The 65000-nt window shown below is 41.6% G+C and overlaps 2 protein-coding genes across 6 annotated transcripts in view; one reads left to right on the top strand and one right to left on the bottom strand.

Moving 5' to 3' along the window:
• The first annotated feature begins 12452 nt into the window (after positions 1 to 12452).
• On the top strand, positions 12453 to 34643 carry LOC123775088 (sodium-dependent proline transporter). Of its 2 annotated transcripts, none has more exons than XM_045769940.2 (14): positions 12453 to 12712; positions 20441 to 20639; positions 21175 to 21460; positions 21678 to 21824; positions 22213 to 22351; positions 23222 to 23356; positions 23866 to 23969; positions 27993 to 28117; positions 29118 to 29295; positions 29664 to 29799; positions 30306 to 30437; positions 32331 to 32498; positions 32878 to 32983; positions 33143 to 34643. In XM_045769940.2, the coding sequence occupies exons 1-14, from the start codon at positions 12701 to 12703 to the stop codon at positions 33259 to 33261; spliced, it is 1986 nt and encodes a 661-aa protein (XP_045625896.1). In that variant the 5' UTR covers positions 12453 to 12700; the 3' UTR covers positions 33262 to 34643. The 2 variants fall into 2 exon arrangements, with proteins under 2 accessions (XP_045625896.1, XP_045625894.1); XM_045769938.2 differs by lacking the exon at positions 12453 to 12712 and adding an exon at positions 15609 to 15773.
• Positions 34644 to 46976: 12333 nt separating this feature from the next.
• Positions 46977 to 65000, bottom strand: part of LOC123774956 (mucin-21-like) — a 32345-nt gene continuing 14321 nt past the window's right edge. For 2 of the 4 annotated variants that reach the window (XM_069319300.1, XM_069319301.1), the window contains 4 exons: positions 51413 to 51451; positions 49280 to 49318; positions 48537 to 48629; positions 46977 to 48225 (listed from right to left, as the gene is read on the bottom strand). In XM_069319300.1, coding sequence (XP_069175401.1) covers positions 48137 to 48225; positions 48537 to 48629; positions 49280 to 49318; positions 51413 to 51451 — 260 coding nt within the window. In that variant the 3' untranslated portion in view covers positions 46977 to 48136. The remainder of the gene's footprint in view (positions 48226 to 48536; positions 48630 to 49279; positions 49319 to 51412; positions 51452 to 65000) is intronic. The other 2 variants (XM_069319302.1, XM_069319303.1) reach the window with 1 other exon arrangement.

Genomic DNA, 65000 nt, shown 5'->3' with positions numbered 1-65000 from the left:
TTTGGAACTTAGTTTGGTCAGAGAGTATGATGTTCATTTTCGCCAGATATTCGTCTTTTTTAAGAATGACATATATTGGCGACTTGTCACCTCTCCTGACAACTATCTCCTTGTTCTCACGAAGGCTTTTAGCTGCCGCTTTAAGCTCGGGGGACAGTATGGTGCTTCTGTAGTTGCCTCGATTCTTTCCTCCTTCTGCAATAAGTTCTGCTTGTAAGGTATCTTTGGTAGTGACCTTCTTTTGTGTCTCGAGGTCGAATATGTCGTCCAACAGAATTTCCAACTCTACTTTCCGGGCCATTTCACTCGGTCTGGACATAACATGACAGTTTATGCCCAGATTTAGGAGAGTGACTTGGTCCTCAGTGAGGTTAATTCCTGCAAGGTTCAGGAAGCCATCTCTTGGTCGTGGAATTGCCATAGGTCCTCCATATAATGTTGTTAGTTTCTTGATAATCCTTGTTTCAGTGCTGAGGTGATGTTGGTCTGTGAGGATGTCGAGGTGTTGTTCAATGCGGGTACGGATACTATGGTCGATGTTGCTATTTCTCCACTCGTTTGTAGCATGAAGTAGTTGCGTTTTGTTGTCTTTGATTTCATTCTCTGCCTTGTATATCTGATCACGAATCAGATCCTGGCGATATTTTATCGTGAAGGCTTGATTCCTTGCTGCTGGGTCGTGCACTTTAATATTAGTATATTTTGGTAGCAGTCTTTCCTGTAGACATATATTATTAAATATGACCGAAAAAGTAAGATTAATAATTCTAACACGAATTTTCTCAATCTTTCGTACATTACGCTTCACTGTTGGAGGTAAATCAAAAATCACTTCTCCAAAATTCATTTTTTATTTCTAGTCTGACGCGACACGGGCGCGTTTCGTAAAACTTATTACATTTTCAAAGACTTCACAAATACACAACTGATTAGAACTAACGTATCTCTGCTATTATATCTACATTTGAGTGAGGTGGGAAGGATGATGTGGCATATAATGATGTGGCATTAGGGGATATTAATAGGGTATTAAAAGTATCAACACAAGACAGAACAGAAACAATGGGTATTGAATAGAAGTGTTTGTAGAAAGCCTATTGGTCCATATTTCTTGATGCTTCTATATTGGAGCGGAGTCTTGAGGTGGGTAGAATATAGTTGTGCAATAATTGGCTGTTGATTGCTGGTGTTGACTTCTTGATGTGTAGTGCCTCGCAAACGTCAAGCCGCCTGCTATCGCTGTATCTATCGATGATTTCTGTGTTGTTTACTAGGATTTCTCTGGCGATGGTTTGGTTATGGGAAGAGATTATATGTTCCTTAATGGAGCCCTGTTGCTTATGCATCGTTAAACGCCTAGAAAGAGATGTTGTTGTCTTGCCTATATACTGGGTTTTTTGGAGCTTACAGTCCCCAAGTGGGCATTTGAAGGCATAGACGACGTTACTGTCGTAACGGCCATATACTGCAGGTATGTTGACGACATTTTTACACAGGTACCTGATGTCAGACATCTGCAGGAGCTGAAGGAGGCATTTGAGCAGAGTTCCATGCTGCGTTTCACTTACGAGACGGAAAAGGATGGGAAGCTGCCTTTTCTAGATGTAACAGTCATGGAAAAGGGCGGAGGTTTCCACACTGCAGTCTACACTAAGGAAACAAACATAGGAATGTGCCTAAATGCCAACAGCGACTGCCCTGACAGGTACAAGAGGAGTGTTGTTAACGCATACGTCGACCGTGCTCTCAGCCACAGCTCAGAATGGAAGCAAGTCGACGAAGAACTCTGTAGGGTAAGGCAGGTTCTAGTCAATAACGGCTTCTCCAATGGTTTCATCGAAGACATCATAAGAAGGAAAGCGAAAAGCCATGCAACCTCTGAAGAGACAACTAACACAACACCTATACCCCCTATTAGACTATTTTACAGGAACTTCTTTTCCACAGCTCATAAAACGGAGGAAAGGGTCCTGAAAGATATTGTTAATAGAAACGTTTTCCATACAGACAAAAATCAGAGGATACAACTGACGATTTACTATAAAACCAGAAAAACGGCCAGCCTACTCATGAGAAACTCTCCAGACACAAAACAGAACGCTTTAAAAGAGACTAACGTCGTCTATGCCTTCAAATGCCCACTTGGGGACTGTAAGCTCCAAAAAACCCAGTATATAGGCAAGACAACAACATCTCTTTCTAGGCGTTTAACGATGCATAAGCAACAGGGCTCCATTAAGGAACATATAATCTCTTCCCATAACCAAACCATCGCCAGAGAAATCCTAGTAAACAACACAGAAATCATCGATAGATACAGCGATAGCAGGCGGCTTGACGTTTGCGAGGCACTACACATCAAGAAGTCAACACCAGCAATCAACAGCCAATTATTGCACAACTATATTCTACCCACCTCAAGACTCCGCTCCAATATAGAAGCATCAAGAAATATGGACCAATAGGCTTTCTACAAACACTTCTATTCAATACCCATTGTTTCTGTTCTGTCTTGTGTTGATACTTTTAATACCCTATTAATATCCCCTAATGCCACATCATTATATGCCACATCATCCTTCCCACCTCACTCAAATGTAGATATAATAGCAGAGATACGTTAGTTCTAATCAGTTGTGTATTTGTGAAGTCTTTGAAAATGTAATAAGTTTTACGAAACGCGCCCGTGTCGCGTCAGACTAGAAATAAAAAATGAATTTTGGAGAAGTGATTTTTGATTTACCTCCAACAGTGAAGCGTAATGTACGAAAGATTGAGAAAATTCGTGTTAGAATTATTAATCTTACTTTTTCGGTCATATTTAATAATATATATATATATATATATATATATATATTGTAGCTAATAGGATTATTCAAAAGCCTAAAAGGCCTATTTATAACAGCCTATGAGATAAATTTTACGGTTTTATATTGGGAGATTTCAATTTTAAAGATGTAGACTGGGAAAATAATAAAGTGAGACCTGAAGACAAATAGAGTTTCTCCATGTGATGATAATCAATCATGATCACTGGTAGTAAGAACGTTAAAGACATGCAATACACCAACCATCATAGATTTGTTAACTTGGATAGAAAAGAATCCTCAAAATGATGAGTTAATCTGAGATTAGGAAGGAGGTGAGAGTGAACAAGAGGGAAGATATAACATGTTATCTCCTCCACACCCGGGAAGAGATAACATGTTATCTGAGAAATCCAGCCACATGACTCAGGTTATCTATTGAATATATATTATGTTTACGACGCCGTCATCCTGATATTTACTACGGTTCGTGAAGCGGATTACCAGTACACGAACGACCGTGGATTAACGTCGCGTACATTCCCATACGTCTTATCGAACCCGTGTACGTGGATTCACTGGTATTATGGGTGGAATCAGGTGGCTTAACGCCACGACCTGGCCAGCACCTGGTAGTTTAGTGAGAGTGAGCGAGTGAGAGTGAGCGAGTGAGAGTGAGCGAGTGAGAGTGAGGGAGTGAGAGTGAGCGAGTGAGAGTGAGCGAGTGAGAGTGAGCGAGTGAGAGTGAGCGAGTGAGAGTGAGCGAGTGAGAGTGAGGGAGTGAGAGTGAAAGAGGAAGTGCCTTTAGAGTGCGTCAGCAAGGACTAGACCAGTGTAAAAACAGTCCTATATATACACCTGGCACCACCCTCCCTTACCACTGGTAACATTTTATTTCTGATAATTCCAGAATTTCTAATTTATTAATTATGTTGTATAAAAATAATAATAATAATTCACAGATAAATCCCATTAACGTGATATATCAATGAAGAAATCCACAGGAGCCTTGATAAGGATTCGAACCCATGTCCTGAGTATTCCCAGACGCGCTCTAGTCAACTGTACAACGACATGGTCAACAGAATTGCAACCTAGAGTACCACTGCACCCCCACGAGGGTCTCGAAGCTTCCACTGAACCCCAGTTATAGGCGTCAGTGGAAGCGTGCCTGGGAACATCCGGCACATAGGTTCGAATCCTTATCACGGCTCTTGTGGATTTGTTCAATAATAATAAAAATATAAGGAGTTATTTTCAATGTGTTAATGTATTTGTTTCCCATCAAATTATTCATAAAAAACGGGATGTACATTGAACAGTCAGCAAGAGTTTGTTTACAAACAACTTTATTAATTCCAGAAATAGTTGATACAGCAACAGTGAAGTTAATACTTAGCGTTCTGGGAGAGAGAGAGAGAGAGAGAGAGAGAGAGAGAGAGAGAGAGAGAGAGAGAGAGAGAGAGAGAGAGAGAGAGAGAGAGAGAGAGAGAGACAGACAGAGAGCCAGAGAGAGAGAGACAGACAGAGAGCCAGAGAGAGAGAGACAGACAGAGAGCCAGAGAGAGAGAGACAGACAGAGAGCCAGAGAGAGAGAGACAGACAGAGAGAGACAGAGAGCCAGAGAGAGAGAGAGAGACAGAGAGCCAGAGAGAGAGACAGAGACAGAGACAGAGAGCCAGAGAGAGAGAGAGAGACAGACAGAGACAGAAAGCCAGATAGAGAGAGAGACAGACAGACAGAGACAGAGAGCCAGAGACATAGAGAGAGCCAGAGAGAGAGAGAGAGAGAGAGAGAGAGAGAGAGAGAGAGAGAGAGAGAGAGAGAGAGAGAGAGAGAGAGAGAGAGAGAGAGAGAGAGAGAGAGAGAAAGAGACATAGAGAGAGAGAGAGAGAGTATAGAAGTGTGCCAGTCATAAAAAGAGTCAATTGAGCTCCATGATGAGGTGACGAGGCGGCAATTGCCCGGTTGTTGTAGAGCGGTTGTTAAGCCGGCAAGTGGGTGGTTGGTGATGGTTTTATGCGACCCACGTGATGGTTGAGTTGTAGTAATGGGTGGAGCCCCTCACCCGTCACCCTGGGTGGTGCCCCTCACCCGTCACCCGGGGCGGTGCCCCGTCACCCGGGGTGGTGCCTCTCACCCGTCACCCGGGGTGGTGACCCTCACCCGTCACCAGGGTGGTGCTCCTCACCCGTCACCAGGGGTGGTGCTCCTCACCCGTCACCAGGGGTGGTGCCCCTCACCCGTCACCCGGGGTGGAGCCCCTCACCCGTCACCCGGGGACAGGCAAGAGAGAGGTGGAGAGAGATAAGAGGTCGGACTGAGTTAAGAATCTGGGCCACAATTTATCAATCACGTACGAGCCACTTACGAGACCTCGTTGTCCTTAACTTTACCAAACACAAGGCACTCTAACTGAGGAAAGATGTAAAGGTTTCGTAAGTGAACTTGTAAATGATTAACGAATCCTCGCCATGGTAAAACAGTTACATTTTTTACGGAGTGGCAAATCCAGAGAATTACCTGCAGTGGTAGAAATATCAAAACCAGGATTTCCCTAACCACTTGCGAAACCTTTACATCTTTTCATTATCATGTTGTTAACAACCCGAGGTTATTATTGTTATTAACAACCTCCTAATGCTTCGGAGCTTAGAATCTCTTTAATAAAGGTAAACAAAGCCGCCATGATTGGAAAAAAGATGTAGAGGTTTCGCAATTTGTTAGAAGAGTAACAGCTTATAATAGTACAGTCATTCAGGCAGGAGGCCACTAGTGGTGGCCAGAGTGGCCACTTTGGCCACTCCACTGGCCTGGGGCCAGATTCACGAAAGCACTTACGAAAGTGTACATCTTTCCTCAATCTTTGACGGCTTTGGTTACATTTATTAAACAGTTTACAAGCATGAAAACTTGCCAATCAACTGTTGTTATTGTTATAAACAGCCTCCTGGTGCTTCGGGGCTCATTAACTGTTTAATAATTGTAAACAAAGCCGCCAAAGATTGAGAAAAGATGTACAGGTTCGTAAGGTCTTCGTGAATCTGGCCCCTGGTCTTGCTTCGTAGGTCTCTCAGTCTATTGCTTTCAAGTTGAAGTTCCTCAGTACTAACAATCGTGACTTATCTTTATCTTTTATACTATATTGTCTCTCATGACCATTATGAGGTCTTGTCGTTTGTTATCAGTTCCTCCTTTGTACCAAATACCAAACCATAATAGGGGTACCAAATACCATCACCACTACGCCAGCTTACGGACTACGCTCTTACCGAACACGGAGAGACCAATCAAGCAACTATTTTGTTAGCTACATCCTCCTCGCCCTTACGCTTCTTGGCAATAGGAGTCAACTACTCTAACTGCGTCACGATAACGACCATTAACCCGGGACTTGCCAGTACGTCAAGAAACTGCGCAGGACGCTTCGGGTCGGTATTGATAGTGACAGACTCTGTTAACTCCTTGAGACGTGTCAATTGAATGACTGTCTCAAGGTTGACCAGCGCTGTGATATATGACCGGGGGGGGGGGGTGCTGGGGAGGAGGGGGTCCAGAGGGGAGTTGGGGTAGGGGATGTTGTATAATGTATAAGGGGTGGTGTATGATGTATGAGAGGGGTGAGTGTTGTATAAGGGCTGGTGGTGGTATATGAGGGGGTTGTATGGGGGGAGGGGTTAAAGAGGGGTATGTAAAGACCACGTGGCAGGATAAGACACGCTTTCATGCACCTGGTGTCTCTGTTCACCCAGTAGCAACTGGGGTCCCTTGTCCTAGTCAACTGTTGTGGGCGTCATCCACTTGCCAATACCACTAGAACTCTCTATACCAGTACCGGAACTGTGTTAGGCTCATAACAGTCCTACTACGTCCTAGAACCGTCTCATCATCACCTGTCCAGCTACTGCTCACACCCGAGGGCGCTTAACCTCACAGATAAAGATCAGTAAACTCAAATGTGAATAAGAAAATAGTGAAAAGTGCGGTGAACCCAGCAGCCAATTCACAACACACTCGCCAGCAGCTAATTTGCATAGTGAGCAAGTTTAAGGTAAATATTATTGATATTACAGGTAGACCCGTGTGTCGCAGGTCTCTGGAGACACGAACCGGGGACCATAGCCTCGGGCACCAACAGTGGCCAATATATATATATATATATATATATATATATATATATATATATATATATATATATATATATATATATATATATATATATATATATATATATATATATATACATATATATGTACCTGACAGGTACATATATATGTACCTGTCAGGTACAAGAGTACCTGTCAGGTACAAGAGTACCTGTCAGGTACTCCTCTTGTACCTGACAGGTACAAGAGGAGTGTTGTTAACGCATACGTCGACCGTGCTCTCAGCCACAGCTCAGAATGGAAGCAAGTCGACGAAGAACTCTGTAGGGTAAGGCAGGTTCTAGTCAATAACGGCTTCTCCAATGGTTTCATCGAAGACATCATAAGAAGGAAAGTGAAAAGCCATGCAACCTCTGAAGAGACAACTAACACAACACCTATACCCCCTATTAGACTATTTTACAGGAACTTCTTTTCCACAGCTCATAAAACGGAGGAAAGGGTCCTGAAAGATATTGTTAATAGGAACGTTATCCCTACAGACAAAAATCAGAGGATACAACTGACGATTTACTATAAAACCAGAAAAACGGCCAGCCTACTCATGAGAAACTCTCCAGACACAAAACAGAACGCTTTAAAAGAGACTAACATCGTCTATGCCTTCAAATGCCCACTTGGGGACTGTAAGCTCCAAAAAACCCAGTATATAGGCAAGACAACAACATCTCTTTCTAGGCGTTTAACGATGCATAAGCAACAGGGCTCCATTAAGGAACATATAATCTCTTCCCATAACCAAACCATCGCCAGAGAAATCCTAGTAAACAACACAGAAATCATCGATAGATACAGCGATAGCAGGCGGCTTGACGTTTGCGAGGCACTACACATCAAGAAGTCAACACCAGCAATCAACAGCCAATTATTGCACAACTATATTCTACCCACCTCAAGACTCCGCTCCAATATAGAAGCATCAAGAAATATGGACCAATAGGCTTTCTACAAACACTTCTATTCAATACCCATTGTTTCTGTTCTGTCTTGTGTTGATACTTTTAATACCCTATTAATATCCCCTCATGTTCTGTCTTGTGTTAATGCCACATCACTATATGCCACATCATCCCTCCCACCTCACTCAAATGTAGATATAATAGCAGAGATACGTAAGTTCTAATCAGTTGTGTATTTGTGAAGTCTTTGAAAATGTAATAAGTTTTACGAAACGCGCCCGTGTCGCGTCAGACTAGAAATAAAAATGAATTTTGGAGAAGTGATTTTTGATTTACCTCCAACAGTGAAGCGTAATGTACGAAAGATTGAGAAAATTCGTGTTAGAATTATTAATCTTACTTTTTCGGTCATATTTAATAATATATATATATATATATATATATATATATATATATATATATATATATATATATATATATATATATATATATATATATATATATATATATATAATTCTAAATATCTAAACCTGTGTCTTTGTGACGTCATGGAACCTCTAAAATCTATGAGTGGTTGGAGTGATGACGTCACAGTAGGAACGTTTTGGGATTGGCTGAAGTAATGACGTCACGGCTAGAACGTCCTAACGATTGGTTGGAATGATGACGTCACGCCACTGATGCCTCGTGAGTGGCTCGGAAATAGCTACCAGAAGAGCGTGTTTACTATAAACTGACTGCTCATTAGCTCTACTTGGAGCCTTACTATATATATATATATAATGTAAAGATAAATATAATTCACCTTTTGAAACAAGGCCAAACACAGAATACACGAGTCACTGTGATATTTGAATCACGACTTTATCTTAAGAAAATGGTAATGTTTATGTTTTTAACACTAACTTCGCTATTGTTAAATTGTGTATATTCTCAATATTATGTTATCTACAGCAGGCGTTGTTTATCCTGGGGGAGCTGGGGCCTCCCCTCCCCTTCCCTGCCATCCCTTCCCTTCCCTTCCCTTCCCTGCCACCCCTCCCCATCCCTTCCCTGCCACCCCTCCCCTTCCCTTCCCTGCCACCCCTTCCCTTCCCTGCCATCCCTTCCCTTCCCTTCCCTTCCCCTCCACCCCTCCCCACATCAGACCTTCCATCCTGAACTCCCAAGACCTCCCACATGATGCCCCGCCCCCCACCAAAGCCCGCCTACACACACACACAGATCAATAACGCTGACTTGCTCTCAGCCTGCTATCCTGTTCCTGCCTCCTGACCACCTCCTGACTCACTGTCTTCCTTACTCTGCCTCCTGACCACCTCCTGACTTCCTTACTCTGCCTCCTGACCACCTCCTGACTTCCTTACTCTGCCTCCTGACCACCTCCTGACTTCCTTACTCTGCCTCCTGACCACCTCCTGACTTCCTTACTCTGCCTCCTGACCATCTCCTGACTCACTGTCTGGTGAGTCTGACCTCATAATGACCGCGTCCTCAGAATGCTTTCACTTTTTCCTTTCTGATGGTCTCTCCACAGCACTGCTCACTGGCTCCTGTTGGCACATCATGCTCAATGCTCAATGCTCTCAGTGGCTCAGTGCCCTTCGGCTCTATCGCTGGCAGGTCGCAGGCAAGTCGCAGGCAGGTCGCAGGCAGGTCGCAGGCAGGTCGCTGGCAGGTCGCAGGCAGGTCGCAGGCAGGTCGCAGGCAGGTCGCTGGCAGGTCGCAGGCAGGTCGCAGGCAGGTCGCTGGCAGGTCGCAGGCAGGTCGCAGGCAGGTCGCTGGCAGGCTACCCATCTTCCCAACTTCTTGTTTCCTCTCTGATGTGTTAATTGTGAAAAGTGTATAGTGTTTCTCACGGCTGTGCTCTCTCCACACTGCCTTGTAGACCCATTGTTTCCCTGTCGGAATATTCGTCATTGAAGTCTTCATTTAACATCAGCTTGCCTGTCAATCTACGGGATGTTCCTGCCCCCTTCTTGAAGGACAGTCGTGCAACAGTCTACCAGACAACAGTCTACCAGACAGCAGTACTGGTAGACTTGTTGGGTGGGCGGATCAGGCTGTTGTGGAGGATATTGAGCTGATGCATTGGTTCATTGTGCCTCGTCACTGCTCTTCTTGAACCCCCATTGCTGCCTGCTGAAGAGTTTGTACTCAATGTTACCTCTTATTTTACTCTTAACTCTTTATCTCTCTCTCTCACCTCCCCTCTACCTTCTCTACATTGTTCTACCACACATAATACCTTTATTTTTTCAATATTGTTCGTAAATCATTGTTAAACTTTCTCTGTCGCTGAGGTATTTTACGTCTGGTTATGATTCTCTGTGGCAGCTAATTTGTAAATACCAGACTTAATGGTCTAATTACTCTTTTGTGGTATGATGTGGTGTGTGTCTGCAGTCTCTACACGTACATCAAGAGACTCTCCGTGTGTATGTACTCACCTCTTGTGCCTGCACGATCGAGCTTCAGCTCTTGGACCCCCGCTTGTCTAGCCGTTGGTTGTGTAATGCAATGACTCCAGGGGCCAGATTCACGAGGCAGTTACGCAAGTACTTACGAACCTGTACATCTTTTCTCAATCTTTGGCGGCTTTGTTTATAATTATTAAACAGTTAATGAGCTCCGCAGCACCAGGAGGCTGTTTATAACAATAACAACTGTTGTTTGGGAAGTTTTCATGCTTGTAAACTGTATAATAAATGTAACCAAAGGCGTCGAAGATTGAGGAAAGATGTACACGTTCGTAAGTACTTTGCGTAACTGCTTCGTGAATCTGGCCCCAGGCCTGTTTTTCTATCATACCTGCTTTTAAAGTTATGAATGGAGCTTTATTAATTAGGCTCGGTTATAAATACCTGGGAGTTACCTGCTGATGTAGGTTTGGCCAAATAAATGTGAGAATGATCAAGATTTGATCATTCTCACACCTGCGTTGCTGTGATAGTGAATAATTTAAACATTTTTTTGTTTAATTTTCATTTTTTTATTTTTTTATTCAGGAAAAGTACATACATAGATGATTTGCAAACATAAAGTTGGATTTATTTATAGAGGTAGTACATACAATACCTAAAGCCACTAATACGCAGCGTTGCGGGCAAGGGAGTAATTTAGAGAGTAATATCATGTGCTCAAGAATTGTGTATTTCATTATGAATAATGTACTACCAGAAGTTTTAGCTTACTGGAGGTAATGTATTCAGGTGATGGTGAACTTTCCACCGCCGCCCGCTGGCTGAGAGGTGCGTGAACAGCTTCACTTAGTAATTATCTAAAGAAGGCACCAAGCCCAGGAGACTATGTAGGACACTGTGACCAGCTTAACAATAAGTGGAGCCAGTTATCTTCTTGAGGTTATCTTGAGATGATTTCGGAGCTCAGTGTCCCCGCGGCCCGGTCCTCGACCAGGCCTCCTTGTTGTTACACACCCCCGTGAAGCAACCCGTAGCAGCTGTCTAACTCCCAGGTACCTATTTACTGCTTGGTGAACAGGAGCATCAGGGCGAAAGAAAGTTTTGCTCATTTGTTTCCGCCTCCAACGGGGATCGAACCCGGAACCTCAGCATTACGAATCCGAAGCGCTGTCCACCCAGCTGTCAGGCGCAGCACCACCAATACCTGTCTCGTGTTAGGTACTGGTCTATGTCAGTAACCTGTGTAACTTAGCTAAACAAATTTTTAAATTTTTAAATTTTGCCCCGAGGGGCGAGTTTATTGGGCAGCGCCACTCATCCTGAGTGGACATACTAAACAAATATTGGGGTTATTCTATTATATGTCTTTCTAATCCTTACCACTATCGCTCACAAGATTGGTTTGGGATCCACAATGACGCTAAAAACTCTTAAAACCTGTCTTAAGAGGACATATATGAGCCTCAAAGAAACAGGTGATAACATACTGGCAGACAGACAAAAGCCTATTACACGCCACCCGCGTAAAAGCCTAGCGCTATGCTAAACATTCTGTTCATTCATGTAACTGTAGTACCTCCCTTAGTTTGTTTATGTGTGGCCCCACGTGAGTGTGCGTGCGTGTGCGTGTGTAGGATTGCGTCACTAGTAGCATTATCAGCTTTCTGGCTGGAATATTCCTCATCCTTGGGCAACTTTCCTAACCCAGACCACGTAACTAGCCAGGTAGGGAATGTTTCCAATATTACTACCCTTCACATCAGACGTTATCCGCCGCCATTTTTAGCTAGCTTTTCTCCATAGCTCTCTCTATTGAAGAATATCATTTTTAGCAGCATATAATTATCAAATAAGGCGCAGGAGAAATGGAAAGAACATCATAAAATTACGGCAAGCGAAGAGGAGAGAGGCAGAGCTGCGCGGGAACACCTCCCCGGACCGAGTTTCCACCGTGTATTTCTCCAACCTTTCCCCACCTATTAAACACATCTCACCATCATACACATCCTCAAAGATAACTTAGACACATAACAAACCCCCTTTCCCCCCTCTGGGCCAGCTCCGACCACCAGTGAAAGAGGGGATCGAACGGTGCTAAAGCGAGGGGAAGCTAGAGAAGAAGGGAACCTCCGACCCCTGGCAATGGCCGGCACATGCGCCCAGAGTAACTGGACCTGGAGAGTGTAAACGTTGGCTGCCGGGCTTTCTTCACTCTTCAGTCACTCACACAACCTGCTGGGGGGAGAGCCAGCCAGCCACGCAACACACGCGCGTGTAACACACACACACATACACACACGCTGATAAAATCCTGTGAAGAAGGCCGGAAATATCGAGGCAATTATAAGTGTGGTCGAAGGCGGCGTTGTAGCAGGACTTAACCTGCTTATCTGGGGCCGGAAACCATGCCTAAAAAGGTGAGCTCTGACGGTCGATTATTGTGTGACGCTGCCGGTGTAGGTATTGATTGTGTGGTGGGGGTGGTTATGGTGTGGTGGGGGTGGTTATGGTGGGGTGGTTATGGTGTGGTGGGGGTGGTTATGGTGTGGTGGTTATGGTGTGGTGGTTGTGGTGGGGTGGGGGTGGTTATGGTGTGGTGGGGGTGGTTATGGTGTGGTGGTTATGGTGTGGTGGTTGTGGTGGGGTGGGGGTGGTTATGGTGGGGTGAGGGTGGTTATAGTGTGGTGGTTATGGTGGGGTGAGGGTGGTTATGGTGTGGTGGGGGTGGTTATGGTGTGGTGGGGTGGGGGTGGTTATGGTGTGGTGGTTATGGTGTGGTGGGGTGGGGGTGGTTATGGTGTGGTGGGGATGGTTATGATGTGGGGGTGGTTATGGTGGGGTGGGGGTGGTTATGGTGTAGTGGTGGGGGTGGTTATGGTGTGGTGGTGGTGGTTGTGGTGTGGTGGGGGTGGTTATGGTGTGGTGGTGGTGGTTATGGTGGGGTGGGGGTGGTTATGGTGGGGTGGGGGTGGTTATGGTGGGGTGAGGGTGGTTATGGTGGGGTGGGGGTGGTTATGGTATGGAGTGGTGGTGGTGGTTATGGTGTGGTGGGGGTGGTTATGGTGTGGTGGGGGTGGTTATGATGGGGTGGGGGTGGTTATGGTGGGGTGGGGTGGTTATGGTGGGGTGGGGGTGGTTATGGTGGTGGTGGGGTGGTTATGGTGTGGTGGGGTGGTTATGGTGTGGTGGTTGTGGTGTGGTGGGGGTGGTTATGGTGTCGTGGTGGTGGTTATGGTGTGGTGGTGGTGGTTGTGGTGTGGTGGGGGTGGTTATAGTGTGGTGGGGGTGGTTATGGTGGGGTGGGGTGGTTATGGTGTCGTGGGGTGGTTATGGTGTGGTGGTGGTGGTTGTGGTGTGGTGGGGGTGGTTATGGTGTGGTGGTGGTGGTTATGGTGGGGTGGGGGTGGTTATGGTGGGGTGAGGGTGGTTATGGTGGGGTGGGGGTGGTTATGGTATGGAGTGGTGGTGGTGGTTATGGTGTGGTGGGGGTGGTTATGGTGTGGTGGGGGTGGTTATGATGGGGTGGGGGTGGTTATGGTGTGGTGGGGATGGTTATGGTGTAGTGGTGGGGGTGGTTATGGTGGGGTGGGGGTGGTTATGGTGGGGTGGGGGTGGTTATGGTGTGGTGGGGTGGTTATGGTGTGGTGGGGTGGTTATGGTGTGGTGGTGGTGGTTGTGGTGTGGTGGGGGTGGTTATGGTGTCGTGGTGGTGGTTATGGTGTGGTGGTGGTGGTGTGGTGGGGGTGGTTATAGTGTGGTGGGGGTGGTTATGGTGGGGTGGGGTGGTTATGGTGTCGTGGGGTGGTTATGGTGTGGTGGTGGTGGTTGTGGTGTGGTGGGGGTGGTTATGGTGTCGTGGTGGTGGTTATGGTGTGGTGGTGGTGGTTGTGGTGTGGTGGGGGTGGTTATAGTGTGGTGGGGGTGGTTATGGTGTGGTGGGGTGGTTGTTATGGTGTGGTGGGGGTGGTTATGGTGTGGTGGGGGTGGTTATGGTGTGGTGAGGGTGGTTATGGTGTGGTGGTGGGGGTGGTTGTGGTGGGGTGAGGGTGGTTATAGTGTGGTGGGGGTGGTTATGGGGCGGTGAGGGTGGTTATGGTGTGGTGGGGGTGGTTATAGTGTGGTGGGGGTGGTTATAGTGTGGTGGGGGTGGTTATGGTGTGGTGGGGTGGTTGTTATGGTGTGGTGGGGGTGGTTATGGTGTGGTGGGGGTGGTTATGGTGTGGTGAGGGTGGTTATGGTGTGGTGGTGGGGGTGGTTGTGGTGGGGTGAGGGTGGTTATAGTGTGGTGGAGATGGTTATAGTGTGGTGGGGGTGGTTATGGGGCGGTGAGGGTGGTTATGGGGCGGTGAGGGTGGTTAAGGTGTGGTGGTGGGGATGGTTATGGTGTGAATTAGCTGTTGGATGAAGGACTATACTGGCGTACAACACCTGTGGTTGGTTGTTGAATAAATCACAGAACTATATGTTTAACATATCTCTTACCGTGTGTGGTAATATGTGTGGCCATGTCTGGTAGAAAATAATAATAATAATAATAATAATAATAATAATTATAATAATAATAACATACTAAATAAACTATTGTCTCGATCTTACACGTTTCCATCTTGCACATCTCGGTCTTGCACGTTTCGTATGTCTGTTGCAGGAGGTGAACGTGAGACAAGGACATTACATCGATTTCTAAACCTCACTCTTATATTGACCTCAAGGGGCACTTTAGTGACCTTATTTCACTTCACCCAGTTGATCGGCGCCGTTCACTTTATCCACACATGAAATCGCTGACACACTTTTCTTGAACAGGTAATTGTTCCGCTCCCTCCGTGTTCGACCCGCACCTCAGTAAACACTTCAACACGTACCAATATATCCTAAACACCTAACATGAGAACAAGAAAGGAAATTGCAGGCGATGAGTCACAATAACGTGGCTAAAGTATGTTGACCAGACCACACACTAGAAGGTGAAGGGACGACGACGTTTCGGTCCGTCCTGGACCATTCTCAAGTCGATTGTGAGAATGGTCCAATCGACTTGAGAATGGTCCAGGATGGACCGAAACGTGGTCGTCCCTTCACCTTCTAGTGTGTGGTCTGGTCAACAAGAAAGGAAATGTGTGTTAGCCTATACAGAACAGCTTTTCTATATTTCCACCCGGACTTATTCATATAGCCTAGGCTTGGAACACTCAGCAACCCAGCGTCTATTAACCTAACTTAGGCCTAAATACACACAGAATTATAATATATAATAATCATATTTTAATACATATGTTAAAATTGACGAATGTATCTTTGGGTCGACTACAGCTTGGAGGCACAGGACCCGAGGACGAGTAGTGTGTAAAGTGTTTGTAGTTCCTAATCAATTATGGAGTTATATGAATGTCCAACCCATCCTTTTATTGAGCAAATGGGAGACCTTTGACGAGCCGCCGGCTTCCTGTCCTCATCATGGCCACTAGTGACCCTCAGGTAAGTTTTTTACGCAGACAAAAAAAGGTTGCAAATAGTAGTCGGGAAAGAGCTGGAAACGTTTATTGCCGCTAAGTGAATTCTTTTTCCCGCAACAAAAATTCTCCGCCTCAGCAAAATTGATCGTCGCAAGTAAAACATTCGCTGCTGACATAATAACTTTCACACAAATCCGAGCAACCTATCATAATGTTTATTACCCTTATTTCTACATGGCCTGGACGGTAGAGCGACGGTCTCCCTTCATGCAGGTCGGCGTTCAATCCTCGACCGTCCAGGTGGTGGGCACCATTCCTTTATCCTTGTCCTCATATCCCTTAGTTACTTAAGTGTTTTCTTCTGATAATTACCAATACCATTCATTGGTTTATTAGTATAGGTCATGTTACCCATTTACTGCTAGGTAAATATCAGGTGTAAGGGTTTCCTAGGCCAACAACTGATGTTCCCCAGGATGCAACCCACGATATTTGCTTAACTCTCAGGTACCTGTTTACTGCTAGGTGAACAGAGAAATCAGGTGAAAGGAAACATAGCCAAACGTCTCGAATCGAACCTAGTATTATTCATTTGTGAGCAATGTATATACATCGCATGTGTATTGAACCGGAAATGTTTGCGTTGAAATTATTCGGGCGAAGGAGAAAAATGATCTGATCAAAGCGTACAATTATCCAAGCGAATTGAATACATTATCCATGAGAACAGTATACAATTATTTTGTCAAAGTGTACGATTATTTGGGCCAAATGTATAATCATAATTACTCATAAAATGTATAAAAATAATTACATAATTAATTGGTGTTATCTTAAAGCTGATGCATGACTTTTTCCCTGACAAAGTTAGGCTTTAGCATGGAACATTGACACCGGTAAAGAGAGCTCTGACCTCCGTCTAGAAAGTACAAGACCATTATCCCACCAACAAAGCCGCGACTGCTTATAACAAGGAATAGTTGCTCCATTTAAGTCATTTGTGTTGATTATTGACCGATTAAAACTATCATTTATGGAAGAATAGCCTCATTTCATAAATTTTTAACTAATTTAAATTTTCTGATCGGCTGATTTTCTTCATATAAATATTCTATATACACAAACTACATTTCATACATTGTTAACCGAGTGTATTAAAGTAGTATAATTGTGTGTGTGTAAGGTTGAGGGGTATTTTATTATGTACTAGCTCTTGGACCCCTCCTTTCGAACCATCTTTTGTCTAATGTATTTCCTTCCAACCAAATTTTATGTTAGACATATATAATAGTTGTAGATATTTCTCTCTCTCACACACACATCCCCAGGATGCAGCTCACAACGTACCTATTTACTACTAGGCGAACAAAGGCATCAGATGAAAGAAACTACCTGTTTGTTTCTGCCTCAGCCGGGAATCAAACCCCGGTTCCTAGACTACGAATCCCTAACACTATCCGCTCGGCCGTGTGTATGTGTGTGTGTGGCTATGCATGTATGTATGAGTGGGGAGGGAATGGGAGGAATGAGGGGACTCCTATGTCATCTCCGGAAATGTGTAACAGAAATAACTTACCATGATTTACCTCTTGGTATCACATGTTTCTTGCCACATGTGTGTGCTAGTTCTGTCACCCTCGCCGCTGTGCTTCGTCATTAGGGACGAAGTGTGGGTGTACTCACTTAGTTATGCTTGTGGGGGTTGAGCTCTGGCTCTTTGGTCCCGCCTCTCAACTGTCAATCAACGGGTGTACAGATTCCTGAGCCTATTGGGCTCTATCATATCTACACTTGAAGCTGTGTATAGAGTCAGCCTCCACCACAGGTTCTATTATGACTTGTTATGCACCCTACCCCAATATTACATACTCTTCCATGCTCTACTGTCATATTACATGTTCGTACGTGCCCCATTATTATATTACATGATCGTGTGTGCTGTACTGTAGTATTACGTGCCCTAACCTGAGACCCTATCACATACACTTGTGTATGTGATAGGGTCTTATTACATACACTTGTGTATGTGATAGGGTCTTATTACATACACTTGTGTATGTGATAGGGTCTTATTACATACACTTGTGTATGTGATAGGGTCTTATTACATACACTTGTGTATGTGATAGGGTCTTATTACATACACTTGTGTATGTGATAGGGTCTTATTACATACACTTGTGTATGTGATAGGGTCTTATTACATACACTTGTGTATGTGATAGGGTCTTATTACATACACTTGTGTATGTGATAGGGTCTTATTACATACACTTGTGTGATCTATTGTAATATTACGTGCTCTTTTGTGCCGTATCCTAGTATGGCATAGCATTACATTCGGTTGTTCGTTGTGTTGCCTAAATTTACCTGAGGCTCACAATCTTTAGTGGCTTTAACGGGGGCAGGAAGCATCTCCTGTTGTCTGTTTGTGGTTTGTTGAACTTGACGGTGTTGTCCCTTGTGTGTGTTATATTGTGGTTTGTTGAACTTGACGGTGTTGCCCCCTTGTGTGTGTTATATTGTGGTTTGTTGAACTTGACGGTGTTGTCCCCTTGTGTGTGTTATATTGTGGTTTGTTGAACTTGACGGTGTTGTCCCCTTGTGTGTGTTATATTGTGGTTTGTTGAACTTTGACGGTGTTGTCCCTTGTGTGTGTTATATTGTGGTTTGTTGAACTTGACGGTGTTGTCCCTTGTGTGTGTTATATTGTGGTTTGTTGAACTTTGACGGTGTTGTCCCTTGTGTGTGTTATATTGTGGTTTGTTGAACTTTGACGGTGTTGTCCCTTGTGTGTGTTACATTATGGCTTGTTGAACTTGACGGTGTTGCCCCCTTGTGTGTGTTACATTGTGGTTTGTTGAACTTGACGGTGTTGCCCCTTGTGTGTGTTACATTATGGCTTGTTGAACTTGATGGTGTTGTCCCCTTGTGTGTGTTACATTGTGGCTTGTTGAACTTGATGGTGTTGTCCCTTGTGTGTGTTACATTGTGGTTTGTTGAACTTGACGGTGTTGCCCCTTGTGTGTGTTACATTATGGCTTGTTGAACTTGATGGTGTTGTCCCCTTGTGTGTGTTATATTGTGGTTTGTTGAACTTGACGGTGTTGCCCCTTGTGTGTGTTATATTGTGGTTTGTTGAACTTGACGGTGTTGCCCCTTGTGTGTGTTACATTGTGGCTTGTTGAACTTGATGGTGTTGTCCCCTTGTGTGTGTTACATTGTGGTTTGTTGAACTTGACGGTGTTGTCCCTTGTGTGTGTCACATTGTGGCTTGTTGAACTTGACGGTGTTGCCCCTTGTGTGTGTTATATTGTGGTTTGTTGAACTTGACGGTGTTGTCTCTTGTGTGTGTTACATTGTGGCTTGTTGAACTTGATGGTGTTGCCCCTTGTGTGTGTGTGTTACATTGTGGCTTGTTGAACTTGACGGTGTTGCCCCCTTGTGTGTGTTACATTGTGGCTTGTTGAACTTGACGGTGTTGCCCCTTGTGTGTGTTACATTGTGGCTTGTTGAACTTGATGGTGTTGTCCCTTGTGTGTGTTACATTGTGGCTTGTTGAACTTGATGGTGTTGTCCCTTGTGTGTGTTACATTATGGCTTGTTGAATTTGACGGTGTTGTCTCTTGTGTGTGTTACATTTGACCTTTTAAAGTAATCTGAATTAATATCTTCCAATGTGTTCAGTCCTGTAATATTAATTAAAGATATCGATAAGATTGGCCCTCTCATGTCTGGATTGTAGTGTAGTTAGTCGTGTGGCCCGCAACCAGTCTTGGTATGAAAGTTGACTTAGTTCTGGGGCGGATTTTTGTTACTTTGTGCTGAACTTTTCTCTAAAGCATATATGTCCTGAAGATAAGATCTCCATGCTTGCATCCAGTAGACCAGATGGGGACGCTCCAGTGACTTCTACAGGTGAATAACTAGTTCGTTTTTGACCTCTGAAGCAAAAGTTCGTTTGATTTTTTTTCCTAAAGTTTGATTGAATTTTTGTTTACCTCAGCTCCTGTTTGTTCAACAACTTTCAATGACTGATGGATCATAATTTCCAGGTGTTTTTCCCAGATACAATATTTATGTACCTAAGCCATATACAACTTTACCATTGTGATCATTGCTGTCATCTTATATGTGCTATCAATATGCTTTATTGTGCCTATTAATCTTTGTCAAATTATCAGTCTATAGCTATAGCTAATCTCTTTATGTATGTACCTTTACCTAAATAAAAATTATTATTATTATTATTATTATCATAATGCTATCAATCAGAGCTATCAGTGTACTTTAATATACCTACTAGTGTCTCTCTCATTTTTTTCGTACAATGTACCTGTTAACATTATAAAAACATTGCTAGAATTTACTTACTTAATATTACTTAATATTAGTGACTTTAAAAGAATGCAAACACAATGCTGTGTACTCTCACAAACTCTATGTACCTTCTTGTATATATACAACTAAATAAACTATCATTGATCATAACAGATAGAGAGAGAGAGAGAGAGAGAAAGAGAGAGAGAAAGAGAGAGAGAAAGAGAGAGAGAGAGAGAGAGAGAGAGAGAGAGAGAGAGAGAGAGAGAGAGAGAGAGAGAGAGAGAGAGAGAGAGAGAGAGAGGTAGAGAGAGTTAGAGAGAGAGAGAGAGAGAGAACGAGAGAACTAACCGCTGGATGTCCCAACAGACCGTTGCCTTGGAGACGGACGCCAACGAGATCAGAATCACTGTGAACCGGGCCGAGGATGACAAGAGCATCAGCATCAATGACGAGGGACGAGATGTGTGGGGAAGCAAGATCGAGTTCCTCCTCTCTTGTCTCTCCTTTGCTGTCGGCCTCGGTAACATCTGGCGCTTCCCATACCTGTGTTACCGCAATGGAGGAGGTGGGTAATGGGGGCAGGTGTGGGTGGTGGACTGGTGTGTGGGGAGTTGTGGGAGGTGAACAGGTGTGAGTGATGGACAGGTGGAATGGTGTGTTGATTGACAGGTGTGTGAGCAATGGGCAGGTGTGAATTTGTATGAATAAATTCCATTCTGAGCCATCAGTCCCCACAGCATCCTGTTTGAGCCATCAATTCCCAAAGCATCTTGTCCTGATTCATCAATCCTCACAGCATCCTGTACTGAGCCATCAATCCCAACAGTATTTTGTTCTAAATCATCAATCCCAACAGCATCTTGTCCTGAACTATTGATCCAAATAGCATTCCTTCCTGACCAATCAATCCTCACTGCATTCCTTCCTGACCAATCAATCCTCACAGCATGCCTTCCTGAGTACTCCATCTCCATAGCATCCCTCTATGAACCATCACCCCCCCCCCCACAGTATCCTCTCCTGAGCCCTGAATCCTAGCAGCATCCTGTCCTGAACCATCAGTTAAAAATTAAAATTTGTATATTCCTTTTCTCACACAGGCGCCTTCTTAATACCGTACGTGATCATGCTTTGCATCACCGGATTGCCTCTCTTCTTCTTCGAGCTAAGTCTGGGACAGTTTGGAAGGGAAGGTCCCATCACCATTTGGAAGGTGGTGCCACTCTTCCAGGGTGTGGGCGTTGGCATGTTCATGATCGCCTTCTTCATCGCGCTCTACTACAACGTCATCATCGCTTGGGCACTCTTCTACCTCTTTTCTTCCTTCACGGCCGAGCTGCCCTGGCAGTCGTGTGACCACTGGTGGAACACTGCTGCCTGTAGAAGGTCAGTCTTCATGTACTCTGTGGTGGTGATAATCGTTAGTGTGATGTAATGGATGTAGTGAACACTATTTGATGCTAATCCCCTTATTGCTATATAACTCTGCCTACTTCTGCTTCATCAGGTGTTACCATTATTGTTTCCAACAACATTACTGTAACTACTCTAACCACAACACCAATGTTATCGGATGTCTGATCACTTGCCTTCTGTTCTTCAGGTTCGATGCCAAAAACTGCACAGCACACGAGGGCATCATGGCCACCAACGGCACCTGCTACTTCGAAAGTCAAGTTACACATAAAGACTGGGAGTCCCTCAACGTGACGGCCCAGAGCTTGAAACTTCCTGCAGACGAGTTCTTCCAGTGAGTAGTGCAGTTGACCACTGTGTGATTTTTGACAATTTTGTGTGATGGTTGAGCACAGTGGTGGTTATGGTTATGTTGACCATACAGTACTGATCAGTGTTGACTCTGCTCGATACTATACTGACAACAGTATTGACTGCACTTAATGCTATACTAACAGCAGTGCTGATCTGAGTGTTGACTATACTGGCCTGGCTATGCTTGTTATGCTGACCGTACTATACTGGTAGGATTATGCTGACTATAATTACCTCACTAAACTGGCCTCACTATGGTGACCAACCTGACTAGTTTGATCTTACTGTGCTGACTGGTGTCATGACTGATCTCACTATACTGAACTCGCTGTGCTACCCTTCTAATGTTGACCTCGCTATGCTTTCAGTAACTTCATGCTGGACATCTCTGAGGGGTTCCATGATGACGAAGGCCACAGCCTGCAGTGGCGGCTGTGTCTCTGCCTCATCCTCTCCTGGGTCATTGTCTTCCTGGGCCTCTTCAGGGGAGTCTCCAGTATGGGAAAGGTGAATCATTCTCCACAAGAATGTTAATCCTAAGAGTGTGGCTTATGTCAGTTGACGTATAGGGTGCGGCTTACATCAATTGAGGTTTTTCACTCTTAGAAAATTAGGTTGTGCTTATAAATCTCCTTATTTACCATGGTTTGAAATTCCTCTGGCTATTACTGTATTGCCTAATAAAAAAATCAACTTTGGTATTGTACATGAAAGTTGTTAATTAGAAATTTTTTGGAGAATATAGCATCAATGTGCCCAAAAAATTATAAAAGATGTGTACTGTATTAAGTTTTGAGATTAATTTTGGTGTTTATCTGTAGTCAACCATATTAATTTTGATTCTTTCTCAGATCCTATAAAAATAAATATAAAATCATGAGGGTAAATTTTTTAACTAAATTTTAGGAACTGATATCAACATCAGAATTGATGTGAAATTCTTTTAATCCAAGAACTATATAAATTTTTTCCTTCATGTTTTTCCTCTCAATTGGAAATAAACTCATTAATGTATTTTTTTTTTAAATCTTCAAGAGTTTCACATAGAAAAGTAATGACTGAATTATTCACTTCAAGGTTAAGGTTCAAAAAAAAAGTAAAAGTATAAAAATTAAAAGTAAAAAGTATTTTGAACCTAATCTGTACAAAACAATTATTAGTTAGGTTAAGAACTCTACCTTAAAAAACACCAGCGTTGAATGTAATGAAACCCCATTTTCTGGGGGAGACCCGGGGAGCCTCCGGGTCTTCCCCCAGAAAACCATTTACATATATTGTAATTACTGAAACAAATTGTCTATATGTATAGATGAAAATTGATTTTGTTTACTAAAAGCAATTACTGGCTTGTTGCTCAGATGTTTTGGTCTCCTTCAGGCTGTCTACTTCACAGCGCTCTTCCCCTACACCGTCCTCATCATCTTGTTTGCCAGGGCTGTCACTCTCCCCGGCTACCTACAAGGCATCTCATTCTACATCACTCCTCGGTGGCACCATCTTCTCCATGCCAGGGTCAGTGCCTAGTGCCAGAGTCAGTGATTGATGCCAGGATCAGTGCCTAGTGCCAGGGTCAGTGATTGGTGCCAGGGTCAGTGCCTAGTGCCAAGATCAGTGATTGATGCCAGTTTCAGTTCTCATATGTACCACAAAGGTGGCATATGGTTATACTGCAGTTGAATGCTTATCTGTGATATTTGTAAGGCTTTATTCATAACAATTTACATTAATAATTATAGTACTATACAAATCATAAGACTTCTAGCTGGACTGAATAGATGAACAACAGTGTAAATCAAACTTAACATTTAAGACACAAAAAAAAAATTAGGTAACATTGTCGACCAAACCACACACTAGAAAGTGAAGTAACGAAGACACAATCGGCTTGAGAATGGTCTAGGACGGACCGAAACGTCGTCGTCCCTTCACTTTCTAGTGTGTGGTTTGTTCAACATATTTTAGCCACGTTATTGTGACTCCTCGTCTGCATTAGGTGCCATTTATACTGACGTGTGCCACAGGTGTGGGCAGATGCAGCCATGCAGATTTTCTTCTCGCTTGGACCATGCTGGGGAGGACTCATCACGCTAGCATCTTATAACAAGTTCACCAATAATTGTCTAAGGTAATACATGCTCTCCCTCCTAGTACAGTTGGCTTTGTTCTTGACTCAAAATCAGGGATTGCCTGTTCGATTCCTGGGTAAGACAGATTATTTTATTTATTTGTTTATACACAAGAAGACACATTGGGTTGAGATGTAACAAGTACATACATTGGGGTTTGAGTGTAACATTTTTTCAAAGCTAACATGCATAACATTTTGAAAAGCATTGCAGAGCAAAAAGAAGAAAGACAAGAAAGAACTATATGAATGACACAGGTTGTAAAACGAGCATTGGTAAATAAGAGGGACCTCTGGAGAATATATAAATCCACAATGGACATCATTTATTGTGAGTTATACAAAAGAGCACTAAACTCGGCCACTAAGAAAAATCATTTCAGCCAAAAGAAACTACGAAAGAAAAATTGGCCAAAACATAAAGAAAGATCCAAAATCGTTCTGTGCCTATATAAGAGGTAAAACCAAAACAAAGGACTCCGCTGGACCCATAATAGATGAAACTAACCAAGCTATAATGGATGATAAAAGGGCAGCAAATACTCAAAATAATTATCCTACATCAGTGTTCACACTCGAAAGGTTGGATGACATCTCATCACCCACACAAATGTTTGAAGGAGGAAGAGAGAATCAATTTATGGATATACCCATAACATGCAAAATAATTAGAAAGAAATTGATAAATTAAAAGACTCAAAAGCCCCAGGTGTGGATGGAATCCAATCCAAAGTCTGGCAGAAGAACTATGCCTACTGCTGAAACTACTTTCTCAAAATCTCTGGACCAAGCGGTAGTCCCCCTAGATTAGAAATATGCAAATGTCACCCTATTTTCAAAAAAGGCAGAAGGAGCTCAGCAGAAAACTACTGACCAATCAGCTTTACATCACACATCTGCAAGCTCATGGAGAGAATCCTCAGGGAGGGAATCATTCACCATCTTTCAGTGAACAATCTTGAACACTCAACACAACACGGGTTTGTTAAAAACAGATCCTACCTTACAAACCTGCTCACATTTTTGGAAACTGTAACCAGCTACTCAGACAAAGGAACTCTGGTGGTTCCTTTGTCCACCAGTATACTTGGATTTTGCTAAAGCTTTTGATAATAATAATAATAATTTTATTTAGGTAAGGTACATACATAAAGAGATTTTACAAAGTTTGTTGGCTTTATAGATAGAGCTAGTACATACAATGCCTAAAGCCACTATTACGCAAAGCGTTTCGGGCAGGAAAAGTACCTTAAAAACCACAAAAGTACCATGTGGTACTTTTTGATAAGGTACCACATGAAAGACTGGCAAGGAAATTACAGGCCCATGGAATAAATGGTAAAATATTAGAAAGGATAAAACAATGGTTGAAGGAAAGAAAACAAAGGGTAATGTTGAATGGAAATGAATATGAATGAAGAAATGTGATAAGTGGGATGCCATGAGGGTCCATGGGACCTACCCTTTCTGTCACATACGTCAATGACATAGATGAGAATATTACAAACCATATAATGAAATTTGCAGATGACACAGATTTATGGCAACGTAAAGTGGGAAATGGTAATGATAGTGAAGCCTTACAAAGAGATCTACATGAACGCCACAAATGGTCAGAAGACTGGCAAATGCTTTTTAATATCGACAAATGCAAGACCTTGCATGTGGGGCATAACAACCCATGCCACGACTACCAAATTATAGCATTACATTACAGGAGATTGATGAAGAAATGTACCTTGGAGTCAAAATCCACCACTCATTAAAAGTTGCACAACAGGTGGGTTGTAGCAGTCGGAAAAGCTAACCAAACTCTTGGGATAATCAAGCATACTTTTGACTGCACGGAAAAGGAGGTAATGGTTCAACTGTATAAATCTCTGGTGCATTTGGATTACTGTATCCAAGCATGGAGACCTCATTTTCAAAAGGATATAGCTGCTCTGGAGAAAGTGCAACACCAGGCAACAAAAGTCATTCCAAAGATGTGTCATCTCTCATATCAGGAATGCTTAAAGGCCACAGGGCTAACAACATTGCAAACCAAGCATGACAGGGCGGATCTCGTTGAAACTTAAAATGCTGAACAAGTTAGAGGATGTTGATCCGTATATTTTCTTCGGAAGGTCAGATGTAACACAAACAAGGAGCAATGGTTTCAAGCTCAACAAACCACAATGTAGGACTGAGGGACAGGAGATGCTTTTTCAACCACAGGGTTATTAACCTATGGAACTGCTTACCCGCTGAAGCTGTAACAGCCAAAACTGTATTGAGTTTAAAAATATACCCGGAAAAGACCATCAAGGCAAATGGGGGGACCTTCGATAAGCTGCCGGCTTCCTGTCCTCAACGAGGCCACTAGGGTTAGTTGCCCTCAGGTAAATCAGGTGTTTCAGGCAGGTCCTTAAGCTAAACAATAAAGGTAAGAGAGTTTGAGTTTAACATAATAACTACATTATAAATTGATAGAATAGATTATTTTGTTGAAGTTGAATGCCTTAAGTTCAGTACTAAATTGGGTGAGTGGGGTAGCACAAAGTGGAGAACTATGAGGATGATATCAGGTACTTTCTGGTTGTACTTTTGAATAAAGTATAGGTTGGAAAATGCTTTAATTCATTAAGAGACGAGTTCCATATACTGGGTCCTTTTATTTGCATGAAGTGCTTGCACAGATTTAGTCTTGACTCTAGGAATGTCAAAGAGATATTTATTTCTGGTGTAGTGTTCATTGGTTCTGTTACATCTATCAAGGAAGAGTTTCAAATCAGTACTGTATTAGTATTTAGGAATAAGATTTTGTACATATAAATAACACAAGAGAATGTGTGGAGTTAGGGTGTGTTTAGCATATCAGGTGGGGAGTTTGACTGGGGCGGTACATCTGTCAAATGATAACGCAGGTGTCCTAAGGCCAGCTCAGCGTGGACAGAAACGTCGCGTAGAGCAAAAGGGCAAATCCCTTCTTCTCAGGGATTTAAACAGAGGGGCTGTGTGTTGTCTGAAGATAGTGATTGTTATAATTATGATAACAGATTTTTGCTGGGGAATGATGGGCTTGAGGTAATTTACAGTGGTTGAACCCCATGCACAGATACTGTATGTTAGATAGGGATGGATCAGCAAGTAGTACAGTGAAAGGAGAGCAAATGGTTTGGCATGTGTTCTTTTCGTGTTCTGTTCGCACGTGTTCTGGGGAGCTGGTCGGCCGAGCGGACAGCACGCGGGACTTGTGATCCTGTGGTCCTGGGTTCGATCCCAGGCGCTGGCGAGAAACAATGAATAGTTTCTTTCACCCTATGCCCCTGTTACCTAGCAGTAAAATAGGTACCTGGGTGTTAGTCAGCTGTCACAGGCTGCTTCCTGGGGGTGGAGGCCTGGTCAAGGACCGGGCCGCGGGGACACTAAAGCCCCGAAATTATCTCAAGATATCCTCAAGATAACCTCATCTAATGCCTCTGTCTGTTAAACAGTAAATAGGTACCTAGGAGTTAGGCAACTGTTGTGGTGTTGTATCCTGGGAAGGGGCAGCAGTTCAATCTTAGGGGACCTCAATGCAAGCCTAAAGTATGCATGTGTATGCGTAAATATCCACTAGAAAAACGAAATGAAAATTCTAAATGTTTTTGTGTTTCACCACATTATCAAGGAATATCTGTATCCCTTGACAATGTGATGCTCTTGAAAATGATAAGGACATTAGGTTATTGTTGCCTGAGTGCGTTGTGTAATGGTTACCAAATTTTGGTTGTCTATTAGTATGCTATGTCCACCTGTCCTTCGTGGTACTAATATCCACCTCCTGCTCAATCCTTATGACGGTTCAGACTGTTCAAGTCCCTTTTTTATAAACACAATAGGACATTTACTACCCAACTCTTTTTATCTCCTTGTGTGTGTGTCATTCTCTCTTTCCTATTTCTCTTCATTTTTCACCCCCTTTCCCCTCACCTCCCCTTTATCACATCATCCAACGAAGAATCTCACCAGTTTTATCTCTTATCTTCTGCCTTGTTGCAGGGATGCCATCATCATTAGTGTTGCCAACTGCATGACCAGCTTCTTCTCAGGGTTCGTCATCTTCGGCATTGTTGGCTTCATGGCTCACGAACTCGGGGTTCCTGTCGATCAGGTGGCGGCTCAGGGTCAGTTTTATAATTTTTATTTTTTTAAAGATTTTGAGAAAATGTAAATAATACTAGTACTGTAATTATGTAATAATAATAATAATAATATTGCAAGTTTTATTTATTAAATACTATTATTATGCCTATAATTTTTTTTATATCGTGTAAATACAGTTATTGTAGGTTATTTCTGGAGGTTTTGAGTTATCAGTGACATTAATAATAATAGGATAAAAGTCCACACTTATGTATTTGTGAATTTTATGTAAAGATTTACATCGTCTTTCTCACTTTCCTGAGTGCTTTGTCAAGGTCTGAGTACAGTACGTGGTTAGGACGAGACTTACATCTCAACGACTAATGCCAATAGTCGTTGAGCTGTAAGTCTCGTCCTAACTCAGACCTTGACAAGGCACTCAAGAATGAGAGAGAATTCGTGTAAATCTTTACATAAAATTCACAAATACATAAATGTGGACTTTTATCCTATGTTATTATGTCTGTGAGAAGACATTACCATTACTTATTAGTGATAATGCTATAATAATAATGATGATAATAATTTTTGTATTTATAAATGTTTACTCTTTCACAGTTAGTCATAAATAATGCAGGTGTCAGTAGTGATGTCAAAGTTTTGTGATCTGCAGGCCAAAGAACAGCTTAAAACAAACATATTTAATTAATGTAGTGGCAGAAAGGGGAGAATGAAGTATGCTCTCAAAACTACATACACATTAGCAATCAAAGCTTCCCAGGGGTAGCTTGGGTTAGGAATCATGGTCAGAAGAATAGACATTATTTTCACACAGGATTCAGGGAAAACACGAATTCACTCGTTTATTCGATCTAGAGCCTGTGGAGAGTGAGACTGGGAAGACTTTGTGCCCCTCTGTATTACGTTTCACTCATATAACATTTGCATCTTCCCCCTAGTATGATATGCACACTGTCACACAGTATGGTATTTGTGTGCCCCTCCTAACCCCTATGTGATACTTGATTTTATTCCACACAGGTGCTGGGTTAGCCTTTGTGGCCTATCCTGAGGCAGTCGCACGCCTCCCCATCTCTCCCCTGTGGTCTATCCTCTTCTTCATAATGCTGCTCACACTTGGCATCGGTTCCCAGTTCACCATCGTGCAGACTGTCATCACCTGTCTTGTTGATTTTCTGGAACTCCACAAACATCACAAGTGAGTTGACATAGTCTTGGAGCTCTATATAGGTACCATATGTGAGATGCCATAATCTTGGAGCTCTGTGTACATGTACCTCACATGTACCACATGTGAGGTACCATAATGTTCAGAGCTATGCACTTATCATGGAGTGTGATGATATGACTCGGGCATGAATTTCACCTGCCGTGATGTTTCCGTAAGTGAGCATATACTCGGGCAGAGGTTACCTGGCATGCATATTCATGTGGATATAAATAAGTGTGTGTATACTGTATGTGCAATTGACCGCTTAGCATTTATACCCGGGTAGATATAAACTTAAGATGTATCAAGAGTACAATATGTGAGTGATGTTAATGTGTTGGTTGTGGTTTTGACAGAAAGGTTTGCCTGACGGTGTGTGTGGTAGGATGCCTGATAGGCCTGACAATGTGCACCAGACATGGCATGTATATTCTGCAGTTGCTGGACAACTACTCTGGCACCTACTCTGCCCTCATGATCGGCTGTATTGAGGTGAGCAGCTCTGTTCAATTCTGTTTCCTCCTCCTCCTCTTTCTACTCATTAAACTTTTCATTGACTTTATCAATGATAAGTTATCCTATTAAATCTCTAATTAGCTTTAAGTTGCAACATTTAAAATTTGTTGATCTTGGGACATAGAAGCTCACCCAATAAACCTTTAGGTTCAGGACGTAGAAATCCTATTAAACCTTACAGAATATTAGCTAGCACTTTTAAATCTTACAAGGCCTTGATGTTACCCTGATTAAATCTCTCAAGTTCTTAAAGTTACTCCGTGAAATCTCAAAGGTTCTCACTGGAACCCAAGTAATCCTTTTAGTACTATGAAGAAAACCCTGTTTACCTCTCTTAATTTTTGTCACTAGGTCACATAACATAATGTTTGTCTCTTTATATTTATTCTCCCAATTCTGTTAACCTCTTTATCTTCATAACCCGAGTCCCATTACCCAGTTCACGTAACTGATTGCTGATCTCTCACTCTCCCCATCAACAGCTGTTTGCCATCTGCTGGGTGTACGGGGTTGACAACTTCATGAATGACATCAAACTCATGCTGGGGACGAAGCCCTTCCCCCACTATTATTGGAAGTACTGCTGGAAGTATATAACCCCTCTCAGCGTCTTTGTGAGTACCTGCCCTGGCAGTCCTTCCAAACCTTGTTGTTAGATGATGCTGTGACAGACCTGGAACACCTCATTGTTAGAAGCTGTCCTAGTGTTTCTTCAATATCTCCTTGTACACTAGTTAGATGCTGCAACAGTGCTCCTTTCAGATATCCTAATATGGTACTGTTATCTTGAGGTTATCTTGAGATGATTTCGGGGCTTTAGTGTCCCCGCGGCCCGGTCCTCGACCAGGCCTCCACCCCCAGGAAGCAGCCCGTGACAGCTGACTAACACCCAGGTACCTATTTTACTGCTAGGTAACAGGGGCATAGGGTGAAAGAAACTCTGCCCATTGTTTCTCGCCGGCGCCCGGGATCGAACCCGGGACCACAGGATCACAAGTCCAGTGGGCTGTCCGCTCGGCCGACCGGCTCCCCTGTAGTTAGATGCTTCCATAATAATTATTACAGACCTTCATGGAGTTATCCGCTGCCTCAATGTTTCTTCCAGCTCTCTTTGTGGCTAATCTGGCATATATTGTTGTTTTTCTTAAACACTGAAAACTTTGAATTTGCTGATTATGTTAAATGTTGTTTGCATTGTAATTGTAGGATAATACATTCTTTAAAAATTTATATATTTTTTCTTGTTCTTGTCCGAGTCATATCTGCTATACCTGTTAAATTTTGCATTTTTCCTGCAACATTGTATTCCATGTTAAATGTTGCTGTTAATTTACTGAATATATCAAATATTTTTTTTCATTTAAAAAAAAACTCATTGTTCTTGCTAACTTCCCTAGGCAATTGCAATTATTTTATTATTATTATTATTATTATTATTATTATTATGACGATGATAATGATGATATCAATGTTCATGTTACTGTTCTTGTAAAATTTAGCTGTTTTTTCATTGTTTAATCTGCCACTCTCCTTGTCAATGTTTCCTTTCCTTCTGATGGTTATATACAAAATTAATAGTTTTACAATATTATTTTATTACAGTATTTAGTTTGGTTTGTTACTACCATTGTCAACTGTCACTGTCTTTGCTGAATGTTGCTGGATATAATAATGATATAATAAATCATTGTGTCAGGAGACTGGCAGCCGGAGTGTATTCATACACATTAGGCTTATATCAAGTCCCTCCCCCCCCTCCCACCATTCCCAGGATGCAACCCCACAACAAGCTGACTAACTCCTGAATACCTACTTAGTTCTAGGTGAACAGGTGAATTGGGTGAAAGGAAATGCGCCCAAACACTTCTGTCCCGCCTGGGATTCAAACCTGGAATTCTTGGTCGTGTGTTGAAAATGAACCCAACTGTACTACTGGGACCCCTTTTATATATTAAATCTTACTTTGATAAAAAAAACTACCAGCATCGTTGTTAACTGTCTTGGCTGATCCTCCACAGCTAATCCTAATCCTCCTTAGCTAATCTAAGTAGCTGATCCTTTAGGGGTTAAAATTTGTTGTTGATATTGTTGTAAAAAATGTTCCTATTGTATTGATAAATATTGCACTTCTTGTGCAAATGCAACTTTAATGAAGTGAATGCATAAAAACAGAAGCTTACCTTTGAGATTGCCGATTCCTCTCTGTAAATGTTTGATTGGCACGAAGGCGAATTACCTCAGTTAAAAGCACACTACCTCAATTTGTGCCATTTTAAATTCAGAGACAGTTAACTTACTTTAAGTACAGGTAGAGTGCCTAGATTAATAATGTCAGTTTCTTAATCTAATGCTAGCTTACCTCTTGTGAATACCACTGCATCTTCTAGTGAATGTTAGCTTACCCCATATAGTTCAAGTCAGTTCTTTTACTGAATGTTTAATTATTCCATTGAACAGTATACCTTTCCTAGGCAAATGTTATCACCTCCCTTTTTCTCGTTTTACAGTTCATCTTGGTCTTCACATTCATCGACTACTCCCCATCTTTTTATGGTACGTACCACTTTCCCGTGTGGGCGGATGTCCTGGGTTGGGTGATCTCATTATCCTGCATTGCTGTCGTCCCAATTCGTGCAGCCTGGCTTATGGCTGGCAAGAGTGGACCTCTGTGGGCGGTGAGTGATTAATCCTTTTCATCATTTGATAGTGTGTGAGTATATGCTATACAATCTGCCTTTTTATCTCACTAGGTTCCATCAACAATAACTTATTTCCCCTACTCATTTGGCATCCAGTCTGTTCATTTGAGATAAGTTAAATAAGTTCCAGCTTATTCTGGGTATAATTATACAGTGATCTATCCTGTATACATTACCCTATCACTGGGTATAGTGATAGAATGAACAACCTATTGATTTTCTTCCTATTGGAAGAACATGCTACTATAGCGTATGTTCATTCATAGGATGAGTGGTGCTGCTTGATAACACACGCGCGCGCACACACACACACATCTCCATTATCCATTGACCATTGCACTTTCTCCCCTAACAGCGTGTGCAGCAGTTGTGCCGACCTGAGGCTGAATGGGGTCCTGAGAACAAGCGCCGCGACGATGCTTCTCTCAACTACATTGACTCCAAGACACCTCTGGCCTGCGGTGAGACCCCAGTTACACACACACACACACACAGTCTCTCTTTTTTTTCTTTTTCCTTTTTTAATGAAGATGGGCTCATTAGGAAAAAAAAGTATATATATATATATATATTTAATATTATACACATTCACACACAAATGTACGTGTTTGATGTTACAGATGATGAGGAGTATGAGATGGACCGTGAGTCTCCATACCTGACGAGGGTGTCGGAGGAATGGGAGGACGAGGAGGATGATGGTCTCCACATGAAGGCCCCCACTAGAGCCAAGGTCTAAACTACTGCATCGTGACACCACGTCCTTCTGGAGGCTGTTTGTGGTAACCAGAAGACCATGTGTTCCTGTGGTCTGCTAGTGGCTACCTTTGGGGAACTATGCAAGATGGCCTCCTCCTGATGTCTCCTAGTTGCAATTCAACTGGGTCAGGTTAGCCTGATGTTCTATAAAATATAGTGGCTATCAGATGGTTTGGCCTTACTTGGAGTCTCGTAATGGCTGCCTGTTTGGTCTGTAGTAAATGATCGAGTCCTTTCAGGGGGCCTGCTAGTGGCTACTTTATGGGAGACAATGCCAAATGGCTTTGACCCTATTGGGACTATTGGTAGTTGGCCCCTTTTTATTTGTCTCCAATGTGGTACAATATCTCATTTAGACCAGCTGTCCCTGGTACTCTCATTAGCTTTCTGCCTGATACTGGTACTTATCTTACCAGGAGACCTTGCAGAAACTCACATCAATTTGACCTTTAGCGAAGAGCACTGTAGTACCTGTGAAGATCATTTATGTGACTCCATTGGAGCCAATCTTCCTCTGGAGATATACATTACCTAAGTGTAGATGATGTCATTTGCAGGTATAACAAGTCTCTTACAGGTGACCTTACCCTGAGATCGTAAACAGGGCTTCTCCTTCTGGAGATGGTATTCCCCTTAAACATGGATTTAAGTAGCTATTGGTCATGGAGTAGACCACAAATCCTCTACATACACGCTCTTTTTACCTATGTACCGGTACTTGTTGCGGGTCGTCGCAAAAGATTTTGCTCTGATAGACAAGGGAAGTCACACTTAAAGGATGCACTCCGTACGAATATAACCACCCACGACAGCCTGACTCGAATAAAAAACTAATTGTCATTCTAGTCTAGTTTTAACTTGATCTGTTTAAGGAAGTTGATTATAGTCCCATCAGTCTTGCTCACAAAGTTTCCATCCTCACATTAAGGTCTTAACAAAATTAAGCACCAAGACAAAACAAGCCAAGACAAAATCAACTTTCCCAATTACGTACTGTATATGCTGTTTAAACGTGAAAGCTCTCTCAAGTAATGAAACAAATAGACTTCTGTTAACAGAAAATATATTTCATAAGTTAAATTGGCATTTACATAATACGTCATTAAATAATGTACATTACTGTATCTATATACATTTCATTAACTCTGAGTATTTTATATATTTCATTAGGATTTAATGCACCATTGATTGCAATTTCCATAAATGTTGCCAATGTCTCTCATAAATATATATATATATTAATACAATACACACACACACACACTTTATTTATCTTTTATTTATATTTATTTATTAGGTAATTAGACACACACTGTATATGCATTTAGTCAATTATATGCAAATATATATTTGTATATGTGTTCATGTGTGTTTTTGTGTGTAAACATTTGGGCTCTAAGGTTGTCTTTGCCAGGGTGACCGTCGGGTTCCATGTGCAGGCCAGCTGATTACTGTTCCCTGTCCAAACAATATCCAAAATATTATAGATAAATGAAGACAAATTGATAAGACAATTAGAGAAAGGCAGAACCAATTAAAAAATTATGAAAGTACAGTAGACCTTTAGTGTATGGAGGCATATAGCATGGGCCTATCATTGCTAGGCTAGTGGGAATTGATTGAAAATAGGCCTCATTCAGCACGTTATACTGGTATAATTGACATCTAACTGATAGTGTTCATGAGAGTATCAGATATTTCTCAAAATATTTTATGGCTATTTCAATATAATTAAAACGTTTAGTTCATTGCATTCATTTTGAGCAATAAATAGCAGTATGGAAATGCTCACTCAACTGTAGTGAATTCTAAAATGTCTTGAAAATTACTTGAAATGTTCAGATGAATGAAAAACAAATGCTTGCAGAATTATATGAAAAGTATATTTTCTTCAGTAATGCAGGTGTTCAACCAGTTGAAAATGGCTTAAACAATATCAAGAATTGGAGTATAAATAAAACTTTGTTGACTGCAAATATTTTGTTTGCAATGTAAATGAATATGCACTGTAAATAAGAACAGAATTGCAATGTAATGAACTTAATGCAATGTACATGAACTTAGTTCACTGTGAATGTAACACATTAATTGTATTTTCAGTGATAATACAATACATTGTTTATTCAAAAGAATGTACTGTATGTACAAAGAACATATGAATAATGTACAATTGTAGGGACAGGAGTTACATAATCTATGAAGCCACTATTACACCAAACATTTCAGGCAAAATAACATGTTGCCAAGCAATGTCTTAACACCACAAACTCTGTATGTTATATTTCATAAATATAATAAGTCTCTCAGGAGTCAAGCCTGGGCCCGGGCCGGGCATGTGGCCGGGCATGCGTAGAAAACTCCCAAAACCTCCGTCAAGTTATGTCAAAGCATGGTAAGAACTGCCTAAAATTCACAATGGACCTTAAAAATGTCTTGCAATAATATCCAGTCTGTCATCTAGTTTTAGCCATTTGAAATACAGTATTGGAATATTAATAAAATCTTAAGACTGGCAGTGGACCTTTAACATTGCATGTGATAATATTTAGCAATGCAAACTGTCCAAATTTCTCCTCTATAAATACACCAATTATCCATGTAAAATATGTTCCAGTGTTGTGAATACAGTATTTGTTTGCAGTGATGTCACCTCTTCCATTCCTGGGAAGTGAGGTGGGAAGGGAGGAAGGGGGGAGACGAGAAGTGGAGAAATGAGGATGGGGGATGGTATAGTAGAAGGTCACACCTCCAGCTCCATCCTACCCATCACCTCTGCCTCAGTCCATAGACCCCTTGTCACCTTCCCTCTGGGACTACAGACCCCTTGTCACCTTCCCTCTGGGACTACAGACCCCTTGTCACCTTCCCTCTGGGACCACAGACCCCTTGTCACCTTTGTTCTGGGATCACAGACCCCTTGTCACCTTCCCTCTGGGACCACAGACCCCTTGTCACCTTTGCTCTGGGACTACAGACTACTTGTCACCTTCCCTCTGGGACCACAGACCCCTTGTCACCTTTGCTCTGGGATCACAGACCCCTTGTCACCTTCCCTCTGGGACCACAGACCCCTTGTCACCTTTGCTCTGGGACTACAGACTACTTGTCACCTTCCCTCTGGGACCACAGACCCCTTGTCACCTTCCCGTTACATTTGCTACACAAAAGGCACCCATCACTACAGGCAGCCTCCACCCTCCCTTCCTCCCATCTCTCCACCCCACATGAACAGAACTGAGACTCCAAGTGTGATCTCTGGGCTTGATTAAGGTCTCATGCATTTTGTAAGTACTGTACAGTATTACATACAGCACAATTAGTCATCGTCTGTCATTATTGTTTGGGTTTATATTGGCTACTGTTGCTCTAATTATACAAGTATTGTGACAAAACTTTTGGGGTTGTTTCAGTAGTATTGTATTCAAAAAGATCCCCAGATGCATCTGTAAGCTTGAAGTCAAACACCTCACACAGAGCATCATTCAAAAACACAAATTTCTCTCTTATTCTTGTTAGGTTAGGTTTGTTTATAGAGTAGTGATGGATTAACATGACTAGACTTGGAAAGACCATTTAAAACATTACTCGTTATTTATTACTATATGCGGTGCTGCACGAGATACAGGCTAATGTAATGAATCCAACTTGAATATTGACGTAGTTATCATTACATGTCACTTTGGTTAGGCTTTTATGAAGCGCGAGATTTGAATGCTTTTTATATCCCCCCCTTCTCTATCACACTCAGTGGTATAAAAGGTAGGCATTGTGGTACAGTAGTTATTTTGAGAGCTGCTTACAGGTGTGATGCCCTTTTGGACTTGATTCTGGTGGTATTCCAGGAAAATGTGACATAAATACTGGTACTTTGATATTGGAATGTCATGGAAATGTGACTTTTCAGACTTTATGCCAAAATTCCTTAGAAATGTGACCTGGGAACTCTTTGATACCAGTATTACATGGAAGATTTACCTTAACTATTTGACTTTGATACCAGTATTCCATGGAGCTGTGACCACTGTTGGATTTTGATACAGGTACCAGTATTTCATGGTACTGACCATTGTTAGATTTCCAGTTGTTGTTTCCTGGTACTGTGATACATTCAGATATAGGCACTGCAGCAGTTTTTCCTCGAAATGTCACAAGATTACACATGGCATTATGAATATTTTCTGGGATTGTGATCTGGTTGTACTCTATGCTGGTACTGCTTTACTTGAAATTTTGATAATCCAGGCCTAAAATGGCCTGGTATTGTAATGTGGTGTGACAAAACTTAGGACGGCAGGCATAAATTCTCCTTGGACAAAGCTGGGCAAATGACATTGATATAACAGGGAATTAATGTTTATCCTTTGTTGATTAAATGTTACTTGAGCATGGTCAGCATGTTGTGTTTGTTTTCTGAGCGTGTTCGTACTCATTTGGTGGGAAGTTAGTCCATGGGGGCTACTGCAGGTCTTACACTCTAACAGTGTTTGGTCGTAATTGTCAATTTATAACTAGCAGTTGCAGGTAATTGTATGGTTGGTGACATAGCCTAACATCTATACCTAGCCTCTGTGGTGTTGATGACATCGCTTAACATCTGTGTACAGTATGTAGCCTCTGTGTGGATGATGACAGCTTAACGTCTGTATATGTAGCCTCTGTGTGGTTGATGACGCAGTATAACATCTGTGTACATAGCCTCTGTGTGGTTGATAACGTAGCCTAACATCTGTGCAGCTTACAGAAAACTACCCACTAGTCATCCCTCAGAATGATAACACTGACGATGGTACTAACTTCTCGCCCGATAATTTAACATTCAGATAATACATTTTTGCTTTTTAGCGCAAAATATATATTTCATAGTTCCTGCAACGTCTTCACTCATCGAGAATGATTATAGAGCATTCCAATAACATAATAGATATAGCCATGGGCTTGTTCCAGGTTAAAGTGACCACCTTCATATCTGCAGTACTCTTCGTAATCTTTGATTTACTTAAGATTACAAGCTTGTGCCTGGTCATGCATGTGGAGGCCATGCGTGTGGAGGCCATGCGTGTGGAGGCCGTGTGTGTGGAGGCTGTGAAGGTGGAGGCCATGTGTGTGGAGGCCATGTGTGTGGAGGCCATGAAGGTGGAGGCCGTGTGTGTGGAGGCCATGTGTGTGGAGGCCATGAGGGTGGAGGCCATGAGGGTGGAGGCCCTGAGGGTGGAGGCCATGTGTGTGGAGGCTGTGAGGGTGAAGGCCATGTGTGTGTAGAGGCCGCGAGGGTGGAGTTCTTGAAGGTGGAGGCCATACATCTCTTGGTGAACCTGGCTTCTTGTATTGTTAGCTTTTAGCACCGTTTCTGTGTTATAATGTAACTTAACACTGTTAGTTTAAGGCATGACATATATACAGTATACAGTGTAAAAAAAAAAAATATATATATATATATATATATATATATATATATATATATATATATATATATATATATATATATATATATATATATATATATATATATATATATATAATATACATATTATATATAATATGCAATTGATGATTTGCCCAATTTTCGGCCCAGGGTAACAATTTCTTCAACAATAGGCACTTCAGGTTCAGGCTCAAACCCCTCGAAGTCTAGTGCTGAAACACATTCAGGCCACAATTTAAGGATTGAACCTTACCACTGGCTTTCTTGGGACCCATGGCGAGATGTATAATAATAACTTTGATGTTCAAATACCCCAAAATCTGAAAAACATTGAAATTCTTTACAAAAAATTCAGGCGCGATTGTCACTAGGTGGGAGGCACTGGTAAACTGAGGCGTTTTTTTTTTTTTAGTTTAGTTCATTTATTATGCACCCCATACCCATCTTGTGGGCGGTAGTGGAAAGGGTTACAGAGGCACATAATGGGCTCAGGGACTGAACCCCACAATTCATTTAGCTAAGCAAGTTACAATCTTGATGAGCTAGTTACAAAATTCAATATAAGTCGTCACATCAACAATGGGTTTGAGATCGACCTCAAGTACAGGTTGCGATCGCCGTGCCCCAACGCGCTAGGTCAGCCATATGTGTGTCAACAAATTCGTTTCCCGAGGCAAAATTCGTAACTGATTCCAATTTTCCGAAGAAATTGGGCTCGTAACCCGAAAAGTTCGTAAATTGGGGCATTCGTAAGGAGAGGCGTCACTGTGTATTCAGGTATTTATATAATATATATATACATACATACTATGTATTTTTATTTATTTATTTAATGTACACTAAAGTACACTAAAACTGTAAATATTAAAGTTGCCTGTATTGATTATATTTCTCTAATATACATTGTACAGCCATATATGACCCATGTAAAGTCAAGTGTCACATGTAAAGCCATATATTTATCTCATTGACAAAGGTGGAAAGGTGAAGGCCTTGCCATCAGAGTGATACGCCGATGTTTTTGTTATAAGTGTACAGTCACTGTACATTACCAGAGTGCTATTCATATTTTGAAAGTGATATCGGGAAAACAGTAAGACCATATGTTATTTTTTATATAAATTGTATAAACTTGGGCAATAATATTGACCTCATACTTAAAATAACAATGACTTTTCTGGACTTCAAATTTTGATATACTGTAATAAGCTTTTCTAGAGTTAACTCTACTTATCATTGAAATATGTTAAATTGTGGATCCATGTTGCAAAGACCTGTGTTAGTCGGTTGGCTAATTTATCCCATTATAAGTCATTAATTAATTATATCATATATGTTACTAAGCTTAAGAATCAACTGCTACAATATTTATTTTATTAAATTCTACAATATTTATTCAGTCTTGGAAGATTTTATTTATATTCTTTACACTGTAATTGTAAATGTTTATATTTATAACTAAAATTGTGTAAAATACAGATTTATTGTTCATTGTTCTGTAAGATATATTTGTACTATGAGAATGTTTAGAAACTTCATGAATGAGGAAAGATGCAAAAAAAATAATTTGACAATTAATAATGTATTTTTTTAACAAATGTTGAGTAATGTGAGAATTATGATAATGAGAAGTAGACAGTTACATGCAGAACACCTATGATGTGATCCTCCAAGTGCCGTTAATAGCACGCAAGCCACATTGTGCACTCAACGATCTGCTAGTAGCAGGTCAGTTTTTGCTCTATATAGACAGTACCTGCAATGTAAATCTTCTGTGCTGTTAAGAGGCGGAGGAGGCCAGCTGTGCACCATACATGTAATACCTGCGATGCAAGCCTCCAGTGCTGGTATGAGGATCAAGCTAACTTGTACACTGTACACACAATACCACTAGGCCTTAACAGAATCCTCACATAAGCCATGTCATGGCTTTCTCATTTTATTTATTTATATATTCAAGAGTTAATACATTCTTGTACAGCCACTAGCATGCATAGCATTTCTGACAAGTCCTTAATCCTAATTTTCTCCATAATACGACCCACCAAATCGTTGAACAACCAGGTATTCATTCACTGCTGGTTAAACAGAGGTTACAGTTAAGGATTGGTGCCTAGTAAATTCTCTCCTGCCAGGATATGAACCCAGTCCAAAACGCTTGTGAAACGCCAGGCGACTGTGTTACCACTTCGCCACAGGCGATTACGTTATCACTTTGCCACAGGCGACTACTCATAATTCAAAGCTAAATATTATAGTGATTATTTGTCAATGATAAGAAGGCACACCCTGCCACTCCCACACTGTCACCTCAGTGCCAGAGTCTGGGGGTATTCCTGGGCTCTCAGACTGTCGCCAGTGTAGGAGTGTGCCACCCAGAGCAGGTAATGAGGCACCCAGAGCAGTGAACAATCAGTAGGTTACAACTGTAATGGCAGATTATTGACCAGACCCCACACTAGAAAGTGAAGGGACGACGACGTTTTGGTCCGTCCTGAACCATTCTCAAGTCGATTGTCTCCTGCCAGGACTATTCTCAAGTTGATTGATCCACAATCGACTTGAGAATGGTCCAGGACAGACCGAAACAGCATAGTCCCTTCACTTTCTAGTGTGTGGTCTGGTCAACATACTTCAGCCACGTTATTGTGACTCATCGCCTGTAATGGAAGCCAGTCATATACAGTATATATATATATATATATATATATATAAAATACAGTATATCAGAAACAACTGATTCAACCATAGGGTGAAGTTTTTTTCTTTACAATAAATGTAGATGTTTACAGTTAAAAAGTGTTGTATCCTACAGCTAGATTTATAAATAGAAGGATATATATTAATATATAAATGTTAATAAGCTTGTTGCTTGCATTAAGTTTTAAATCTTTGTATCCTTCACTTGCCCCTAAACTGGTAATTAGAGAAAACGGCAGTGTCAGTGGCCTAATTTCTCGTGTATTGTCTAGCCAAAGCTTTTAATGAATTTTAGACTTAATAACTTCTAGAATAGATCAAAATTATTAGAGTAAACACCGGGTATATTGCATACGGTAGTACAGTAAACTATTTATTCTCTCGCGCTTCTACTGGCGTCATTTTCTCTTCAGACTGACTCCAGGGGGAACTGAACCGTTTGTGATGCTGATGTTGAAAATGCTCAAAGCTATAACCAGAAATTAACTGCTGTATCTATTTTTGTATTGCTATTGACAGCGTAATCATGCAGCCAAGAGATTCAAAGATTTTGTAAAATGAATTTGTTGTCAAATGTGGCTGGCATTGCACCAACTAAGGCACCCTTGACAAAAGGTCTTGAGCAAAGGGGTCTGATAAAGGGTGTATAGTTGAGGATTTAAATCATGCAAAAACCAGTTAAATTTAAAATATATTTAAGATTTTAAAGTTGCATCAAAACACTATTCGTTAAAAGTTAAGGCATTTACTGCTTAAAAAGAGAAGTGCACTTTGTAGTCCAGCCAGTAATAATAAGGTAATGGTGGGTGCTGTGAGTTGGAGAATGTGTTGTGCTGACACTTTTAGTAACAGTGACTTGGTGACACTTATAATATAAGTATAGTAGTTTGATAGCAATTACAGTGACAGTATTTAGGTGACTTGTAATTGCCGTATTTAGATGTTATATAATTGCAGTATGGTGTTAACCTTGTGATGGTGAGCCTTGCCGTGGTATGATGGTGACACAACCACTACTTTTCCTCATACACTGACACGTCCTTATCTGATACAATGACTATGACACAATGATCGAACCTGGTACAATGACCCCCAACACAACACGACACAACGCCCTGACCTGGTACGCTCGTCACCATGACCCAAATTGGCGCACTCTCCACAACAACCTCAACTGATACAATGATCATGACCAAAGCACACTGAACCAAGCAGATTTGACCACCTCATCACTACACTTAACACTTATAAGGACCAATGTTCTCTGCCTTTAAAGTAATCAGATTGTCTTCCTTCTCTTGGGTGGAGCCACTGGACAAAGAGATTGGTAATGTGTAGAGTTAGGAAAATATCACCACAGGTGTAGAATTATTCAGGTATTGCCAAGGGTGTATAGTTACACAGGTATCCAGAGTTTACCTGAGGGCCACTATATAGTGGCCTCAACATGGACAAGAAGCCTGCGGCTTGCCAAAGGTCCCCCCATTTGTCCTGATGATTTAATCAAGCTGAGGTATACTAGTATATCACCAGGGTGTAGAGTTACACAGTAATATCACCAGGGTGTAGAGTTACACAGTATATCACTAGGGTGTAGAGTTACACAGTAATATCACCAGGGTGTAGAGTTACACAGTAATATCACCAGGGTGTAGAGTTACACTAATATCACCAGGGTGTAGAGTTACACAGTATATCACTAGGGTGTAGAGTTACACAGTAATATCACCAGGGTGTAGAGTTACACAGTATATCACTAGGGTGTAGAGTTACACAGTAATATCACCAGGGTGTAGAGTTACACAGTAATATCACCAGGGTGTAGAGTTACACAGTAGTATCACCAGGGTGTAGAGTTACACAGTAATATCACCAGGGTGTAGAGTTACACAGTAATATCACCAGGGTGTAGAGTTACACAGTAATATCACCAGGGTGTAGAGTTACACAGTAATATCACCAGGGGGTAGAGTTACACAGTAATATCACCAGGGGGTAGAGTTACACAGTAATATCACCAGGGTCTAGAGTTACACAGTAATATCACCAGGGTGTAGAGTTACACAGTAATATCACCAGGGGGTAGAGTTACACAGTAATATCACCAGGGTCTAGAGTTACACAGTAATATCACCAGGGTGTAGAGTTACACAGTAATATCACCAGGGTGTAGAGTTACACAGTAATATCACCAGGGTCTAGAGTTACACAGTAATATCACCAGGGTGTAGAGTTACACAGTAATATAACCTGGGTGTAGAGTTACACAGTAATATCACCAGGGTGTAGAGTTACACAGTAATATAACCTGGGTGTAGAGTTACACAGGCATATCGCTAGAGGTGATCATATCTGCAAGTTATAACAAGATTTAAGTCTTGGACTTCACCATTGACCAATCAAAATCGAGACAAATAAAATTGTATTCAAACTTTTCTGCTTCTGTTTTATTTAGGTTCCTCTGGTGTTTTATAATTGTTATTAGAGTGATTGTTATTACAGCAGTAAATAGGTACCTGGGAGTTAGACAGCTGCTACGGGCTGCTTCCTGGGGAGGGAGGGGGGAATAGTAGTAACAGTTGACTGATTGACAGTTGAGAGGTGGACCGAAAGAGCAGAGCTCTACCTTTAAGCATAACTAGGTGAATAGAACTAGGGTAATACACACTTCAGGATGATACCTGGTTCCTCCCCCCCCCCCCCCCCCCCCAAGGTCAAACTACGTAATGACCTCCAGGTTGCAGTCCCACAACAGTTGTCTAACTCCCTGGTACCTATTTACTGCTAGGTGAAAGGAAACGGGTTCAACCATTTCTTTTTACAAGGAAGAATATCCTTCCGAACTGACCCTGGATAACCCAAAATTCTGTATGTTATACAACGCAGGAGAACATTAAAAAAAAATTCAAATTCAAATGTTTATCCCGGTAAAGTACGCACATACAAGGTGTGAAACAAACATTGGTGGATTTATAGATTGAGTTAGTGCATACAATGCCTAAAGCCACTATGACGCAAAGCGTTTCGGGCAGGAAAAACACTAAAGACTAAAACTTAATACTAATTGAGATTGAAGTATAAGTTGTGTTGAAAACATATAAAACATATATATGGTTAAAGCCCAGGACTAGAGCAAACTCATTATATAAAAAAAAAATTGGATACGCATCTTGGTACCTTACCTGAATAAACATTTATTTATTTATTTATTTTATTAATAAATAAAGTGGGCGCCGGCGGGAAAGTTCCTCAACTCGAGCGCTGATTGGCTGAGGCCGCGCGCAGCGCCGTCTGCGCCGCCCCCGGCCAGTGGGCGCCCCGCGGCCCGGCCAGAACGTTGGCTCGTTACAGCCTCCCTTAACAGGTCAATATATACTGTAAACCGAAAGGTATACCGCGTTTCTTGGTGTATATACAGTGAAAGTTTACTTTAGTCCGGGCCTGCGTTAAGAACTAAAAGTATACTTTGGTGGTTGATCAGTAAAGTCTTGCGGTGATCTCCGTAACCTTCCAGAGGGTGATAAGCCTTAATGCGGTCGTGGACTAAGACCCAGCAAGACTTAGTAGACCTCTGTGTACACCACCTCCCTCGTATACCAGGCTGGGAAGACCACAACCAGTTTACAGTGACCAACTTCACCCAGACTTAAGGTGAGTCTTATCCTTCCATTGTCTACCTCCACCTCCCCCCTTAGGGTGGGGGTGGGGGCACCACCACATATATCAATATGCTCTCAAATATATCTCATACCCAGCCTGTTTCCCTAAGTACTAATAGTACCGACGAGTACCATAGTACATTATCAGGTATATTTCGGACGATATGAAGTGAATAGTACCAAATTCTATTTTAATTCTTTACTACGTCAATATTTGTACTTAAAGTCTTTCTCTACTATCTAAGGTATGTGTGTGTGTGTGTGGTGGTATAGCTGGGGTCTGGTCTCGACTCGTGATTGGGAATCCCAGGTTCGAATCTCGGTAGGACGGGGGGGGGGGGTATGGAAGGGAACTAGCAGAAGAAAACGCTAAGTCTTTACGACTATATAGCACCTGGAAAGGATATCAAGATATGAATATGGGATGGGACGGGGGGGGGGGGGGAAAGGAATGGTGGCCCAACCACTAGGACGGCCGGGGATTGAACGCCGACCTGCAGGAAGCGAGACCGTCCCTCTACCGTCCAAGGTGGTGGGGGGGGGGGGGGGGAGTGCTGGACAGAAATGGTTGGGTGCATTTCCTATTACCTAATGTCCCTGTAGATTAAAGATTAAAGCAAGATTAGAGATTCTAACACGAATCTTCTCAATATTTCTTACATTTCTCTTCACTGTCTAGGGTAGTTGAAAAATTAACTCTCCAAAGCTCATTTTCACGTTTTATTTATGGTCTGACGCCTAGAAAAGTTTCGCAAGACACTTCTTACATTTTCAAAGACGTTTTTCACCTTCTCTGTTTCATGCTTATTTTCGTTTTTGGGTGAGGTGATAGGACACAAATTATTGGGTAAAGACAATTTTACATACTCTTAATTTTTTTGGGGTGAGGTGACCAAACACGAATCAATAAGTACATTGATTCATGTTTTCTCTTTTTGCTTCTGTGTTGCCAAAACCAACCTTGTGCACTCTTGGCCGGGCCTGGTGCACTCTTAGGACTACCTGATGCACTCTTAGGACTACCTGATGCACTCTAGGACTACCTGATGCGCTCTTAGGACTACCTGATGCGCTCTTAGGACTACTCTTGTAATGTCTGGCAACCAAAATCTACTTAATTATATCCATATTAATAGTATATTTCAAGGTAATTAATTGAATATTTTGATCTGGCAGTTTATTTAGAACTACTGAGACTAGTGCAGTTAAATCGTATAATTATTATTATCATTAAAAGATGCAGTGAATTTAATATAATACATTAATAGTAATATCATTCAATAATTTTAATAATAATAATATAATACAATAATAGTAACTATTATTCCTTTTTTTATTTCATAGAACTAAGAGAGAAAATGGGTATCAATCTTCTCATTTTCTATGACGGTGCTGCAAGGTGGCCACACTCGTCTAATTTGTTCTCATTTTTACTGGCGTTCCACACAATTTTATGTTAATATTCCGTAAATAGAAAAGCTATCCAAAAATCATTAAATGATATATATAATAACATTAACAATTGAAATAATAGTAAGGATATTGCAACATTTGTTATAGTATATGCAAGTATTTATATAAAGTACACTATATTAAAAACTAATTAGAAGCAACCAAGCACAAATATGGAAACTTTGAAAGGTCAAAGTATTCAGTTTTGTGCGTGTCTAATATATCCAAATTTTGTACTTATTTATATTGTTAATCACATAAACCAAATAAATTTTAAATATCTCTTCATCTCGGTTTTATATATAAATAAATCACGCCTTTATATATACAGTACAAGCGCGTTTTATATATATGTAAAAGTCTTAGGTCGATACATTAGGAACTTAGCCTAGTGGTAAACAGGTATGTGATCTTTAGGCTAATGTGAATTTCATCCTGGATTGGTTAGAAATTGTTATTAGGGGTATTTAGTTCATTTATTATGCACCCCATACCCATCTTGTGGGCGGTAGTGAACACGGTTACAGAGGCACATAATTGGCAGCCTTAATAAATGTAATAGGTTGCCTGTCCGCAAGAATAGGAATTGAAGAATAATGAAAGTTAATTGCTGTATACCTGTCTGGTATACATGGGTATTACTGTTTACCTGTTACATATGAAAGATAATGCAGGTAAACTGATTGTGCATATTGGGTAGTTAAGTATACCTCTGATATCCTAATATTTTTTAGTGGGTACGATATTAATTTTTTTTTTTTAATTTTTACTTTGTCTTTTCCTTCTGTTGTTGGTCGTTATTTTGTTGTTGTTTGTCCTGTTCCTTTTGTTGATTAGTTCCTTCTTTGCTGTTATTATCCTTTGCTTCTCCCTCTTGCGATGTATTCAGTCTCATATTTCTTCCCACTTTCTCTTATCTCTTATCTTTTCAGCTTTTCTTTATTTCTCGCGACACATCTCTCGTTACATGAAACCGCCGGTGGAAGGTGACCTTCAGATTAAGATATACTCGATCTTGTCTGTCTGTCTGTGACTTGTATATAACGTCAGCCACCAATGTTATTAGTATTCCTTAGCGTGTAAATATTGAGGTGAGAGGGGAGCGAGTGGTGTCTGTACCTGCGTCTGTCTGTCTCTTGCTATGTGGCTGTCTGGTAAAATGACTGTCTGTCTGTCTGTGTCTCTATATGCTACAATGTATTGTGTCCATGTGTTGCCGTCTCTGTGTCTGTCTGATATGGTGTCTGTTATTGGGCCAGCAACGGTTTCTGTCTATATGTATCTGCTTCAGTCAATATTTCTTTTGCGGTCTGATTGTCTGTCTACTATGGTCTCTGTCTCCGTGTGACGGTGGACTGACAGGCGCCGCTTGTTCATGCCATTAGACAGTCGTCAACGTATCCATGATATAACCATGACTGTGGTGGGAAGCGTAAAGGGGGGGGGGGATAGGGGTGTCATGATGTTCATGGTATTAGATCCTTTTCAATTTCCATGGTTGGTGCGACCGGTTGAGAGGTGGGCATGGCTGGTTGAGAGGTGGGCGTGGCTGGTAGAGAGGTGGGCGTGGCTGGTAGAGAGGTGGGCGTGGCTGGTAGAGAGGTGGGCGTGGTGGCGGGAACTTACTTAGGTGGGTTGCTACTACAGATGGAGCAGAGGATGGAGTCGGATCTTGTGCAACACATACACAATATGATGAGAAACACCATACCTGTAGGAAGGCAAGGGGGGGAGAGAAGGGGGTTAGTTTGCTCACTCTTTCCTTACTGTATTCGCTACTCACTTGTTACCCTCGCTCTATGGCAACTATTTTCACAACAAGTGAATATAGAGAATAATAACCAGTGATAACTCTCTCTCTCTCTCTCTTTCTCTCTCTCTCTCTCTCTCTCTCTCTCTCTCTCTCTCTCTCTCTCTCTCTCTCTCTCTCTCTCTCTCTCTCTCTCTCTCTCTCTCTCTCTCTCTCTCTCTCTCTCCCTCTCTCTCTCTCTCTCTCTCTCTCTCTCCACTTCGTCCACTCACCGCAGAAGGAGGGAAGAGTAATGTAGACCAACTTGTGGAGGCTGGTCCCCGGCACTTTAGCCATGTCCACAGGAGTGATTTTGGGATTCGTTCCTGGAATACCAAACATATATATATATATATATATATATATATATATATATATATATATATATATATATATATATATATATATATATATATATATATATATATATATATATATATATATATCATTTTAAGGAAACGGAGTGATGTAAATTCTACATTCTTGAATGCGATGAGACCAGGTCTAAAAATGTTGGAATTTACAATTTTGTATAAATAAAAAAGTTTTCTATCTATCAGGTGATATTAACCAGGCACACATCACCTCTAGCTAATTGTAAAGGTTTAAAAATAATTTTTTTTAACCTGTTGGTTAACCTCTTTTTTAATTCTCTTAATTTTTTATAGTGATATCGACAAATTGATATTAGTCTCAGTGTGCCATTATGCACCAAATGTGGCGGAAGGCTACATATTATTGGCATAAGGCTTGGTCTTAGCTTTTAGCATGAGGCTAGTCTTTAATGTTTTTCCTGCCCGAAACGCTTTGCGTAATAGTGGCTTTAGGCATTGTATGTACTAGCTCTATTTATAAATCTATCAATTTTTGTATGACCTCTTGTATGTATGTACTTTACCTGAATAAACATTTGAGTTTGAATAAACTGATGCTAAAAGATGAGTGTAGCCTCAAAATTTACACTGTTGTAAATTACCTTTGGTGATGTCCTCCGTGTCTATGGGGTATTTTGTGCCTGTGACGAGGTGGTGACATGTCATTGGCACAATGGTGACATTGCAGCGGCACAACAGTGGCAGGGTGGCACAGCAGTGGCAGGGTGGCACAGCAGTGGCAGGGTGGCACAGCAGTGGCAGGGTGGCACAGCAGTGGCAGGGTGGCACAGCAGTGGCAGGGGTGGCGACACAAAAAAACAAGACCAAAATTAGCAATAAGGGTCCCAGTAGTACAGTCGGATTCGTTCTCAACTCAGAATCGGGAATTCCGGGTTCGAATCCCGGGTGGAAGAGAAATGGTTGGGCACGTTTCCTGTCATCCACTCTCGATATTCACCTAGTAGTAAATAGGTACCCGGGAGTTAGTCGGCTTGTTGCATCCTGGGAAAGATCAATAGTTCTACCTTGGGGGGGGGGAGGGGAAAGACCTGGATATAAGCCTAACGTGTATATATACACAGGCTGCCTGTCCCCCGACACAACGACTTATTGTACCATTAACACCGTCATGCTATAAGGGTCAAAGTGGGTAGTAAGAAGAATGAATTTCAGCCATAAGTAGAAGCCCACAAGATCTCCAAAATTTCATTACTCATGTGTAAGAGAATGTCCTGATGTATAATTTCAGGAAAACTCGGCTTATTAGGCAATTTGGCCTATTAGGCACACCTTATATGTAGGCTGATATCGAGGTCTCCCCATGGTCGAACTATTGGGCAGTCCCTTAGCTTTTGACTAACTCCCAGGTACCTATGTTCTGCTAGGTCAACAGAGGCAATAGGTGATATGAAACGTACCCAACTGTTTCTGTCTCGTCCAGGAATCGAACCCGGTATTCGCGATTGAGAGTCGGGAACGAACCCGTACCGCAAGTAGATGGCGGCTTCAGCAGGTACCTGACAGAAAATAATTGAAACTATAAGGAAACTTTAGAAACTTTGTCAGGGACAGGAAGCCTGTGTATATACTTTGGCTTTTTTTCGAGGTTTCCTCCCTATCATGGAAAATTTAAGATGGAAAACTTGTGGGCTTACATCCTAACCCCCCCCCCCCCCGCCCTTCAGGATACAAACCCACAATAGTTGCCTGACTCCCGGATCAATACTGCTAGGTGAACAGCTGCATTAGGTGAAAAGAAACATGCCAAATCATTTCCATCCCGCCCGTGAATCGAACCCAAGATCCACGATTGTAAATCGAGGACAAAAACAACTCATCCGGATCCCTTAAAGACCACACACCCAACAGCGGCCAGCCAGCTTCCTGTTCCAGCGCCTCAGTGTCGCGACCCAGAGAGGAAACGCCCGCTTAACCTTGTGTGTGTTCCCTACCTCAGCAGCGCCTCATTTGGTTTTCTAACAGTGACCTCTATATGTCTCTGTGTTTTCTATACACTGTAGTTCAGTGTAGCAACAAAAATTTAATGAATCAATTATATTGTATCAATTATATTGTATCAATTATATTGTATTGTATTGTATAAATGGCTCGTTTGTTCAGCTGGTGTTGGCAGATTCGTGATTTGCAGGAGAGTGATTAATAGGAGTGATTATCAAACCTTAACTACCCACACCGTCAGTGTGGATAGGTTAGGTCTGCAATGATTGTGGTATTTGGTATGGCTATAGGCTGTTGCCATTACGGAATGGCAGTAGTGTTGGTGGCACATGTGGTCCCTAATTGTGGCAATAGTGATGAACATGTGACTGTTTTGCCAGTGATGTGGTGGTGGCACTTTTCACACTAGAGTGCTATACCGATGATGATACTCTTCAAGACGCTAGTGCCCTCTAGAGTGGAGTACTGCTGCACAATGACAGCCCCTTTCAAAGCTGGAGAAATTGCTGACCTGGAGAGCGTGCAGAGACCCACTGACAATACCAGTGTGGTTAGTAATACTAGTTAGCTATTGGTAGAGGCTGGTTAACGATAGAGGCTGGTTAGCGATAGTGGTTGGTTAGTGGTAGAGAATGATTAGTGCTATAGGCTGGTTAGTTCTAAAATCTGATTAACGATTGAAGCTTGTTAGTGGTAGAGGCTGGGTAGCGGTAGAAACAGGTTAGTGGTAGATGAGACTATCACCATTAGTAGTAATTGTGGTAGAGGCGACATACCTGGACTGGTTGTGTTAGTTGAGTTCACTCCCGCTCCTCCTGTGTAAATGAAAGTGTTAAGTGTTAATTAACACGTATTTACATAGTCATTTAACATCATAAAGTTCTCAAAATTCTCGCGCAAGCCATAGAGAACAAAGAACTCGAAATGATCCAGCCAGGATTCGAACCCATGTCGACCAGGATCACTCCCAAACGTGCAAGGGTTGATACTGGCTGGTGACAGAGGTAGTGTAGTGGCGATTGTGGTTATAATGGTTTGTGGTAATAGTGGTTGTGGCCAGTGATAGTGGTAGTAGTTAGTGGTAATCTTGATGCGCAAGATGGCTTATGGTCGCGGTGTTGGCTGGTAATAGTGGTTGGGACGTATGGTGGTGGTAATTGTGGTGACTAGTGGAAGTAATGGTATTGTCTGGTGATAGTGGTAGTGATTAGACAAAGTGCTGGTAGTAGTTGTAGCCAGAATGATGAACTATGGTAATTAGCAAGTGTGGCGGCTGCAGCATACCTTTGCTAGTAGTGTTCCCAGCTGCACCTGTGTAAATGAAAGTGTAATTAGTGTTGATTAGTGTTTACAAAGGTAAATAACCAACTCTGGAATATTTTGAGGTGTTTGAAGTCCCTTTAATGCATTTTAACACCTTTGTAGCGCATACTAGGTGACTGGTAGACACTTGTGGTGGCAGTTGTGGTTGTGGGCAGCCGACAGTGTTGTAATGACTGATCGTGGTAGTTGTATGGCATCAATATAGAGTTGCCATTATGGCATCAATATAATTGAGGTTGGAATTGCCATATATAGCTTTTATGGTAGATATATGAGTGGCAATGTTGGTAGACGAGGTTTGTGGACTGGTGGTAGATGTGGTTGACAGTGGTAGGGGTTAGTGGTAGATGTATTTAACGTGATTGATAGTATTAGGGATAGTGGTTGACACAACTTTGAGTAACAATAAGTGTGTATGACACTGGTTGTGGTTGCAGTGTGGTTGACACGTGTGGTGGTAGAGACTTACCTGTGGTGGTTGTGTTAGTTGTGTTCCCAGCTCCACCTGTGTAAATGAAAATGTAAATAATGTCGATTATCTCGTGTTTACAAGGTCATGAACCAAGTCAGTTAATTGATGAATTGGTAAATCACCATGTTAAAGTATTTGTAAAAGATTTTGTTAAATATTAGTGGTCTGTTTACGTAAAGATATGACATTGGCACCTTTGGTGGTAGTTGTGGTTGTGGTTAATTGGTCAATAATGGTTGTTAATGATAGTTATTACAAAAACAGTAAAGAGAGTTGTAGTGGTTGACGAACTACCAAGTGCTAGTATGTGGTTGGCAGTGGTAGTAGATTTGATTGACAGTTGTGGTAGATATGGTTGACAGTGGTGGTAGGTGGACTTAATAGTGTGGTAGGTTTGATTGACATTTGTGGTAGTTGTGGTTAGCAGTGGTACTGATAATTGTGGTAGCTGGAAAGGTAAACAGTGATTTCAGAGATGGTTATCAGTGGTAGACTTTGTGGTAGAACCAGTAACATCTACCACAAGAACGTGCTGGTCCCATCAGGGTGACAGTGGTAGGAATTGTGGTAGATATTGCTGATAATTGTAGTCATTGTTGGAAGTGCAGCTGGTAGATGTAGTGCCACTGAGATAGTTGTTATAGTGATGGTGGTAGATACGTGTGGCAGTGGGAGGAATAGTAGGGGTGATAACATTGATTGTGGTTGGTAATTGTTGTAGTGGTGACTTACCGGGGCTGGTTGTGTTAGTTGTGTTCCCAGCTGCACCTGTGTAAATGAAAATGTAAATAATGTTGATAATCACGTGTTTACAAAGGCAATGATTGTCAGGAAATTTGCAATTATGCCCCCTTGTTATTTCCTATTAAATAATATAAATAAACATGTTATCCAATCAGGATTCATCAATTATTTACGCACCCACAGACGAAACATTTACATCTTTCCTCGAAACAAGCGGCTTTGCTTTCATATATTTAACAGTTTATGCGACCCGAAGTACTACGAGATTTTTAACAGTGATGACTTTGGGTTCTGAAGCTTTCAAGGTCGTAAACTGTCTAATAAGTGTAAACAAAGCCTTTTGGATTAAGAAAAGATGTACAGGTTTCGTATGCTTGGTTGATCTTGGCCCCAGGGGTGTAGGACAGTGGTACTACTTGTGTCAGTTCTGGTTGTGAATAGTTGTTAGTACATGAGAGCTTGCTGGTGGTAGATGGTGGTATACACGTTAGTAGTTGTTAATGGTGGTAGACGTACTTGTCAGTGGTAATAGTGATTGGAATTGTGGTTGTCCAGAGTGATAAACATGGTAGATGTGAATGGTTGTTGGGTGGATTGGCTATGGTAGTGGTGGTGGTGGTGGTGGAGGAGGGGTTGTGGTTACCAGTAGGGGGGATAAGAAGGACTGTCTTTGTCTGTTCTGGTTGTAGAATGGTTGGCACTGGTGAACCACTGGAACTGGTGTGAGTGGTAGATATGGTAGTTAGAGTGGTAGATGTGGTAGATATGGTAGTTAGAGTGGTAGATGTGGTAGATATGGTAGTTAGAGTGGTAGATGTGGTAGATATGGTAGTTAGAGTGGTAGATATACCTTAAATTATCCTTAAGGTACATCTTACCCACAACCCATTATATATATCCATATATAATGGGTTCCATTATATATATCCATATATAATGGGTTGTTATATATGGATGTATATAATGCCTTATATCCACCTCGTTAAATAGAAGCGATTACATATAATGGGTCCCGGTTATTAACCCAGTTGGTTTTTATAGGAATTTTGGTTGTTATTTGTGGTAATTATAGGTTTAATTGGTAGTAATGGTAACAAGCACATTCAGCGGTGGTGGTAGTGGTGGTAGATGAGGTTGTAAATTGTGGTTGTAAGTCTATGTGATTGCTAGTGGATGTGATGGTGGTGGAGGCGATTGGGTAATAGTGATAGTGGTGGCAGTGGTTCAGTGGTGGTGGTAGTTGTGGTTTTGCTGGTGGTGGCAATGATGGTGGTTTCAGTGGTAGTGGTGGTGGTAGTAGTGGTTTCAGTGGTGGTGGTGGTGGTAGTAGTGGTTTCAATGTTGGTGGTGGTAGTGGTAGTGGTGGTTTCAGTGGTGGTGGTGGTAGTGGTGGTTTCAGTGGTGGTGGTAGTGGTGGTTTCAGTGGTGGTGGTGGTTTCAGTGGTGGTGGTGGTAGTGGTGGTTTCAATGGTGGTGGTGGTGGTGGTAGTGGTGGTTTCAGTGGTGGTGGTGGTTTCAGTGGTGGTGGTGGTGGTGGTGGTGGTGGTGGTAGTAGTGGTTTCAATGTTGGTGGTGGTAGTGGTGGTTTCAGTGGTGGTGGTGGTAGTGGTGGTTTCAATGGTGGTGGTGGTGGTAGTGGTGGTTTCAGTGGTGGTGGTAGTTTCAGTGGTGGTGGTGGTGGTAGTAGTGGTTTCAATGTTGGTGGTGGTAGTGGGGGTTTCAGTGGTGGTTTCAGTGGTGGTGGTGGTAGTGGTGGTTTCAATGGTGGTGGTGGTGGTGGTTTCAGTGGTGGTGGTGGTTTCAGTGGTGGTGGTGGTGGTGGTGGTAGTAGTGGTTTCATTGTTGGTGGTGGTGGTGGTGGTTTCAGTGGTGGTGATGGTAGTGGTGGTTTCAATGGTGGTGGTAGTGGTGGTAGTGGTGGTTTCAACGGTGGTGGTGGTAGTGGTGGTTTCAATGGTGGTGGTAGTGGTGGTTTCAGTGGTAGTGGTGTTGGTAGTGGTAGTAGCAATGGTTTCAATGTGGTTGGTAGCTGTCCACATCCAACCTACCTGGGCTGGTTGTGTTCCTAGCTGCACCTGTGTAAATGTGTAAATAAAACTTTTACAAGGTTATGAATCTTTGTATAATCTTTAAATGTTAAAACACTTTATTTTACAACTAATGATTTTAAAACTGTGATTTACAGTGGCATTTTATAGTGGCAATAGTGGTAGATGTAAATTAAAGTGAGAATAATGATATATGAAATTTACAATAGTAGTAGATGCCATTTACAGGAGCAATAGTGGTAGATATGACTTAAGAAACAATAGATATGACTTAAGAAACAATAGATATGACTTAAGAAACAATAGATATGACTTAAGAAACAATAGATATGACTTAAGAAACAATAGATCAGTGTTGGTAGTGACTATTGAAGCCTAATGGTTGGTAATGGTGGTAGTAACCATTTATTTACATCAGTGGTGGTAGTAACTACCTATTTACCAGTATCAGTGGTGTTTACAACCCTACCTGTGCTTGAAGACAATTCGTAGATAATGACCAGCAGCTGTTGTCTGAAGATCAATATCTACGCAAGATCTTATATGATCTACTTAACCTAGATCTACCACGATCTACTTAACCTAAATCTACTACGATCTACTCAACCTAAATCTACTACAAGGTATTCAGGTGTGTCAAATACGCCCCAAGAATCAATTCTTGAGAATTATTTTAGATTCTCGTGTCGGTAAGGAATAGTAGGTGTACCGAAATTGTGGTAGCTGTGATGGTGGTTATGGTTGTGGTAGAACTGGTAGTGGTTATATGAACTCGATAGTGGTAGTTGGGTGGTTGTAGGTGTTGTTACCGGTGAATCAGTTTGGTGGTAGAAATAATGGGGTAGTTTTCGTGGATACTGTTGCCAATGGTGGTAGTTGTGGTAGATGTTGGTAATTATAGGTGTTGTAGCATATATTGTCATTGACTGACAGGTGTTAATTCTCGAATGTGTAGATCTTAGTTCATTATCGTAGAAATTGCAATAGAATATGGTCTTAATGGTAGATACAAGTGTAGTGGTGGTAGATGTGGTAGTAGATGAGGTTGCTAGTGGAAATGATGCCCCGTAGATGAGACTGACAGTGGTGTGAGCAGAGGTAGATAATATTATTAACAACATTGGTGTTAGTGGTTGCATGACAGTGGTGGTAGTTCACTCTAGTTGCATGTTGTTGAGTGATTGTTGTAGTTGTGACTTACCTGGGTTGGTTGTGTTACTGGTTGTGTTCCCAGCTGCACCTGTGTAAATGAAAATGTCAATAATGTTGATTATCAAGTGTTTACAAGTCTATAACGAGTCAATAATTCTTTCAGTTCTTTAAGAATAAATATATATATATATATATATATATATATATATATATATATATATATATATATATATATATATATATATATATATATATATATATAATATTGAGTATGATAAAAAGTGTGAGATGAATGATTTTAGCGCGAATCTTCTCTATTTTTCTCATGTGTTTCTTATCTTGAGAAGGAAGTTGAAAAATTAACTCTCCAAAGTTCATTTTACAACTTTGTTTGGCCTGATGCTAAAAGATGCGTTTTTTGAACTCTTGTTAACATTATCAAAGGCAGAGTTCGAATATTTACATTTCTCTGGTGGTGACCTGGTTATGTATAGAGACTATATGTTCCTCGATAGGGCCTTGCTGTTTGTGCATTGTTACGCGTCTTGAAAGGGATGTTGTCTTGCCTATATATTGAGTTCGTAGGGGCTGACAGTCCCCAAGTGGGCGTATGAAGGCATAGATGACATTTGTCTCTTCAAAGGGTTTTGTTTGGTGTCAGGAACGGTTTTTATTAGCAAGTTGGTGATCTTGCTTCTATAGTATTTGTTCAATACCTTATTAATCAGGACCTACTTTACTTTACCTTGTCAACTGGAGCCGTGTGTAAGGGGGCGGGTGAGATTAGCGTTGACAACACTCCACTTGTACCTATCAGAGCACACACTTTTAGCATTAAGGCTATGTTGGTTTCCTAAGTTTAGACGGCAGTGTGAGAGCCGCTATTCCTCTCCGAGACTGTTACATCTAGGCAAGGTAGCCTACCTGGTTGATAGGTAGGCTACCTATCACCTAAGAGATAGCGGCCTTGACGGGGACAGGATACCGGCGGCTTGCCAAAGGACCCCCCCTCATTTGTTCAGATGATTTTATCGAATTTGATTTTGAATTTCAGTAATATTTTGACATTTACAGCTTCGGCGGGTAGGCGGTTCTATGGGTGTATATACCTATGGGGGAAAAAACATCTGTTTTATGCCCCACATTGTGGTTTGTTGAGCTTGCAACCGTTGCTTCTTGTTTGTGTTACATCTGACCTTGTATAGAAGTGGTAATCTTCTTGAGGTTATCTTGAGATGATTTCGGGGCTTTAGTGTCCCCGCGGCCCGGTCCTCGACCAGGCCTCCACCCCCCAGGAAGCAGCCCGTGACAGCTGACTAACACCCAGGTACCTATTTTACTGCTAGGTAACAGGGGCATAGGGTGAAAGAAACTCTGCCCATTGTTTCTCGCCGGCGCCTGTGGTTTGGTGTGGTTCAATATCCTCCAAATTGTTTAGTATTTTAAAAGTTTCGACGATATCAGCTCTATCATGTCCGGTTTGTAGTATGAGGGTCGACTTGGTAATGGTATTAATGGTGGTTCTTGTGGTTGTAAAGCTTGGTGTTTGTAGTAAATGTGGTTGGCAGTAGTATCAGTGGTTGATGCTACTTTCAGTGGTTGCAGTAGAGAATGGTCTGTCTAACACTGGAAATAATAGTTTTTGATGTGACTGTCAATTACAATGGTAGTGACATATATCTAATAGTGGTATTAATGGTGGTTCTTGTGATGGCATGGTTTGGTGCTGATAGCAGATATGGTTGCTGTAGTATTGATGGTATATGTGATAGCAATTGATGTGACAGGCACTTCAAGCGACTGAGATAATTGACAATCTTGGTGGTGGTGATGTTGTAGATTGGCTTTCATCAGTTGAAGTGGTTGTGGTTGTAGCGTAGATGGTAACTGTTGTAGACTTACCTGGGCTGGTTGTGTTAGTTGTGTTCCCAGCTGCACCTGTGTAAATGAAAATGTCAATAATGTTTATTATCTCGTGTTTACAAAGTTAAAATGAATCCAGGAATTGTGAAAATTGAAAACTCACTTTGTATTATGTTGGTTAAGTTATAAATATATATATATATATATATATATATATATATATATATATATATATATATATATATATATATATATATATATATATATATATATATATATATATGGGCAGATTGTTAGAGTGAGGACAGTGGTTGTGCTGACTTTAGCTTTAGTTGTTTGATAACAGTTTGTTAATGGTAGAAGATAAACACATTAGTAGTGGAGCTGAGTGGCAGTGGCAGTGACATTAACTAGTACTGCTGTTAATGGTGCTCCTTGTAATTGCAAGTTTTGGTGCTTGTGGTAAATGTGGTTGGGAGTAGTATTAGTGGTAAATGTGGTGGTGGTTGATGTGGTTGACAGTGGATGTGTGCTTTGTGACTCAGTGGTGGTGGTAGTGATTGGTGAGGAAGTAATAGTGTTTGATATGAGTTGTGGTTGTAGTAACAGCAGTCGATGTGACTGGTAGTGGTAGTTAGTCTGGTTAATGGCTCTAGCAGTAGTTGTAACTGAAGCGGTTGTCATGAGTAGCAGTGGAATAATAGTGGTTGATGTATCTGATAGTGGTAGTACTTGCAATTGATGTTCCTTGCTGATGTAGTAAGAATTAGTGATGTTACTTGCTGTGGTAGTAACAGTTAGTGATGTGACTGTCAATCGTATCAGTAACGGCTGATATGATGAGCAGGTGAAGCAAGACTGGTTGATAAGACTGGCAGTGGTAGAATGATTGACGTGGCTGGCAGCGGAGGTGGTGGTGATGTGACTGGGTAGTGGTAATAGTTTGCAGGTGATGTGACTGGCAGTGGCAGAATTAGCAACTATTGCAGACTTGTGGCGGTGTGGTCGACGACCGGGCCGCGGGGACGCTAAGCCCCGGAAGCACCTCAAGGTAACCTCAAGGCAAGGTAAGGTTTTATGAGTGGTTAATGTGACTGGCAGTCTTAGAAGAGGTTGATATAATTGACAATCTTGTGACACTGGCTTTCATCAGCAGTAGTAATAGTGGTTGCAGTGGTTGTGGTTGTAGCGAAGATGGTTATTGTTGTAGTGGTGACTTACCTGGGCTGGTTGTGTTAGTTGTGTTCCCAGCTGCACCTGTGTAAATGAAAATGTCAATAATGTCGATTTTCACGTGTTTTCAAGGTTAAAATGTGTCGCGGAATTCTGACAATTGACAAATCTCATTGTATTGTGTTGGTTAAGTTATATATATGGGGCAGATTGTCGGGCGATTAGGACAAGGTTTTGCTGATTTTAGTCTTGAGGTTGTGAATGGTAGTGATTAAAGACGCTAGTGGTAGTAGATGAGCAGGACTTGGAGTGGTTATAAGCCAGGATAGTCCCAGAATGTCTTGATGTAGAGTTAATGTTGTGTCAATGTCTTGATGTAGAGTTGATGTTGTGTCAATGTCTTGATGTAGAGTTGATGTTGTGTCAATGTCTTGATGTAGAGTTGATGTTGTGTCAATGTCTTGATGTAGAGTTGATGTTGTGTCAATGTCTTGATGTAGAGTTGATGTTGTGTCAATGTCTTGATGTAGAGTTGATGTTGTGTCAATGTCTTGATGTAGAGTTGATGTTGTGTCAATGTCTTGATGTAGAGTTGATGTTGTGTCAATGTCTTGATGTAGAGTTGATGTTGTGTCAATGTCTTGATGTAGAGTTGATGTTGTGTCAATGTCTTGATGTAGAGTTGATGTTGTGTCAATGTCTTGATGTAGAGTTGATGTTGTGTCAATGTCTTGATGTAGAGTTGATGTTGTGTCAATGTCTTGATGTAGAGTTGATGTTGTGTCAATGTCTTGATGTAGAGTTGATGTTGTGTCAATGTCTTGATGTAGAGTTGATGTTGTGTCAATGTCTTGATGTAGAGTTGATGTTGTGTCAATGTCTTGATGTAGAGTTGATGTTGTGTCAATGTCTTGATGTAGAGTTGATGTTGTGTCAATGTCTTGATGTAGAGTTGATGTTGTGTCAATGTCTTGATGTAGAGTTGATGTTGTGTCAATGTCTTGATGTAGAGTTGATGTTGTGTCAATGTCTTGATGTAGAGTTGATGTTGTGTCAATGTCTTGATGTAGAGTTGATGTTGTGTCAATGTCTTGATGTAGAGTTGATGTTGTGTCAATGTCTTGATGTAGAGTTGATGTTGTGTCAATGTCTTGATGTAGAGTTGATGTTGTGTCAATGTCTTGATGTAGAGTTGATGTTGTGTCAATGTCTTGATGTAGAGTTGATGTGTCAATGTCTTGATGTAGAGTTGATGTTGTGTCAATGTCTTGATGTAGAGTTGATGTTGTGTCAATGTCTTGATGTAGAGTTGATGTTGTGTCAATGTCTTGATGTAGAGTTGATGTTGTGTCAATGTCTTGATGTAGAGTTGATGTTGTGTCAATGTCTTGATGTAGAGTTGATGTTGTGTCAATGTCTTGATGTAGAGTTGATGTGTCAATGTCTTGATGTAGAGTTGATGTTGTGTCAATGTCTTGATGTAGAGTTGATGTTGTGTTGTGTCTCAGTGTTGATGTAAAGTGTTAAGGATGTTCAAATGGTTTAATTAGTTAATATTAGTTCTACTCTTTAACTGCATCATCTTCGTTTTGTAATATAAACTATATCTTCACAATATATCGTGTTTTAAACTGCTATATGTAACCCACTTCATATCTAAAATGTAATGTGTTATATAGACTGCTATACGCCTCTTTAGTCCAGTCAGTATTGAAATGATTTTATATAAATTGTTACCAGGGGGAGCCGGTCGGCCGAGCGGACAGCACGCTGGACTTGTGATCCTGTGATCCTGGGTTCGATCCCAGGCGCCGGCGAGAAACAATGGGCAGAGTTTCTTTCACCCTACGCCCCTGTTACCTAGCAGTAAAATAGGTACCTGGGGTGTTAGTCAGCTGTCACGGGCTGCTTCCTGGGGGTGGAGGCCTGGTCGAGGACCGGGCCGCGGGGACACTAAAAAGCCCCGAAATCATCTCAAGATAACCTGAAGATAACCAATTAAGTTTCTGATGCTGATATTGAAAATGTTGACATGCAATGTTGGTATTGTGACCCCTTATGTGATAAATGTTCTGTGTTTAGTATACAAATTTTCCCAAATATATATATCCTGTACTACCATTTATGAATGGTTTGATCAAATCCCCAAGGGCCGTGACGAGGATTCGAACCTACGTCCTAGATCATCCCAAACGCTGCATTAAACGACTGAGCTACGACATGGTCAAAAGAGTTGAAACCAGAAGTGTGTAATGAATGGTTTGGTTGGTAGTGGTTGATGTAACCGGTAGTTATAGTACAGTGAGATGATATAATTTACAATCTTAGTGGTTGCGGTGACAAATGTTATACTGGCTTTGGACTTTGGATAGTAATAGTGGTTGTAGCGAAGGTGGTAACTGTTGTAGTGGTGACTTACCTGGGCTGGTTGTGTTACTGGTTGTGTTCCCAGCTGCACCTGTGTAAATGAAAATGTCAATTATGTGGATTATCGCGTGTTTTCACGTCTGTGAAAAAAAACATATTTATTTGTAATCTTGCTGTGGGAATTAATTGTAGTATGGTAGTAGAGGAGCTGAGTGTAACTACCAGGGGGCAATTATAGTGACAATTACCCCTGCTAGTTAACATCATTAACATAACTAGTTATATTAATATTACAACTAGTTATATTTCCACAGGTTCCACAGGTTCCACAGGTTCTTTTGAGTATAAGTCTTGGGGGCTTGTGGTACATATGGTTGGTAGAAGTATTAGTGGTTGATATGCCTTTAATTGGTAGTAATTGCGGTTGATATGAGTGACAGTGCTAGTAATAGTTGTTAATGTGGTAGTGGCACTATATCTAGTTGACTGGTTGTGGGAGTAAGTGTAGTTGATGTGACAGTTAATCTGGTTGATGCCTCTAGCAGTAGTAACAGTAACGGTTGCTGTGACTGGCAGCGTAAAGAATTGTGGTTAATGTAACTGGCAGTGGTAGTAAGACTGGTTGATGTGACTGGTAGTGGTGGTAGTAAAGGTTTATGACAATCTTGGTAGAGATAATAAATGTGATATTGGCTATAGATTTGGCTTTCATCAGTAATAGTGGTTGCAGTGATTGTGGTTGTAACGTAGATGGTAACTGTTGTAGTTGTGACTTACCTGGGCTGGTTGTGTTAGCTGTGTTCCCAGCTGCACCTGTGTAAATGAAACTGTCAATTATGTCTAATCACGTGGTTTTTAAGGCCAAAATTACTCACGGAATTCTGACAATTGACAAATCACGTTGTATAATGTTGGTTAAGATATAAATGTATAATGTATAATGTTGGTTAAGATATAAATGTATAATGTATAATGTTGGTTAAGATATAAATGTATAATGTATAATGTTGGTTAAGATATAAATGTATAATGTATAATGTTGGTTAAGATATAAATGCATAATGTATAATGTTGGTTAAGATAAAATTGGCAGAATGACAGGTGCTGAGGATAGTGGTTCCTTTGACCTTAGTCATGTGGTTGTGAATGGTGGTTGGTTTAAGAAAGGTTGTTAGTAGTAATGGTAGCGATAAACCTGCTTGTGGTAGTAGAGGAGCAGGACTTGACTGGTTGTGACAATTGTGGTGACATATGTAACTGTGTACATATGTACATATGTGACATATGTACTGGCATGAATGGTGGTTCTTGTGAGGGCAAGTCTTGGTGCTGGTTGTAAATATGGTTGTCAGTGGTAGTGATGGTAGAGTTGACAACAGTTGATGTGACTGGTGGTGGTAAGACTGGTTGATGTGACTGGTGGTGGTAAGACTGGTTGATGTGACTGATAGTGGTGGTAAGACTGGTTGATGTGACTGGTGGTGGTGGTAAGACTGGTTGATGTGACTGATAGTGGTGGTAAGACTGGTTGATGTGACTGATAGTGGTGGTAAGACTGGTTGATGTGACTGGTGGTGGTGGTAAGACTGGTTGATGTGACTGGTGGTGGTGGTAAGACTGGTTGATGTGACTGGTGGTGGTGGTAAGACTGGTTGATGTGACTGGTGGTGGTGGTAAGACTGGTTGATGTGACTGGTGGTGGTGGTAAGACTGGTTGATGTGACTGGTGGTGGTGGTAAGACTGGTTGATGTGACTGGCGGTGGTGGTAAGACTGGTTGATGTGACTGGTGGTGGTGGGAAGACTGGTTGATGTGACTGATAGTGGTAGAACAAGCTATTGGCAATTGGCTGTAGAAGTGACTCTCACCAGCAACAGTCATAGTGGTTGCAGTGATTGTGGTTGTAGCGTAGATGGTAACTGTTGTAGTGGTGACTTACCTGGGCTGGTTGTGTTAGTTGTGTTCCCAGCTGCACCTGTGTAAATGAAAATGTCAATAATGTGGATTATCAGCAGACTTCTAGATGTTACTACTGCTCGGCTTAGACTCGGTTACAAGTATCTCTTGGAACTCTCATTATCTGCTGATGTAGACCTGAACAAATGTAAACTGTGTCAACAAAATTATTCGCACACCCTCCGTCACTATGTGATGGTGTGCGAAAAGATACGTGAATTTAGAGACAATTCTATAACCAATGTTCCAGCGATGTGTCAATATTTCATTCAAAATGATCTGCTACCAGAAATCTTAGCCAAATATCCCCAGTTTGCTAACTGTAGGTAGTAACTAAGTGATTGTAACCTATCCACCGCTGCCCACTGGATGGGGGGGCGGTGTGCAGGACAAACATCAATTGTGACACTAGCTCTCCACATATGTCAGTTGCTTACTTTAGAACCTGTACTTGTGGTCGATCTCGAACCCATTGTTGATGTGACGACTTATATTGAATTTTGTAACTCATCAAGATTGTAACTTGCTTAGCTAAATGAATTGTGGGGTTCAGTCCCTGAGCCCATTATGTGCCTCTGTAACCCTTTCACTACCGCCCACAAGATGGGTATGGGGTGCATAATAAATGAACTAAACTAAAAACTATCTTGAGGTTATCTTGAGATGATTTCGGGGCTTTAGTGTCCCCGCGGCCCGGTCCTCGACCAGGCCTCCACCCCCAGGAAGCAGCCCGTGACAGCTGACTAACACCCAGGTACCTATTTTACTGCTAGGTAACAGGGGCATAGGGTGAAAGAAACTCTGCCCATTGTTTCTCGACGGCGCCTGGTATCGAACCCAGGACCACAGGATCACAAGTCCAGCGTGCTGTCCGCTCGGCCGACCCGCTCCCTATCACGTATTTTAGGCTTATATCAAGGTCCCTCTAAGGTCAAACTACTGACCCTTCCTCAGGAGGCAACCCACACAATAGTCTCCTAATTACAAAGTACCTATTTAATGCCAGATGAACAGAGGCATTAGGTGAAAGCAAACGTGCCCAACTATGTCTGTCCTGCCCGAGAATCGAACCCGGGATCCCCAGTTGAGGGTCATGAACAAAGCCAACTGCGTTACCAGATAGTTAGTCCCTGAGAACACGTTAGTTTTTTCATAAAAGTTTGTGAATGGCAGCGTTAGTAGATAAACACACTAGTAGTAGTAGTAGTAGTAGTAGTAGTGGTAGTAGTAGTAGTAGTAGTAGTAGTAGTAGTAGTAGTAGTAGTA

The sequence above is a fragment of the Procambarus clarkii genome, chromosome 92, assembly GCF_040958095.1.
Source record: "Procambarus clarkii isolate CNS0578487 chromosome 92, FALCON_Pclarkii_2.0, whole genome shotgun sequence".
In the NCBI taxonomy this organism is placed as follows: Eukaryota; Metazoa; Arthropoda; class Malacostraca; order Decapoda; family Cambaridae; genus Procambarus; species Procambarus clarkii.
This window is presented reverse-complemented; position numbering and strand designations above follow the sequence as displayed.

What these genes read in the sequence shown, in the direction of transcription:
- LOC123775088 (XM_045769938.2), top strand. Translation starts at nt 15,753, where the DNA reads ATGGCCACTAGTGACCCTCAG. An exon ending in TGGCCACTAGTGACCCTCAG is followed by an intron (nt 15,774 to 20,440) that starts GTAAGTTTTTTA and finishes ATGTCCCAACAG; the next exon opens with ACCGTTGCCTTGGAGACGGA. An exon ending in ACCATCTTCTCCATGCCAGG is followed by an intron (nt 23,357 to 23,865) that starts GTCAGTGCCTAG and finishes CGTGTGCCACAG; the next exon opens with GTGTGGGCAGATGCAGCCAT.